Here is a 51,890-nt window from a genome sequence, read left to right as displayed (position 1 = left end):
TAATAAACCGTCGCAATTTGTAACAGTTTATAAAATTTTTACATTTGCTACGGTTTTATAAAAACCGTAGCAACTTTTTGCGAAGTTTTTTTATAAACCGTCGATATAATTAAATATTAAACCATCGCAATAATTAAATATTTAAATAATCTAATAAGTTTGCAATGGTTTTTAAAAAACCATCGTAAACTTTGCTACCATTTTTTATAAACCATAACAAAGCCTCCGTTTTTTTAGTTTGATTTAATGGCTTATATGTTTTGGTATTTTATAGTGCGATTGGGTTGTGTGTCATTCATTAATGGATTTTCAATTATTTTCCGCTCGCAAGTGTTGAATTATGATTATATTTGGTCTCCAAAGAAATATATTAAACCAGTGATATTTTTAATAATCTTACTATTTAATCTTACTATTTAATAATTATTAAATCCCTTAGAATAACTGTAATATCCAAAATAATGTTTGGACTAATTTAGCCTTCATTAAATAATCACACTATGTGTCTTCTTGCTCTCATTTATTACTTTTCATTCTTATTTAATTTTTTTTTGAAATCCTCAATCTTCTTTTAAACCTTTAACAAGATAGATTTCAATCTAGCATAAGGGTAATATCCCAATGATAGATTTAATGTCCCATGATTTGTCATGTCAACAATATATAATAAATTACGCCTATGTGTATTACCCATATGCTAGGATCTCATCTATCAACAGGGTAGATTTCAATCTAGCATATGACTAATACCCCAATGATAGATCTAATGTCTCATGGTTTTTCACGTCAACAATATATAATAAATTACGCCTATGTGTAAAAATACGAACCGTTGGATGCATGATTTGGGTATTACTCATATGCTAGGATCTCATCTATCACTTTAACAGTTATTCTTATCCAAAAAAAATTGAAAAACAGTTAATTGAGTCATAAGCTTTACTGATTACTCCACTACCCACGTTCTCGCCTTCTCTTCATCTAGCCCCTTTTTTCAATTTCGTTTTCTAAAGATTCAAATCTTTTCTCTCATTTAAGATCTCTAATGTTGTCATAATAAACGAATTTGTTGTCGTTTGGATCAAATTATAATTTGATTCGTGTATGAAATTGATTTTATACACCAACACAACAAAAATTAAATATTTATACTTTTGCATTACGTCATACGCAATTTGTGTGACTCGTGGCTAGTTTATTTTATTGACAAACAGATCGAGATTACAAAATATTATATATAAATTATTATTTGATTTATATATACTCGAAGCCATATTATAAGTTCACGATAAATATATTTATAAAATATCATGATTTACTGATATAAGCATGATCATACGTTTGAATATACTATATTATTATTAAGACATTATACGATCACGGTCATAAATAAAACTTCTAGTTATATAAACTTATGTAATTATAATAATTAAAATTTTGTACTATGCCAATATTTATTCAGTTCATTTAAATTTTGATATTTCTACAATTGAGTAAATATTTAAAAATTCTTTATGCTAAGACAGTACGATGACAACTTATATTTGAAGATGAATTATAATATAAATGTACGTTTTTTTTTTCTCTTACTCTTAAAAATTAGTTTTATGATTTTATCTAAAAATATGTTACCTTTTTATTCATTTTAAGCAACTATTATAAATGGAACTTAGTTTATATCGTGAATAATTTTAGTCAAAATATGAAAATAAATGGGAAAATATTTTAAATTTAAAATGATTTGGAATCTTACTTGTAGTACCCCGAATTTCTTTTTGCGTTATTAAATTAGCTAAACACTTTAAAATGGTACATGATCAAGGAGTTTGAATATGATAAAATCAAGTGGAAAATTGATTTCAGGATGTCCGAAAATAGTCTATAGGACACAAAATTGACTTGGATAGTTCGGAAGCATCAAACCTGAGCCAAATACAGATAAGAAGATCCAAACCGTTCGGATGGACAGGATGTGGTTTGGAAGCATAGGATGAGATCAGAATATCCAAACTCAAGATCGGACCTTCAAAAGTGTGTTAGACCATGCACAATTGAAGTGTCAAGTGTGTGTAAACACATGGAAATACATGCATATCAAAGCTTTCGAAGTGGAAGTTCGGAACTTCCGAAGTGCAGATTGGAGCTTTTGATCAGAGGCATTTCGAGACGTGACAAGCATGCGAGTTCAGACCTTTCGAATTTCGTCTATAAATAGACCGCAGATTTCTCACAATCATTGTGTGTTTGGAGGTGTTGAGTGTGTATCATTGTATATTCTCATTGTTTTAGCTTTATACTCGGGGGTCGGGCAATAGCGAGGTGATACGGGGCTTGTAACAGAGCTATGATTAGGTCAGGACTTTCGACTTCAACTGACGACGAACACATGTGTAGTCCGAGATCTCCAGTAGTATTAGAGAATAACTATTAGCTTAGTTAAGACTTTTGAATTAGTGTAAGTGATACATTATTGTTTGGACGCAGTGATGGCCTGTAGATGCTTGTACAACTAGGCCAATTGTTGAGATATGAATGTACTATTCGAGATATCTTGGTTGAGTATGCACGTTTTATGTGTTGAATGCTTATCTGACATGTTTTATTTGCATATATATTATGTCACGATCATTATGTTGCATACATTTTTGTTGAGTTTGTTCCTTTGGATAACATGTAGCAGGGGTCGCTCAGCCCCTTATTTCTTTAATGGATGGTTGAACCCGCTAGTGCGGGATCAGATCACATATATCCAAAGTTTATTCTGGTGTGTGAACCATGTCTTGATGTGACGACTCAATGTACTACACACCATGACATCTTCCTGACCGAGCAGAGTTTGGTCGTGATAGGTTTCGGATATCTTGTACATTTGTATTCACGCACTCACATCTTGTGTATACTTTTGCTTTTGTATTGAGCGCCATTATCGCTCACGTCCTCGGTTGTATTTCTTGGACTCCCATTTGACGAGCCAGTTTCAGGTTGTCAGGAGTTGAACTTGTGCATAGTCGGTGATCATGGCTTGGATGCAGGTGTTGCCAGCGTTTTAGTTTAAGTTTGATTTTCGTATTATTTGACTTTCTATTGGGTTGTATATTGATTTTTTTGGGTTTCCAGTTATTTGTTCTGGTTGTATTCTGTCGGGTCAGCACTTGGTTAAGTTTCCACGTTTGCTTGATTAGGCATGTTTAACATACCGGTTCAGACCAAAATCGGTCTGATAAACCTGGAATCGGGATCAGTACGGAAGAACCAAACCCGAAACCGATTTCAATCCATTAAGGAATGGATTGAACCGGTTCTCTGTTTTGAGAACCGATTCCGGTTATGGGACCGGATCCGAACCTTCACCGGAACGGGACCGGTAATTTTGAGGCATTTTATAACTTCGGAATCGGAACATAGTCATATATTTAATAATAATAATAATAATTTCAGATTAATTTTTTAAAATTTAACGTGTATAGAACCGATTCGGCCCGAATCGAAACCGGTCAATAACCTGTAGCACCGGTCCGCGTTTCGGATCGATTCCAAGTTAATTACCTTGGAACCGGAACCGTATCGATTCTATCTGGTTCCTGACCCGATCGATCCGTAACCGGAACCAGGAACCGATAAGCATGCCTAACTCTGATTATGATTTACTGTTTAATTTTAGTTGCATGCTTAAATTTATGATAAATAGGTGATCCGGGACGTTTTACCACATTACTAAAGATTATAAAATGATAATATTGTCAACTTGTAAAATAAAAAAAAGTAAAATGGATTGTGATAAATTGTATTTAATTGATTTAAAATCCACTTGACATCAAAGTCCGAAATTTGTGACAATATCTAGAATTCGATATTCAAGTTAAATTTTTAATCATTCCAAAATTTTTTTTTTACCAAACTTCATGTTCACACATATATTTTCATCATAATTTATCTCTTGTGTTTTTTTTTTTTAAATTTAAAACAGTAATGCGTTTCATTTATCATTATTTTTGTTTTTAAAAATATTTTTTTATCCACACATATCGCGTATATGACGACCAATTAGTTTGAGGAAAATGGAAGCTAATATGTGCCCTTAAGTGTTGTGCTCTAATTTAAACTAAAATATAATACTCGAGAGCCACAACAAACACAAAATGACAAAATAGTGTTTTTTTAAAAAATAAATTTTGAAATTTCAAAACACCACTCTTTCTTTATTTTTGGCTCCCTAATTTTTTTCATGAAAAATTAAATTTGTTTTAAAAAAACCTGAAAACTTATTGAGGACCAGAAAATGTAAATTTTTTTATTTGAAATTTTTGTATTTTATATTTCAAAATTTGAAGAAGAATACATAATGCTTATTATTATTATAAAATAAAATAAAATGGGGGACGGTAATGCGAGTCTCGTATTTAACGATGTATACGTGGCGTGGTGATGTAATAATAAAACGCACTTTCAGCTCCCCTCTCAGCAAATCCTCCTCCACTACGCTGTAGACTGTAGAGAGCTCCCAAAAATCCCTCTTGTCTCGCAGCGTAAACCCTCGGAAGATTTTGCGAATGCTGGTAAAATTATCATACGTTTTCCACTGTTTCAGCACATACTTGTGTTACGAATTCAATATCTGTTACGTTTGATTCTTAAATTCAATTTTATTTCCCCCAGTTCATGCACGATGATTATTGTTTCGATTATATGCATGAAATGTTGTCATTCCCGGTATGGATTGACTGGAATCCTGTTCTTGTGTTTTAAAAATTTAAGTAGCTATAGGCTTTCAGTATTTCTTAATTTTGTTCTTCATTTTTTTAGGGGTTTTGAGGGTTACGGCGACTACATTGTTTTTAAACGCACGTGTCTCGCCGATCGGCCGTTACTTTCCATGAGAATGTTCTAGTTTTGTTTTTGTTTTTGTTTTTTTTGAAATTTTCCCCCTGTTTTTCAGGCGTTAAGTTTTTCAGGATCTATTGCTACTTTTATCGTGGTTAGTGTCTACAAGTTTTCCACCCATCTGTGTACGAATTTGAGATCTATCTATGATTGGGATCTTATTATCTGACCAACTCTTGACAAAGCTTCATTTTTTTCCCGCTCAAATATTTGGGGGTTTAAGGGTTCAGGCCACCGAGTTCTTCTCAATTCGCATGCTTTCTGGCCTTTTTTGTATGCTGTTTGTCATCTTCCGTATTGGCTATTGGATCATTGTTCTCCTAATTCTCGCACAAATTTTTAATATTTTTCAAATTTTCAGGGTTGATTACTTGGTTGTGATGGTGTGACCACATTGTTATTGATTCTGATGTTTTCCATCATTTTGTGATGCAAAAGTTTTACAAATTCTTAGCTTTATGAGTACCTATGCTGTGCAGTAATGAGATTGAAATTATTTATTTATTTCCTAATTTTTTAGTATAAACGAGAACTCTTAACTTACTCTTTGTTGTGAGCATGTCACCTGTTTATCTAATTTTTTTCTTCAAACTATTGTGATTTATCTGTTGAACCCAATGCCACATTTTGATAGTGTTTTTTTGTTTTTTGTTTTTTGTTTTAAGTGTATTCATGATGGTCCTTTGTTCTATTAAATCAGATGCCATCTAATTGCAGCATTGAAGATTACACAGTAAATTTTGGGAACTGTTTATTTTCATATTACTAAGGTGTTAGATTTGAAAAGTTTCTTTATGAGGTCCAGTGACTAAATTAATGTTCAACTGTTTCTTCTAATCTTATCTTTATATCTATCGAATTGAAAGTAGAAACAACAATTTGTAGGAAATCATTCTCAGCCGATTCAAGCACGTTGAAACCTTTTATCAGTTTCTGGTGCTGATCATTCTGAGGAATAAATCTTGGTCTAGCACAGAGTCAATTTTCATATTTCAATATTTTTTAAAACAGTATATTCATAATAATTTTTTTTCTTTTATACTAGATACAGTTGTATTGCATATTTGAAGATTACAAGGTGAAATAGTAGCCACTGTTCACTCAAGTAAGTGTTAGAGATGAAAATTTTCAATTTTTTTATAAGGTTGGATAGCTAAAGTAAGGTTCAATTTGTTTAGTCATCTTAATTGGCTGTTTTCTGGAATTCAATAATTGTGTAATAAATCATTCTTAGCCTATTCATGAGTCTGAATTCTTTTGATCAGTTTCTGCTACATTATTAGCATAATGAGGAGCATATCTTGGCTTATCTTAGGTGCCATCATATCAGTTGTTGCAATTTATGGAATCTGTTATATTCCTAGATTAATCAAACTGTAATGTGGCTGAAATACAGAGTGAAAATGGAAATGAATGAACAATGAATATCTTGTTGTATAAATTGAAATACAAATATGAAGTTTCTCCCTCAACAAGTAACACTCTCCCTAGCCTCTGCTAGCAAAACCTCTCAAGCAATAAAATATCATAACTAACTAATCTCTCTCTACTCATTTCATTCCTTCCCTTCACGTGAACCTCTTCCGTTTTTTCTTTCGTAAACATATTGAATTACGAGTCTGTCATTAACTGAGCCTCAAATCCCGTGAATCCATAACAGAACATACTGGTAAGCCGTCATAACAGTCATTCACCTATTATTCTGGTATGGATAACATATCATCTTCAACAACATTTCATGCTTCAGTCAATTAATCGAAACCTCTTAACTGGTGTCTGGTGCTGTGGTCTGAGGATCATTTCAGTGATTATGGTAGGTGCTAAGTAGAGATCTTTTGCCTCTTGATATGTAAATCAATGTCCCCATCGGCAGCAACCTTCTCTAATCCAGATAGAAAACCATCATTTCGCTTGCAATAATAGAAATGAAGGATTCAAGTTTTGTCTCTGGCATCCATTTGTATTAAGCCACCATCTCCGTCTCTGCAGGTGATAGATAATACATGCTTTAGTGGTTTTTTTTTTTGTATGTAGTTTTCTGCTTGTAATTTGTTCTGAAGTGGTGTTTCCACGGTGTCAACCTTTGAATCTTGTTGTCTATTTGAGCTTCACTTATCTATATGTATAATAGATAAGTGATTGAGATCGATATTTTTTCAATATGTTGGTCCTGGGATTGCTTTTCCTAGTTATAATTTTTTTTCCATGTGTAGTATTTACGTTTTGGATGTTTCATCGAGTGATGAAAAGTTATTGCAGTTCCAAACTTTTTTCTCCTCCACACCTTTATTTCTTAAATGTTAGATGCCTGATACTTGTTTATAAAGTTTATTTCAAATGTGAATCCTGGTAGCCATAATGAGATCCGGATTTTTTTAGTGTGTTGAAATTATTTTACTTGTTGAAATTATTTTACTCACTTTCTCATTTATGGTGAAGAATTAGTGTTCTATTATAGAGAATTACCATCCGCATTCGTTATTCTGGGCCTGATAATGAAAATTTCCCCACGCTTCTCTGCCAACCATGCAAGCATTTTTTATTGGAAAAAATCGTGCAGAGATCCAGGTTTTGGTTTGCGATTGTAAATATAAGTGAAACAAAGGACAATTTTTATCACATTGCATGAATGAATTGTTGATGTAATGTTCTTTTGTTTTTTTCTGGTTGGTTTTAAAGGTTCCTTAATTAGGAAATCTAAAACTCGACGACGCCAAATATCTTCAAATGAGTAAGGAGACGAAAAAGAAAGTTGCATGTGCCTTTGATGCCATGAAGAACCTTGGGATCCCTATAGATAAGGTGAAGCCTGTATTAAAGAATTTGCTGAAACTGTATGATAAGAACTGGATGCTTATTGAAGCGGAAAACTTTAGAGCCCTTGCCGATGCTATATTTGAGAGTGAAGAAGCAGAAGTATGTATTTTGGTTCACTCCAAATAATCCATTTCTGCCTTTTTCGTTTCTAGTTTTCCCATGTCTTTGATTTTTCATGACAATTTTGATTATTTCAGACATCAAGGCATGCAGTAAAGCTTGCAAACAATGAAGTATGATTCTTTTGCCAGTTGCTTTACTTAATTGAACGATAACTAGTTGTATTGTAAATAAAAATCCTTGTTCAACTCATTTTACGTGGATAGGGTGATTAATGTACTAATATAATGATTCGTGTCATCTTCAGGCTGCAGAGCATTCAAAGAAGAATGTGAATGAAGTATGGAATTTATTTGCGAAAGAAAATGTGTATCATCTTGAAACTCACAATACCAGTTGTACTCATACTGTTAACTTCTATTACTTCTATTTTGCTTAAGCATTATGATGCTGTACTTGCTTAATTAACCCACACAGAATGAGAACTATTTGGAGGAAGATGCTATTGAAGAGCCTGAGCGACCTCTGAAAAGATTGCGACCAAGATATCAAGAAGGCCAAACATCCCCAATCAATAATTCAAGTGTGCCAAGAACTCCACTAATCATACCTAAAGAAGAACCAGATGTACTACCAGAGAACCAGCATCTGAATCTGAATCAGTCACAAAGCACAGTCGAGCCATCTCAGCCAGTTACTGATGGGAACCCAATAGTTAAATCACAAGGTGGGACGGTCCAGTCACTTGGTAAAAATAAAGGAAAGCAACCAGTTTCTCCCAATTTGTCGATCGCCCATGAGAGGTGTGATCCCTGCCGGCCCAGTGACTCCCATGGACGTCATAAGATTACCTCATTGAGAATTGAATCCAAATCTCCTTCTGGTTCAATGCAGCCACTAGACAAAGGAAAGGGCTCTCTCTCTCCAATTCCCGAAGACGGTTCAGTTTCTGATAATTCAATGGTTGCTGTACATCTCAAGGAGTCAAATGTTGAACCTGATACTTTTCATTCGCTCAAAAGGAAGAACATCGAAAGTCGTGCTTTAATTACCTACCATTCAAGTATGTCTTTTTCTTTTGTTGTTGGCAGTTGGCACATTATTTATTTGATTAATTTGATTCGGTTGTTTGGAGCTGAGCTTCTAAGATTCATCTTGTATGTACAATGGTTTTCTGTAGAAAATTTTTGATCAGTGATATTTTTTTCCTTATTTACAGAGCTTCTGTTTATTGTTAGTTGTATTGGTTTATACTTTAAGCGTTGCATGGGTAACGGCCTAATATTCAATATATTTTTACGTCTCTATCAATGTAGAAAATCTGTTGATTGTGATATGCTGGTTTCTCTACTTTATTTATTTGTTGCATTTATTTTGTAGCTCCTGCTTGGCGCCTCTGTTTAAGTTTATATTCTGCAAGTTTACTTTAAATAAAGGAATTGTTGTAGAGTTTTCGCCTATAATTGCCATTCTGTGGATTACAGATCAATTGTTTGCGTAATTGTCAAGTTAGGATGGTTGCAGTCCGTGAAAATGGTGGTTTTGATATCTCAGAATTTCAATTGACAGGTGAAAGTGATTCAACTCATGTACCGTTTCCACCAGACGAACGAGCAAACAATGGCAATCATGCAGTGATCTCGGATGTATGCTCTTCTAACCTCGAAATTGCTTCCTCACCTTGTGGAGAGGTAAAAATTTTGTTGAACTGCGACTTGGCTCTTGGAATGCCTGACTTCCATATGCCTGGTCTTGAAGCTGTTCTAAAATCTGTGGAGGATAATTGTCTGAGATTATACAAAACTGTGGACCCAAAATTTTCAGTGAGGAACCTTATGCAAGAAATGTGTGAATGTGTTCTGAGATTAGGAACTGAATCCACTCATGAGTCATCAGAAGCCACTGATGTGACACCGGCTGGCAACTTATTGCAGAACTCTTCTGGAATTGTTGATTCTCAGTTTGATGCTGAAACTATGCTGCACAAAATGTTACTACTTCTTCCATCTTGTGATGGCCTTGGTGAAGGTTTACAATCTAACGAGATGGGTGGTGGCGAGGATCATGTAACAAATGGAAAACTTCAAGACAATGATATTGAAGGCGACTCTAATTTGATAGTCGGTAAGGAGTGCTTGTTGACTCGTGAAAAGATCATGTCTCTCCATGATGCTAATGACATATCCAAGGGACAAGAAAAAGTGTCAATTATGATGGTAAATGAATTCAATAATGAGTGCAGACCATCTTTCTGCTACATAACACAAAATGCTGTTTTCCAAAATGCGCGTGTAAATTTTGCTTTAGCTCGTATAGGAGAAAACAAGTGTTGCTCGACTTGTTCTGGTGATTGCTTATCCTTGTCTATACCTTGTGCTTGTGGGCTTGAAACTGGAGGTGAGTTTGTTTACACTTTGGATGGCCTCATTAGGGAAGAATTTCTTAAAGAGAGTATCTCCACGAGTCGAGATCCGAAGAAACACTGTCAATTTTTCTGTAAGCTATGTCCTCTTCAGAAATCAAAAAATAAAGATGTTACTGAACCTTGCAAAGGTCATCTCATGAGGAAATTCATCAAAGAATGCTGGTGGAAATGTGGCTGTAATAAACAATGTGGCAATCGAGTGGTACAGAGAGGAATAAGTTACCACATACAGGTATGACTGTGGCTGGGTCTTGAGTTCTCCCCCCCCCCCCCCCCCCCCCCCCAACCCAGCCCACCTACCATAGTTAGTATTTTTTTATAGAAGTTGACTGAAATTTCCACCTGTTTTTCTTATGGTTCATTTTAGGTGTTTATGACTGCTGAAGGAAAAGGGTGGGGTCTACGCACTCTGGAAGACATTCCAACAGGTGCGTTTGTTTGTGAATATGTGGGAGAGGTTTTAACCAACTCTGAGCTCTTTGATCGTGTTTCACGGAGTTCTCAAGGAGTGAAACATTCGTATCCTGTTCTTCTTGATGCCGATTGGGGTTCCAAAGAAGTGCTGAAAGATGAAGAAGCTCTTTATTTAGACGCTACATGTTATGGGAATGTGGCAAGGTTTATTAATCACAGGTAATTTCGTTTGATATACTGCATTTGATGTATTCCATTTTTGTTTCTCTTTGGTTATGGAGAATGGTAATGGGTCTCCCATCTTTGTTATCTGTGGGAGATAGATTTAGGTAACTATGTTTGGATTTATGTTTGGATTTATGTAAGCAGTCCTTTAGACTTGGTTCATGAAAGGCCAAGTACGCCTTTCAAAACTTATTTCTTATTACACTACGGTGTAAATAGTTAAGTTTGGTGCTCCTTTCTATTATGCTGCAAATGCTGGGGCTAGCACACACTTTTATATGGTTATGGCACTTTATTATTTGCTTAAATTTCTTTTACTCCTCAAACGGTGTTATTTTTCTTTCACACTTCTCAACAAACTGGGAAGATTTTCTTTTTGAAGAGTCTTAACCTGTTTTGATTTTGATGGTAGTTTTTCCTGACATCTTCATCCTTTTTTCTGATCACGTTAGATGCTATGACTCAAACTTGGTGTCAGTACCAGTTGAGGTCGAGACTCCAGATCGCCACTATTACCACGTATGAGATCTCATACTTTTGTGGTGTCTTTTAAGCATACCCTGTTCCAAATTTTTTGGAGTCAAGTGCCAATAAAATTTTTTTTTTTGGTGACCAAACACAGCTTGCTTTATTCACTACAAGAAACGTGAAAGCTATGGAAGAACTCACTTGGGTAAGTAGGTTATGCTTATCTGCTGCAAATTTGGTTTTCAGAGTCATAGAATGCTAAAGTTCAAATGTAAGAAAAGTTATATGTGGAATTGTGTGAGGTAAAAAAGTTGTCTTGTTTTGACGATTCAATATTGGATTGGTGGTATATGAACATTTGCACGGACTATGGACTAGCATTTTATAGGAAAGTTTTCTTGTTTTGATGATGGCCAGATTGTTCTGGTTGACAAACTTCAGAATCAAGTCCAAGTATCTTATGATAACTCAATCCTGTAGCTCAACCAATCAAAAAACTTGGTTTTTTTCTGGCACCATAAAGTACTCAGAATTGAAGAGGAAACATAAGATCGAGTATCCTAGCACAAAGTTCTTGACATTCAGAGAAAAGAAGGAAAACAATCGAGAGTAATTAAGTTTAAGTTTTCAGCTACAACCATTTGTCACCCAATATATTATCAGTAATTTATAGTCATCCAATTTTCTATTTAAATTTTGTCAAATGCTCAAGGGTATATGGAGTCTTACCAACCTAACCATGGTTTTAATGCTTGCTCTTTGCTGAGAAGTTTTCACATGTTTTGAATGCAGGACTATGGCATTGATTTCGATGATGTTGACCATCCATTCGAAGCCTTCCAATGTCTTTGCGGCAGCAAGTTCTGCCGCAATGTCAAGCCTTTGACTGGTAAGTAGGAGAAAAAAGGCTCAACATTTATTTCTCGTTGTCCCATCTTCAGTTTGAACCTTTTCTGTAGGGTGGCCTAACCTCTTGGCTGTCCCAAGTTTCTACATGTTACTATCTTGTAATGTGTTTTAAAAAAAAAATTAACAAATGACGATCTACGTTCAAATTGGAGGCCCCCTTCCCCACCACCCCCACACCCACGCACACGTAATAGGTTCAACCCGCATTATCGACTGATCAATCTATTTCTTGACACATTTTCTGCAGCTGAGAATAGCTTATTTATTTTCTTACTTGCCATTTTGTGCTTCTAACCAGCAGGTTCTGCACCTTAGGATATAGCTCAAGAAGTGGACACCGTGGGCTGTTTATTTCAGTCACTTTTGGGCTTAATATTAATGACACAAAAGTCTGGCTGCAATTTTCCCTCTCCCTTTTATTAGGTTTTTTGAAATATCTATCCATTCTTCTTTTTGTGACTTATTATGTTGAATGGAACATTAGCCGTATTTTGTTTTCACTTACCATTTAGTCAGGTTATGCTTTTGATGGATTTTGATTTTTGTATATACATTCCAGACGTGATACGAAATATAATAAATGCGATAGAAGTATTAATCGATATTATTTATCAGTATTATAGTAAGCTGGATATTTTATTTATTTATTATCAACAAAATTCAAGGTTTGTTTTAGTCTAATCTCGATCAACTATTATTTTTTAAAAAATAACCTCCAACAATAAATTTTAAATACATTTGTGTAGGTTATTTTCTTTTTAAAAAGTTTGACCGAGTTTATTTTCCTAATTTCATCCCAAAACGCTTGTGATATTACATATCTTATTCAAAATAACGCATTTACTAATTACTAGACCAAATAAAGGAAAATTGTAAGATAAAATAAGATGCTAAACGTGTGATTTCCAAATTAACAGTAATATTTTCGAAATGTTGCAAATTATTAAATTAATAAAATGTAGCTTTATTTAATACTATCGTAAGTTTATAGCATGATTAGAAAAATAAATTTGGTTTCTAATTTAATTTCATGATTGAACATGTTTTAACAGAATTAAAATTATAATTATAATTTTTTTTGTATAGAGTATATGTTTTAATATTTTTAAAACTAGTTTTTTTAATTATTTAATTGTACAATACATATTTATTTCATCCAACTTATGAATTAAATTCCACATGATTAAAGTTAGTTTCAGTTTTCGATACCCTAAACTACCGGACAATTTTGAATTCCCTAAATTTTCATATTGGATCCAACGAAATTTGCTACCCGATAGATCGGGGTACCTGACCTGACATATCCGAACCCAGAACCCGGCTTGACGCCCACCGTAAGTGATAATAATATCATAATACCAATGTTTTAAAAAATGGTAGACGATCAGTCACCCACCCCCTAGCGCTTAGATGCTTAGGCGGGGCTTATGCAGTTTTTTATTTTTAGTCCAAATATCTAGTTATTCTAGTTCGATTTATCTTAATATTATCCAATAATTTCTCTTTATCTAATTCACATGTCTAAGTAATGTTTTTTCAAGTTTAAATATCTAATTATTCTTGTTCATCTTAATATTTATCCAATAATTTCTCGTTATCGAATTCAACTCGAAATACATTACATATTTTTCGTTTTCATCTCATACAAATTGATGGACAAATATGTTAAATAATATTTTTAAAAAAAATTAAAATTGAAAAAAATAAAATATTATATGTTAATTTTGAGGCGTCTATGCGGCGATTAGACGGTCTAGACGATCACTTAATATAATAATTCAATTGTCTAAATAGTGAGACGGTGGGCAACCCCTACACTGCATAATAAAAGGTCTCTCGGTGTTTAATTAATTGATTTATTATTATTATTATTATTATTATTATTATTATTATTTTTTTTTTTTTTTTGTTGAGAATCTGGTGTTTAAAATTTGAATGCGAAGTTCAATTGACCGATTGAACAATCAAACTGGGCCTGGCAAAAATTAGAAGCCCATTTAACTTTTATTGCTGATAAAACCCTAGCCCACAATTATATAAACCCCCTAACCGCTAGAAGGGTAGCTGGGAAAAAAAAAGGCAAAATGTCGAAGCGAGGTGAGATCTTCAAACCCTAATCCCATGAAAAATGTAATCTTTATTGGTTTCAACTAAAATTTGTGCATGGCCACTGACCAGGACGTGGAGGATCGGCGGGGAACAAGTTCCGGATGTCGCTTGGTTTGCCGGTGGCGGCGACGGTGAACTGCGCGGACAATACGGGAGCGAAGAATCTTTACATCATATCGGTGAAGGGAATCAAGGGGAGACTTAACAGGCTTCCCTCCGCTTGCGTCGGAGACATGGTGATGGCTACCGTCAAGAAGGGAAAGCCAGATCTCCGTAAGAAGGTCATGCCCGCTGTTATTGTTCGCCAACGCAAGCCCTGGCGCCGAAAGGACGGTGTATTCATGTACTTTGAAGGTATTTTGCACTAGCCAATGCACTTTTTTTTTTGTCGCCCACTTTGTTCTTTTTCGTTCTCTACTTTTTTGCTAATGAGCTAATTTGTTGCTTACAAATGAGTGCATGCCTGTGTTGTGCATAGATGTTTACTCTCTATTTTCTTCTATTGCTGTTAGCCGATGTGGTACCGTTCACTGAATTAGTTGGGAAATTGCCTGTGATCGGTTAGTTTTGTGAAGGTGTCAAAACTGCAGAGAAATTGTTTATTGGTACTCGATTAAAGAATTCAGGTCGAGAAAAATGATCTAATAGTGAAAATAAAAATCAGCATACTCAAAAGCTAAAAACAAATAGCATGCTCAAAGATTTGACCTTGTGCAAGTACTAATATCATTTCATGTTTCATAGTATTTTGTCTGTGTATAATTTTCCTTGCCAAGAATTTGTTGATATATTTGCTGCTTTAGAAGTTGGCTAATGTTCATCAGCTTGGGGGGGTGTGCTTGTGTGTATCCAGTAGCATTATTTTCTGGTGCATATATGTTAGAAAACATCATGAGATGCTGATCTTGATGTGTTAAACATGATGATGAACATGTATACTTAACATTGTGTCTTTTGCTTCACAGATAATGCTGGGGTCATAGTGAATCCCAAAGGTGAAATGAAAGGTATTGATCGATCTTTGGTGGTGTTAATAAAACTAAAAATCCAGTCTTCCCCATTTTGCATTAACTTTGATATATTAATCTTATCATTCTGTGATAGGTTCTGCCATCACCGGCCCAATTGGAAAGGAGTGTGCTGATCTTTGGCCTAGGATTGCGAGTGCTGCCAATGCTATCGTCTAGAAGTCTAAGTTTCGGGTTCTTGAAATTTTGTGCTTGTGTTTCTTTCTTCATTCGATACAATCAAGCCCAAGTGATGAGAATTGTCATGTTTATTGGATTTTGTAGCCGAACTAATTTAATATATGAGGAGGTGCTAATCTACTTTTGTTTTTGGTAAAGTAGTGCCTTTTCTTTTTGAATACCCGTGCTAGATCATATGAGCCACTTGCCTCGAGGGCTCGATGCATTGAACTCATACTCACTGCTTCCCGAAAAGAACTTACACTTGTAGAAGTAATATGATTCTTTTGAAATCGTACGAAATGACAGGAGATGCACCTGTGTGCGATGATCTCTTTGAACCTTGAATTGTTGCAGTACCAATTTGTTGATAGTATATCAATTGAATTTTGGATTGTACTTACAACAGTTGGCATACCTTGATCAGAGCTATAACCAATTTGATGTCGGAAGAAATTTGAATTGTACTTGCACACCGTCGGAATATGTTACATCAAAACATATTGAAATGGCTGCTAAAGGGCTGATAAAGAGGGCTGAAGTCTACTTAAATAACGAAGGCTTGGGCCAAGAATCATTACGTTATGATGCATGTCCAAGAGCAAGAATTTGACCTGTGTTCGCAAATGCTTACGTGATGGGAGTGAAAGTTTCACATCCCTTTTATCAGAATACTTTGATCTTGTTTTGGTCAATAAATAAATTTTATGTAAAAAAAAAACTAGGTAAAGGTATATTGGGAATGCTTTATAGGAGGAGGCAACTCGCTGTCGGTGATTTGTTTCGAACTACATGGTTGATTGATTTGTTAAAATTTCACATATTATATATATAAAAATGGTATGTCGAGTTTATCGGCTACAAACAAAATGGGCATCTCATCAACATAAATAACACTTACCATTCCGAATCATTATCATTCTTGTATGTCCGATAGAAAAGAAGAAAAGGGACAGAAGGAGAAGATGAAATGGCACACTTGTTCTTCTTTCTTACTTTTTGATGATGATTCGAACTCTTCGATGGAACCCCTTTATTCATTCAGGAATACTTTTTAGGCAGATCACTCTTTTGAGTCCTTGGATCACACGTACCCGTCCCTCATCTTCCAAAGATCGTAAATACAGAAATTTCATGCTACCCTTAGAATACTTTTAAAAGTGGACGCTCACTATCCCGTAAATACAGCCATCACAGTTAGTCGACTGTTTTATCCGGATCACACCAGCTCAATCTATGCTGGCAGTCGGGCACTCCCCGATCTGCCAGCATCAACGTCCTGGATCACCCGAGAGATCAAATTTAATCTCCCTGGTGATCTGGGCCGTTGGATTCCCATCCGAGCAGTGCCTTAGTGGGGTAGCATAGACTGCTTCGATCACACCACTTGTCACCCCCACCAATATCACTTCAATTACACACACATCGAATATTTAGTTTTGCATATCACCACTTTTTTCTTGTCTATTCATCTATCATTCATACTTATATGTCAACCTGTACATAGCTCGAACCACTCGAAATATATACTTTGAACGGGAAGAAAAGGTTCATATATCCGGAATGGGGAACGAAGGCACCAGTGCTGCAGTTACATCTGCTGGTTTTCTTCATATAAAAACGCCCCGCGACGGTTTTCGTGGATGGTATGCAGCAAGAATAGTGCTGCAGAGGTGCAAGTCGCAATGGAAACGGCTCGTGAGCCGGCAAAGGAACACCATACGGTATAGTTATGATGCACATAGCTATTATCAGAACTTCGACGATGGTTGTAGAGACGACCGCCCTTCGCGTTTTGCTCCCGGTTGATCCCATTTTTTATAGTTCTAAACCCTTTAATTTGTATTCCTCACGATTTGTTTTTGAAAAATAACCCTTCTCTATAATGGATATCACATTCAAATGCAATCATTATATGTGTTTGTCGAATGTTTAAAGAGCTTGGGAACATAATAACTTATAGAAAGTTTTGTTTTCCTTGTTTTTTCGTTACATAATTAGTTCATCCAAATATGAGGATGTTAGAATCGATGATCGAATTGATACTCGGAATATTTTATTTGAGTGTCACATTTTATTTTAATTTTTTTGTCAAAGTTTAGGTCATGTTTATAAATGAAGGAGAAAACCTTGGGGCACTTTGTCCAATTTTGTGTGCAGATCTTGTTATTTATCATCGATGTTCTTATGTTTCTAACAAGATATATCGTGTGGGCAAAATTGAAATATTTTAATCAAATCTTTTAATAATAGTATTTGACTTGTGGGTGATGATGATACATTAATTCTATTTATAGTGCTTTATAATTATAACTATAGCCATGTAAATGGAATGTAGACTTTAGAATATATATATACATTTTTTTTAACAAAATACAACAATCACACTTGTGAATCCACGTATAGTTAATTAACATTCCCTTTTCCTTAAAAAGTTGTCAATCATTAAACCCACTTATATTATGTATTTTTTCCCCTTTAATCGGAGATGGTTAGATTTGGGTTTCGTAATTTACACTTCCATCAATTTGAGATTTTCGTGTCAAATAAACTATGAGTCATCGACATTTATATATATATATATATATATATATGCGCAATGAACACATATGTATGAACAATAACTTTGTGTAAACAATATATTGAATATAGTAGTTTCCACTAAATTTTGCAGGTGTATGCCACATATGCAAAATACATATTTGAATGTAAAAGATGAAAATCTAACTTCTAAAATATTATGTGAAAATGGATCTTGATATAATTCTGATCTCTTCGGTTTTAACGCGACTAAAACAAATGAATAAAATCCTTATCTAAGTGGCATAAACACATGATTATGCTACTAAGAATTGAAATAAACATATTTACAAACGCGTATATATGATGAAAATCCAGAAATTGACAATGAACTGGGAAAAATATAAACGATACGCTAAAAAATGAAAGCTAAAATATTGCAAAGCGTATGCTTGATTTAGAGTTTGATTGAGCTGTGTTAGTTCAACTCTTCTCCCTTTCCTCTAAATTTTCCCATGTTGTTGTGCGTGATTTAGTGGCTAATTATTGGACGAAAATCCAATTCTTCTTGGTGCATGGGGGTTTTTCCTCATTTTCCTTTGAGCCCCAAAAAAAAAAAGAAATAAAAGAAAGAAAGAAAATCTATTCTGTGTACATTACATTGAATGATCTAGTTGGTTTTTGAAAAACCATGGCTATTCCAATGATTTTCTTGTAGTCGATGTCATATCGAGACATTAAATCTTAATGAGTAAGACTGTTATTTACCATGTGATCTAAAACTGCAAACCGGCAACACATGTTTCTTGAAAGAAACATCTTTTTTTTTAGAATAGAATTATAAGTATTTTAGATACAATATTTATTGTCACTGAAACACTAATATGATTTATTTCCATCTTATGTATATTCCACATATACATGTATACACTTATATAAAATAGAGCAAAAAAAAAATACACACCATATTCAGACAAACAAATTAAGCACCGACATGAAACTCAAAAAAAAAAAAAAAAAACATATGGCCCTTCTATTAAATTGATAATTTTTTAAGTATTAAAATCCTTTGTTTTTTAAAGCAGTGACAAAAAACCATAAATAGGAACATAGAATTAATAATTTTGTATAATTTTTTTTTTCGAAAAAATATTCCGTAGAATAATAAATGCATTGACGATATGCCATGCCAAAAGGCACATAAAACCAAACAAATATAATTATCTTCAAAAAATAAAAAAAAACTGTTGAAAATATATATAAATATATATTATTATTTATTGTTGAATGTTGAAGGTTGAAAATTGAAAATTGAGTTGTAAAATATTGAAAATTAGTGTGTGATGATGTAATTAATGATGTATTAATTTTTGACTAATCTCCAATTGAGATCTATAAATAGGTCTCTCCATTTGTGTAGAAAAACACAATTGTGAAGAGAGAAAAATTTTATAAAGTGTAGAATTTGATAAATTTTGAGTTTTTGAGTTTTTACTTTTTACCGTAAATTTTTACTTTTTCACAACACGTTATCAGCACGATCGCTCGAAGGTTCTCTATATTTTCCGACGCTCCAAAATACAAGAAGAAGTCAAAAATATTCAACAAGTAAGAATTTTTATTTTACTGTTTATATATTTTTATTGTGTATATATTAATATATAATATCATGTTATGAAAAAATAAGTTTTTTTCAAAACTTGTTATAAATCCTGGGAGGATGTTAAGACGACATCCCACACTCCCGGTAAGGGATACGACAAGTATAAAAGCCTCTAAGGTTTTTAAACAATAACGTGATATATATTTATTATGTATATATATATTAACTATATTAATATATAATTTCATGTTATTATATAAAAGGTTGTCTATGACACTGACCTTATAATAACGTGATATGATATATATTATTGTGTATTTATATACTAACCATATTTGTATAATCTCATGTTATTATATAAAAGGTTGTCTACGACACCGATCTTATAATAATATGATATGATATACTATACCTGACTTTATACTAACTATATTGGTATAATTTCACAACATTATATAAAAAGCTGTCTACGACACTGACCTTATAATAATGTGATATGATATACATAATTATTTAATTATGATTATCATTATATGCATTACATGATTATCACGAATTTTTATTCAACACATACTCAATTTTTTCTTTACCCCCAACGGTCACAAACGGTAACAAAACGGCTAGTTTTTGCCCTATAAATATGTTCACTCAAACTCATTTTCAATCACACCAAATTCATTCTTTCTCTCAAAATATTTTATCCTCGGTTTTTTCGAAGATGGAGATGATGACATTTATAAGGATATTTTTCATAACGACTATGATCATCATGCTCACGAGTCTTTTACTCACCAGCGATTTTCCAACACATATTTTTTCTCTATTTGTATACGCACTTGTAATTTACGTTCTTCCATTATTTTGTATTGTCATATTTATGGAAATTAACTAATAAAATGCATTGTTATTTTCTAGTACCACCATGTCGAACTTGGCGAAACTCGAATTCATTGCACTTGATATAACGGAAAGAATTATATGCCATGGACCCTCGATGTAGAAATGCATCTCGAGTCATTGGGTCTTAACGAAACTATCAAAGAAAATAACATATCATCCTCACAAGATAAAGCAAAAGCGATGATATTTTTACGCAGACATCTTGATGAGGGGTTGAAATGTGAATATTTGACCGAAAAAGACCCAATGATTTTGTGGAAAGGGTTAAAAGAACGTTTTGAGCATATACGGGAAGTTATACTTCCGACCGCACGAGATGAATGGAATACTTTAAGATTCCAAGATTTTAAAAAGGTGAGTGATTATAATTCTGCGATGTATCGAATTGTCTCACAGCTGAAATTTTGTGGGCATAATATTACTGAGATGGAAATGCTTGAAAAGACATTTTCCACATTCCACGCATCAAATATAACTCTACAACAGCAATATAGAGTGCGTGGATTTTCAAGATACTCAGAACTCATCGCATGTTTACTCGTGGCGGAAAAGAATAATGAATTGCTCATGAGAAATCATCAGTCCAGACCTACTGGTTCAACGGCATTTCCTGAAGCAAATGTCGTAAGTAAAAATGAAAACCAAAATCAAATATATAGACAAGATTTTGGTCGAGGTCGTGGACGAGGACGTGGGCGTGGACGTGGGCGTAGAAATGATCGCGGTCGTGGTCGAGGCCGTGGATTTGAAAATAAAAGAGATAGTTATTTCAATAACTCATCTCAAAGGAACGTCACGAACCACCCACAAAAGAGGCAGCATGATAATACGGGTGAAAATGAAAATCATCCAAAAAGAACTGAGAGTGTTTGTTATAGATGTGGCACTCCAGGACATTGGTCAAGAACTTGTCGAGCCCCTGAGCATCTGTGTAAGCTCTATAAAGATTCAATAAAGGGGAAAGAAAAAGAGACCAATTTTACTGAAAACATTGACCATGCAAGTGGTTCAATGAATTTAGATGCTGCCTACTTTTTGAATGATTTCGAAGATATTGATTAAATATACTGGTGGGAAAAGAATGTAACAATGTAATTTTTATTTTATAAAACATATTATATTTTGCATGTATTGTTTGCATGTATCTTTCTTAATTCATTTTATTGCATATTATTTTTGAAGATCATTATGGAAAATGCTATGATCAAAGATGGAAATAATGCACTGGAAGTTTGCATACCAGATAGTGGTACAACGCACACTATCCTCAGAAATGAAAAATATTTCTTGGAATTAAAACCAACAAAAACAATGATGAATACAATATCAGGTCCTGTAGACTTGATTGAAGGATGTGGCAAAGCACAATTTTTGTTACCTAATGGTACAAAATTTTTGATAAATAGTGCTTTATATTCACCACGATCACAAAGAAATTTGTTGAGTTTTAATGATATATATTCTCATGGTTATGATACGGAAACAATAACCGAAGGAAATGAGAAATATATGTGTCTTACTACATATAAATCAGGAAAGAAATATGTAGTTGAGAAATTATCAATGCTCCCTACTGGGTTGCATTATACACATATAAGTCCAATCGAATCAAATATGGTTATTGGAAATTCTTCAATACTAACAAATTGGCATGATCGATTGGGACATCCTGGTTCAATAATGATGCGAAGGATTATAGAAAATACAAGTGGTCATCCACTGAAAGACCAGAAGATCTTTCAGAATAATAAGTTTCAGTGTAAAGCATGTTCTCTGGGGAAACTTATTATAAGACCATCACCAGCTAAAATCCAAAAGGAATCACCCATATTTCTTGAACGTATTCAAGGTGATATTTGTGGGCCAATTCATCCACCATGTGGACCATTTCGATACTTTATGGTATTGATCGATGCCTCTAGCAGATGGTCACATGTATGTTTATTGTCCACTCGGAATGTGGCATTTGCAAAATTGATGGCTCAAATAATAAAATTGCGGAATCAATTTCCCGAATATACGATCAAGAAAATAAGACTTGATAATGCTGGAGAATTTACTTCCCAGACTTTTAAACGACTATTGTATGTCGATGGGAATTACTGTTGAACATCATGTAGCTCATGTTCATACACAAAATGGATTAGCTGAATCATTGATTAAACGTCTGCAGTTGATTGCTAGACCAATGATTATGAGAACGAAACTCACTATTTCTATATGGGGACATGCAATTTTACATGCTGCTGCATTGATTCGCATCAGGCCAAGTGCATATCATAAACACTCCCCATTGCAGCTTGTATTTGGCAAAGAACCAGATATTTCTCATTTGAGAATTTTTGGATGTATGGTGTATGTGCCTATTGCACCACCTCAAAGAACAAAAATGGGACCTCAAAGAAAGAATGGTATTTATATCGGCTATGATAGTCCATCAATCATTAGATATCTTGAGGCTCAGACAGGCGATGTGTTTACAGCACGGTTTGCTGATTGTCATTTTGATGAAAATAACTTCCCAATGTTAGGGGGAGAAAAGAAACACATCGAAAAAAAAAAAATCATATGGTATGTACCATCATTATTACATTTGGATCCTAGAACTAAACAATGTGATAAAGATGTACAGCAAATTGTGCATTTGCAAAGAATAGCAAATCAAATGCCAGATGCATTTGTAGACACAAAAGGGGTAACAAAATCATATATACCTGCTGTAAATGCCCCTGCTCGAGTTGAAATTCCAAAGAAACAAAATGAAGACATTCATGATGTCATAAAACGCCTGAAGCGTGGAAGGCCAATCGGTTCAAAGGATAAAAATCCTCGGAAAAGAAAATACATAGAGAAAAATGATGATCAGAAAATAGAAAATGGTGTTCCAGAAGAAACACACGATGATGAAAATATTCTGTCAGAACCACAAACTGACGAGAATCATGAAATCTCTATCAATTATATTAATACTGGAAAAATATGGAACCGAAAGAATGTACAAGATATTGATGAGATATTTTCGTACAATGTGGCATGTGACATCGTAAATGAAGATAATGAACCAAAATCTTTTGGTGAATGCAAAACTCGAAAGGATTGGTCAAAATGGAAAGATGCCATCCAGGTTGAATTAAATTCGCTAAATAAACGTAGTGTTTTTGGACCTATAGTCCTTACACCTAAAGGTGTTAAACCTGTTGGGTACAAATGGGTTTTTATTCGAAAGAGAAATGAGAAAAATGAAATAGTGAGATATAAAGCTCGACTTGTTGCACAAGGTTTTTCTCAAAGACCTGGAATTGATTATGAAGAAACATATTCTCCTGTTATGGATGCAATTACGTTTCGGTATTTGATCAGTTTAGCAGTGTCTGAAAACTTGGACATGCGTCTAATGGATGTTGTTACAGCTTATTTATACGGATCACTTGATAGTGATATATACATGAAAATCCCTGAAGGATTTAAGATGCTAGAAGCACAAAGTTCAGAACCCAGAGAATTTTATTATGTGAAATTACAAAGATCATTGTATGGGTTAAAGCAATCCGGCCGAATGTGGTATAATCGGCTAAGTGAACACTTGATGAAAAAGGGATATGTAAATGATCCAATATGCCCTTGTGTTTTCATCAAGAAAACAACATCGGGATGCGTGATTATTGCTGTATATATTGATGATTTAAACATCATTGGAACGAATAAAGAAATTCAAGAAGTGATGTTATACTTGAAGGAAGAATTTGAAATGAAAGACCTTGGAAAAACCAAGTATTGTCTTGGTTTACAAATTGAACAAAAAGAATGTGGAATTTTTGTTCACCAGTCTAATTATACAGAGAAGGTCCTTAAACGTTTCAATATGGATCAATCAAATCCTTTAAGTACTCCAATGGTTGTCAGATCATTGAATATAGAAAAGGATCCATTTCATCCATGTGAAGATGATGAAGTTGTTCTTGGTCCTGAAGTACCATATCTAAGTGTCATTGGTGCCCTTATGTATCTTGCAAATTGCACTAGACCAGACATATCTTTTGCAGTAAATTTATTGGCAAGATTCAGTTTATGTCCAACGAAGAGGCACTGGAACGGAATTAAACATATATTCCGTTATTTACGAGGAACGACGGATTTGAGACTTTTGTATCCAAAAGATACAAATCAGAGAATAATTGGTTATGCTGATGCTGGATACTTATCTGATCCACATAAGGCACGTTTCCAAACCGGATATGTATTTACTCGTGGAGGCACTGCAATCTTTTGGCGATCACAGAAACAAACACTTGTTACAACTTCATCAAATCATGCCGAGATTATTGCACTACATGAAGCAAGCCGTGAATGTGTCTGGCTTAAATCAATGACTCGGCATATCCAAACTTCTTGCGGATTATCAGTGGACAAGAATCCAATCACACTGTATGAAGATAATGCCGCATGTGTTGCCCAAATGAAAGAAGGATACATCAAAAGTGACAGAACTAAACATATTCCTCCTAAATTCTTTGCATACACTCAAGAGCTGGAGAAGAATAAAGATATTGATATCTGTTACATTCAATCAAGTGAGAACTCATCCGATCTCTTCACAAAGGCACTTCCCACGGCGATATTCAGAAAACACATTTATAATATTGGGATGTGCAATCTACGAAATATGTGAAGAATCATTCATGTTGACATCAGGGGGAGTTTACGTGGCTGCACTCTTTTTTCCTTACTATGGTTTTTGTCCCAATGGGTTTTTCCTAGTAAGGTTTTTAACGAGGCAGTATACAACACGTAATGGAGATAGTCATTCTATCATGATCATCATCACAAGGGGGAGTGTTGAAAATATATATAAATATATATTATTATTTATTGTTGAATGTTGAAGGTTGAAAATTGAAAATTGAGTTGTAAAATATTGAAAATTAGTGTGTGATGATGTAATTAATGATGTATTAATTTTTGACTAATCTTCAATTGAGATCTATAAATAAGTCTCTCCATTTGTGTAGAAAAACACAATTGTGAAGAGAGAAAAATTTTATAAAGTGTAGAATTTGATAAATTTTGAGTTTTTGAGTTTTTACTTTTTACCGTAAATTTTTACTTTTTCACAACAAAAACAAATAAATTTTATTTTTTATTTTAAAAAAGAAACCAAACAAAATAACAAGTTGGCCCAGCTGCTTCGCTCATGGGTCACCAAGCCCACCCTTTAAGCCAACGGAAAGAACAATAATAATACTTTATTATTGTTCATTAATTTTTTTTGAAAAAAAAATATAAATAAATAACCAATATTATATTTTATTTAAAAAATAATCAATACCAATTTCCCAATCATAACTCGTAAACCAGTATCCAATGGGACCCACAAAAGTTGGGTACACCCTCATTCTTTTTTGAAACTGCGCATAAAATTTGTTTGTAGTGCATCCCCACTTTAATAATTTCATCACCACTTTATTCAAAAATAAAAATAAAAATAATAAAGTTAATTCCACTTCTGCTTTTTTTTTTCTTTTTTTTTTGTAAACACCTAATTAAAAATCATAATATTAAAAAATATTTTCAAGTGAGATTTTTGTTAGATAATATTATTTTTACATTGCCTCAATTTAAAAACATTGCAAATGATATATAATATATTTCATCCCCTTTTCTAACATCAAATTAAAATATTTTATGCTATTCTATGCTAGATAACTTTTATGCTTAGGTATGTTTGAATTTAAACTCTGGTCATCATTTACACAAAAATTAAGGAATCAAGCCTTTTTACTAAAAATTTATAGATGACAGTAACAATAAAACTCTATTATTTTTAATTGTACAGTAATCTAAACGCCATATTTCGAACGCCTTCCTAACAAAGATAATTAGTACTCACTTCAATTAAAATTAAATTTTTATGAAGTAAAATCATGATGAGAGCTAACAATTTAAGGGCATATTTGATTGAAGAGTTTGAAATCTTACGTGCATTTAATGTAGTCAGATTGAAATACATCACAACCGATGCGTGAACGAATATTGAATTCTAATATAATATAAAATAAATAAATTTGTGAAACACAATGACACTAGATTATTAATTTTCCTTAGTTCAACGCTAATGTTTGAATTTTTACTTTTATACTTAATTTTCTTTTAAAAACAATGATATAAGAAGTAAATATATTTTAATACAAGAATCTTAATTTTTATATTATATTTTAATGGAAAAACCAAGAGATCTTACGGACTCAATTTGGTGAAATATATGTTAAAATATTACCTTTTATTATTGAGTAGATCCGTTAGACAGTCTCACAAATATTTATCTGTGAAACATGTCAACCTGCTCATATTTACAATAAAAAAAGTAATACTCTTACAAAACTAATATTTTTTATGGACGACCAAAGATTGAAGAGCTGTCTTAAAAAATTGATCCATGAAACAATTTCATAAAAGGTTTTGTGTTATTGTAAATAGAGTACCACTCTTATGAGACGGTCTTTATCCGTAAGACGAGTATCCATATTTACAATAAAAATTAATATTTCTTACATAAAAAATAAAAATTCCTCCATACAGTCGAGCCTGCAAAGATCAAACAATAGTACGGTTGGTTACCTCCGTCTGACTGTTTTCGTGTTTGTATGCGTGCATGACAACAGGTGGTTCAGGAACAGGACAAAGACGAGCTTGACGAATAGAGACTTGAGAGATTAGAATAATGATCCGGTATAGATGTCAAGTTACTGTCACCTTATGTTTGAATCAAGAGTTATGATTGTATAGTTGCATCTCACAAAATTAATCAATAAGATCTTTCTTATAAGAATTTTTGTCTTATAAATATATATTAGGTCGACCAATCCGAGCAATCTTAGAGAATTTACACATGTTTGTAAATTACAATTTAGTAATATGGTGGGAATAAAAAAGAAGTCAATGTGGTGCTTGTGTCTTCTCTAGAAGAAAAAGTCAAAAATTGTCACGCTCCAAGAAAGGCGCGTAGCGTACACAACACAAGCACCTGAAGAGGGAAAAAGTTAAAAAGCGTAGAGGCCAAATCCCAATCGAATACACAAAGCTCATCACTCGTCGCCATTCGATTCTTTTTGGCCGCCGAAGATTTGCACGCGCCGTCGAACATACAGGCGGAAGCACGCGCAACCACGTCGGGCCGTAGATATCGTTTACGTTCTTCCTCCCCGGTTGATATCGTGTGATTTTGGCTGAGACGTTAGTTGCTCGATGATTTGATTCGATATGGGGCGATTCGATTCTCGATTGCTGTTGATTTGGGGAATTTAGGTAAACAAAAGTTTTTGGTTGGTTTTCCTTTTGCCATGACTTGTTTTTATCATTCTGGGAAATTTCCAATATTTTTTTGTCCATAGTTATAAAGATTTTGCGGGCTTCATTCATTTTTAAGGTCTTGTGTTCATTGAGCTCGAGTTTGAATTTGGATATTCATGATGGGATCCATAGTCGTGCGTGCTTTTGTGCATGTCCTGTTGGTGGGATTTTTCTTTTTCATCTGTAGTATGTTTTGGTTTGCTGCTTTCGGTTTTAATTTCTCTTGATTGTGAAACTGATATCACGTGATGTAATCTGAGGACACAGCTCAAATGGTGGACTGAATTGAGCTGACGGATAAAATTGATATGCTGGATACAAAGAAATTTTTGAAAGTTCAGGGCAGAACTTTTAATCGCATTAAAGAATTGTTTTTTTCAACTGTCACACTTGCTATAGTTGTGTTTAATGCCTCACATGTCATCAAACGCAGTAAAATTTGTTGCATACTAGTGCGACAACATTGTATAAGCTAAGAGTTATGTGATAAAGCCAATCTACAAACTTTGAAGTTTTTTAACCCGAGCACTGTCCTGCGACTCCTTCCAAAACCCATGACATGTAACCGTTAATTTCTTAAATTCTCACGCTTACTTTGTTTTGGTTCTTGCTTCAGTTATGTATTTGATTTCTTTTAGACGAGCGTGAAATAACCGTCTTTTACCAGTTGCTTGAATGTCATCAACAGAGGTGGAATATTGTTTTTGTTGGTTTGTTTGCAAGCAGGGCTTCTGGACATAGTGTACCTATAGTTATTTATTTAACTAAATAACCTCCGTTTGACCATGATTTGAAAATATAACCTTCTCAATTTTTTTCCTTTATTTTGTTTTTGCATTTCCTTTGTATTTGAAGATCCTTTTGCAAATTTTTTTTGAAAGAAGGTTATAAATCAAAAAATTTGGTTGACCAAGGTCATTTTTCAAACTCTGCCGTACCTATAGACATGTATTTCTTCATCTTTTCCTTTCCGAGATTTTCAGGGCTGGATGTCCTGGGCAAAAAACCAGCAATACCTTCGGGAACAAAAATGTGAACCTTTTGAACTTCAGGAGAATGTCTCATGAAGCTGATATTTTGTGCTTCCCTTTTTTTTTGAAGCATATTTTGTGCTTTCAATTGAAACTATTAACTGTGAGGGTGACCTATGCATAATAGAAGCATAAATCCACATTCGAATATCTTATAGTTAGTTTCTAATAGAATGTTGTTGTGTTCTAGGACTCAGGGTAACCTTCATGCCCATAAAACTGTGGTGAAAACACACACACACACACACACACACACACACACACACAAAAACATGCATGTAGATTTTATCCAACTGACCATTACAAGCCAAGGCATATATAGGTAAGTAAGAGATCAGTTAGAGTTGCATTGGGTATTTAATGACCCCGGTCCCCGTCATATACAAAACGCAAGCAACTAAAGCTCTCATTTTGTTATTGCCATGCCTTGACCACACTAGTTCAATTTTAGGTTTTCATTGGCTTATCATCTCAACTAAGGTATATATGACGAGCAGCCACTTAAAATTTAAAGCACAAATCGGTTGTATCTTGAAGAGAGCAAATATCTTGTTCCTGCTACTTTTGATATGATCAAACTGGCATTCTGATAATTTTTTCTTTTACATTTACTTTTACTCGAATGTTATGTAAATTAAATTTTTATTCCGAGATATATGTCTGATGGGGTATTCTTGCTTATAGGTTAAATTGGTGGCAGATAAAAAAAACTAAGCTGGTTCTGTTGGTTATATTGTGATTGCTGTTGTTTTCAAAGCAAGCCGACAATGGAAACCAGACCAGCTTTATCTATTCAAAGACCAGGTGCTAGACAAATGAATATTTGTGGGGCATCTGGGGCTTTATCTTCGTCTTCACCTGTTCTTCCATCTCCTCTCGCACAACAACCTCCAGGGGTTATTTCCTCGCTGTATTCCAACAGTGGGGTTGCTGGACATATGTTTTCTTCATCTTCTGAATTTTCTACTGATCTTCATTTTTCATCAGTCCAATTACAAGAACAACATCCCCAGTCTCCTTTTGTTTCTCAATCAATGGATAGTGGGACATCAGTTTCATTGACACGATCGATTGACTCTGGAGTTTTTCAATCTGCTTCGTCGAATCACCGCAGAGAAAGCAATGACTCTTGGTGTACAGATTCACTGCCTGATTTTCTTGACTTTCCATTAAGTTCGACTATCCCGAATAACCATCTTAATAGCAGTAACAACAATGGCATTGTGATTCCATCTGAGGACCTTGACAAACCAAATGATTGGCCTGATTGGGCTGATCAGCTTATCACTGACAATGATGCTTTGACATCTGATTGGAGTCAACTTCTTTCTGATGCAAGTGTTGCAGATCCAGAGCCTATGGTTGGTGTTATTCCTCTATGCATCAATTACTTTTTATTCTACAGAGACAGTGGATAATTGTGACATTCTTTCTTCTTTGTTTTTTGTCTGCTGCTGCAGTTATCACAACAGATTTTGGAAACCAATTTCCCAGTGCAGCAACCCCATATATCTCAACAGCTTCCAGCAACTTCAGGAGAAACTTGCAATGCTGCCGGTCAATCATCCTCTGCGAATTCTGCTTGTGCAAAGCAGCGGATGCGCTGGACACCAGAACTTCACGAGGCCTTTGTGGAGGCAGTCAACAAGCTGGGTGGAAGTGAAAGTAGGTTTACACTTCTTCCCTCATGAAGGCAATCTTGCATAATATGCCCATTCTATTGCTCATGCCAATGAATTCTGAGTTTTTATCACAGGAGCTACTCCCAAAGGTGTCCTGAAGCTGATGAAAGTGGAAGGTTTGACCATCTACCATGTTAAAAGCCACCTACAGGTATGTATATCAGTAAGCATGCTCATTCTCAAAACTAAATTGATTGGAAATCTTTGAAATGGAATATGATCCCTTGATTGCAGAAATATCGAACTGCAAGATACAAACCGGAGACAACAGAAGGTGTGCCATTGTTTCTGTCCAATTTTTTGGTCCAATTTGTATGTTCATCCTGTGAATTATGCCATTTCATCAATTTTGTTGTTCTGATAGTAAAATAAATAGAAGAAACATGAAGCGTTGATAATTTGGGTAAAATGACATCCATGACTTGGGAGTAGAACTTTTTCCCCCTCTTTGTTTTAGCAGAGTTTTGGTTTCAAGTTAAAATTTTGTCTTCCCCCTTATTTCCACATGTGAGTTTCTGTAGTATATATTGTTCGTTCACTGGTATTCCTTTTGTTGTTGAATTTTCTTAAGTTCAGCCTTTTATTGTTAGGTTCCAAACTCCAATAGTTCTTGAGGTGGTTTATACTTTATATACTTTTTTGTTTCATTCACAGTATTACCCAGCCCTATATATACAATTCTTCTTACCCGCCATAGTACTATGCAAATTCTAAAGTTTATTTTAGGCATAATGATTCTTGATAAGATTTTACCGATTGGTCCATCTTTGTTGTGTATTCTTTATCATCACCTTTATCTAGTTTGCAATGACAAGAATTACTTGTGTTCAATTCTGTCTTTCGTTGTTATGCTCTTCTTAACTATGCATGCAATGAAGTCACCATATGGTGTATTTTTTTTGGCCTACTTGATATTGCATTTTTTTTTTCTGTATGCAGAAGCAGAAAAAAAACTAAGTTCCATTGACGAACTCTCATCACTGGACCTAAAAACGTAAGTTTGATGGATTTTTGTTGAATTCTTCTGGTGAATGATAAATTCACCGTGTTTCGAATGTTTTTCTGACTCTCACTTCCATGAAATTTTTTTATTTACGGAGGGTTGGCAATGGCCTATTCTGCTGGCATGGTGCAAAATGGAGAGCTTAGATGTATCTGTGACAGAGTTTCTGAATAACTTTGTATCCCTTTGTTTGTTTCTTTAGTACCCATGAGGCCATGACCACCATTTCTGTGACTTTCTTTTGATATTTTCAACTTTATTCATAGATTTATTTGCAGTATAATTATTCCTTTGGATGGTGGGAAACATGTTAATCACTCTAGGAATTTGTCAAAGGCAGAATTGTGGCGATTGTTAGGTCGTCCTTGAAAATCAGGAATCTCATTAGAATCCACATCATGATGAGAACTCTGAAAAGAATGGAATTTTTGGTTAGAATTGAATTTGGCGAATTTTAATATTTTCAAGAGTCTGAAGTGTTCTGAGATCGTTTCTATCAACCAACGGTTCTCTTGCTTAAGATAGAATGACAAAAAATATGAACTATAAAAAAATCTAACATCAGGAAAAATTGTGTACCTGCCTGGCACCTGGCATTTATTTCTATCATAGTATGCTGCTTACTATTGCATTTTTTTCTTGATTGGAATAGAGGTATTGAGCTCACAGAAGCATTACGATTGCAAATGGAAGTACAAAAGCGGCTTCATGAACAACTTGAGGTATGAATTTGTTGTTTATTGAAAAATTTCACTAGGAAATAAGTTTCGAAGTCAGCTCTAAGTTAATCTAAGGGCAGGTGTACCCATTCATTAACATATACTGATGCCTAATTATTCTTTCTGCAGATTCAAAGAAATCTACAACTTCGAATAGAAGAGCAAGGACGATATCTTCAGATGATGTTTGAGAAGCAGTGCAAGTCAGGCATAGACTTGATGAAGGGGGGCAGTGAGAACCCCTCGAAAGAATCGGCTGAAGCAGCAGGAAACTCTCTTGCAAATAATAATTTAGAAGTTGAATCTGGTAGTAGCAAAAGCAAGCCAAGTAATGTTGCTGCAGCATCAGGAGAAACTTCTCAGTCAGCAAAAGAGAAACAAATCGCATCAGAAACTACAGTTCTTGAAAATCTTGAGGAAGACGATGCTGATGCAGCTGGATCACCATCATCAAAGCGAGTCAAAGTGGACAGATATGAAAGGACAAGCAATCCTTGAGCATAACTAGAGTAAGGAATGAGGAGCCCTGAAGTTTCTGGCCCTTAATTATATCTATTCATGCGGGCTTTGACAAATGTAGGTCTGAATCTTGGATTCCTTCTAAATGTGATCTTCTGACGTTGTTTTTAATGGGCAATGGGGAATTTTGGTAGAGAAATAAAGCAACTTTTCCCGCAAAAAAATAACGATACTTAAACTGTACATATTTACTGTATGGATTAATAGCGTTTCATGGATGCGACTACTTTTTAGTTTGCATTTGAGCTTCAAACTCAAAACATGCTAAGTTTTAAGAGAATATTTCAATTGGATTGCTCTTCGTTTAATTTAAGATTCTTTTTGAATCCCTTTGATTGTGTGTGCATATAATATTTCTGCATACTCTAATAGTTGTATCGTATTTCTGCATCTTCTAAAAGCTCAAATGATACCTATAAATGTTTTCAGACTTGTGAGGTAATCCTTTTCATTTTTCTTTTTGAATCCCTTTGATTGTGTGTGCATATAATAGTTTGGAGTATTTCTAGATCACAGATATATGTTTCAATATTTTGAATTATTTGGTATCAAGACTGTAGAAAGGGTATTTATTTGATAAACGATAAAATGCCAATTGCCATGCGTTGCATATATAAATCAATTTAGAGATTATTTTAAAATTAAAAAGTTTAAAAATGATTAATTTATGTAATAAAAATATTATCATTTAAATTTTAAAATAAAGATAAAAATAAAGAAAAAGTATTAAAATATATAAGTAAAAGATATAAATTTAATGTAATATATTTCTATATCTATTTATTAATCAAGTATAGATATATAAATCGATAAGTGTGTTGGGAGAAAAAAAATTTGTTATTGAGTTATCGACGCCTTTTAAATTTGATGATTGATCAATAAATGGATTGAAAATTATCATTTTTCAATAATAATAATAATAATAATAATAATAATAATAATAATCTATTACTATATATAAAGGGAGAGGGCATAATAAAAACCTCCATTTGGTGAAGCCTTTTTCTATTCCAATAATACCCTTCAACTTCCCACTACCAATTATCCACATTTTATTTATTTAAAAAAACTCATTCAATCAAGTTAATCCACATGTTTTTTTTTCTCACAACCTCAATTTACAAATATAACATATAATTTTGATTGGTCAATCACTAAATTAGTGAAATTTCAAATTAAATAAAATTTTATCTCAATAATGAAAATATTAAAAATTTAATTATATTCGAATCTAATTTCGATATAAAATTGCATAAAAATTCATTTAAAAAAACTAATTTTAAAAATAAAATATTTGAGGCACACACATTATGTGTGCATTGTTGCTAGTAATAATAAAAAAACTAATTTTAAAGATCAATTTTTTAACTGAATAATAGGATACAACTTCTCACATCATTTGATTGATCGCATAATTTGATTTCATCTTTATCTATTTTATTTAAAAGGCTTTGCAATTATTTCTCGACGCGTTTTTTTTTAAAAAAATTTGTATTTGACGAAAATACAAAAAATGATGGAATATTAATTTTGAAGTTAAGAATTTTAAATAAATAATCGAGAGTCCAAATCATGACACGTATTTTCGAACGATTATTAAGTTTGGACCCTAAAAAAATCCATTTTAAAACAAAAATTTCCATATATAATTCAAGTTAATTGACTTAAAAAAGGATTCAAACTCGTGATTGTTAGAATTAATGAACATCTTCCTCTATAAATAAACACAAGCTCCGCCTATTCATTAGTATGCATTGCACACATAGCTATAATATTCTTCTCTCGTTTTAAGTAGTGAACATTATTTACGAATGACTCTTAAATTGGCAATCACCATCTTCTTGTTTCTTGTTTGTTTTACTTGCATCATACTCATTCATGACCATCCTTTGAAAATCTGTAAGTTTGATAGGATCTCGTATCAAATCGGAATCAATACTTCTTTCACAAGACTTTCTTATGGAGAAATTTTTTTCAATAATGCCACCGTTCGATGTTCAAATGATTTTATCATGATCGATTATATAGGTAAGATCGAATTTTGTTAATACATATATGCTCCAATATTAATTGCTCGTCGATCGATACATATTTTGTTCCATGCATGTTCTATTTTTAGAATTAATCTGCATTAGATTCACTCATGTATATGCATATATATAAAAGATAAGCGAATCAAGAAAGTACAATATTTTAATGGTAATATAATTAATATTACGTACTTACGTGATCTTAAAGCTATATATATATATATATATATATATATATTAAAAGACATTTTGTTTTCTTGATTAATATAACGTGATCTTAAAGCTATAACACAAATTAATTAAACTGGGACAAATTAACTATAATCTTGTTCTTGTTCTTTTTGATATATAGCTATGGATGCTGGTCTTCCATTGCTTCCGCCATATAAAAACACAACAGCAAACTTCCAACATGGACCCAACTTCGCGGTTGCAGGATCCACTGCGTTACCCACCCAAGTTTTGGAAGATAAAAAGATTTTGAATCCAGTCACAAATTCTTCTCGTGATGTACAATTAGATTGGATGACTTCTCATTTCGACTCAATTTGCGTTGATCATAGAGGTTAGCAACCAGCTTAATTAATTTCCATATATATTTTTAGATCTTTAAGTAAAATTTTCAATTCTATAATAATAATACTATCTTACAAATTGATGTATAGATTGTGTGGAGAAGCTTCGTAATGCCCTCTTCATGGTTGGAGGGATCGGCGGAAACGATTACAACTGCGTGGTTGATTCACAAAATCTTCCACAAACTCCATTGTCATTTTTGAGTCAATATATAGTGATTAGGAGTAGTTTTTAGTTTTTACATATAAGCCAAGCTTAGCTAGTTAGGAGCTGCTTTCATTTTAATCATGTTTTGCAATTTACATTAGTTATTTTCATAATAAAATTATATGCCATTAATTTTGTGGGTTGTACTATTTAGATTTTTCTAAATCCTGATTTTGAAATTTTTTTGATGTCATTTGAATAATAAAGACCATTTTCTCGCTAAAAAATGTAAAATCAATAAAAATGACCACCTCAATTCTGTATTCAACAGCACGTATAAATACAAGTACAATACACACAATGAACAAATGGAAAAACATCCACACACAAATCAATCAAGAATTCACAACGCATGCAAAAAATAAATAAATAAATAACTCAAACATCTTATATAAGCTTCTCCAAGGATCTTATCATAAAATTCAATTAAGCTCCAGTAGAACCTTGATTCAGAGCTCTCTCCAATCTTGTCTCGAATGGAGTCGATTGCCAATGAACTATCTTGTCCTGCATTTTGCACACAAATTCTTAGTACCAAAATAAAATTATTTAAACGGCATAAATGAGAGACTATGTTAATGAACTTGAATACCTCTCTGTATTTGCTAGTTGTGTTGGGTATGCCTTTATATGACGAGGTCGAACCGGAGTGGTTCCAGTAAGTCCCGACAGTGCCAATAATCGGCATCTCGTCAGGGTTTCGAATAGGTGACGTTTTCTTTGGTGAAGAAGACACCGAAATCTGTTTCAGTTCTTCTACTGTCAACGCACCTAAAATAGGCCTATCTTCGAAGCTCCTCACAGAACGAGACCCTTTTGAAATGGTATTTCCTGATGCAACTGATTCAAGTTGACTGGAAAGATTATTCTTGGAAGGTGTGATTTCAGGAGAAGCCAACCAATTTGATAGACTTGCATCTACTGCCACTTCTTGATTTGATTTCTTCAATTCATCAGATCTTGTCCTGACACCTAGAGATGTATGCTTACATGTATGTTCTGAGTATGATATCAAATTCTCCTTCTGCGGCTTCAAGAAACATGACGTTCCTTTTGATTTTATAGCTTTCCACTGAGTAATATTCTCTACAGGGTTCAGCACAGAATTGACATAATCCCTTCTGTCTCTCGCATTAAATCTTGGTCCAAACGCTTCGGTTGCCTCACTAGGTTGCGAAGTCTCCAACATATGACTCTCTACTTCATCATCAATCGAATTAGCGGAATGATTCTCTACTCTCGACTCCGCAGATGAGATCACAATCGACTCAGACCATACGTCCTGACAGTTCATCACGCTATCGACATCATCTTCATCACAATCATTGAAACCTTCTTCATCTTCAAAGTCATCCAAATCATCTAAGTCCTCACTATCACCATAGTCTTCTGCTTCATCATCACTGTCTCTGGTGTTATGGTATCTATGATTTGAAGGGTACGATCCAACACTCGAGGTGACTGAATTACCATCTTCAGATCCTGGACTCGAAGCTTTAAGATCCTTTTCCTTTTCTCTCTGCATGCTAATATCGCACTCGGGCAGAGAATCTGTGCTCTCGAAGACTGAAACATGATCATGTGTAGTGATGTTTGAGTTAAATGTAACTCTTTTCTTTGGACTCGGGCTCAATTTCTCCTCTTCCTTCGGTTTTATTCTACACTCAAAATCCAGTAATCAACAAAAGCTGAACATGAGTGTAAAATTTATCAAAAATATGATCTTTCCCCCAACTCACTAACTAGCTTTAGCTCAATTCCATGCATCCACCTCTCAAATGATCCAACATAATAAAAGAAAATTAACTGAAGAGGATTAGAGCATAACAAGGAAGAAAGAAAGGCAACAACATATCGATCTCAACAGCAAAAAAAACACGAACTTTATTCGTCCTACGAATCAATGGGTAGGATGGCAGTACAATTCAACAATTGAAACAACAATCGAAAACTCGCAGAAATTCTGAAACCAAGTTGGTAGGCGGTGTCTCTAGGGTTCTCTGATCCACATAACAAGAAACAGAGAAAGGCAACAGCATACTGATCTCAACAGCAAAAGAAAACCAAACTTTATCCGTCCTACGAATCAAGGGGTAAGATAGCATTATAATTTGACAATTGAAGCAACAATAAAAGACTCACTGTAATTCTGAAACCAAGCCGGTAGACGGTGTTTCTAAGATGCTCTGATCCACCAATGTACTTTGCTGTCGAGCATCCTCAACTTGGTTTCTCTTCTGCAAGAAGTCAGCAAAACTCAAATTTTGAAGCAAAATTCAAAATCAAAGAAGATAAGATAATTGAAACACAAACAACCAAATAAAAGACTAAAGCAAATTCCCATTCATCAACGAAGGCCAATTATTTAGATTAACCAAAGTACAAAAATCAAGAACACTTGATTTTTCAAAAGTACCACAAAATATCTCTCGAGCTCGTTTCCATGGTTCAAGCAATAACGTTCATATCTCAAATAACCAACACCTCAATGCATACAATCAACAAGCAGAAAACCAATAAAACACAAACACAACTGAGAACTTCACAGCTCTTCTCCACAAATTTTCTAATCGAACTAAAAAACGGGTCTTCACCTGTCCTTTCGGGCTGTCTCGACGAGTCCTTTGTTTCTTGTTCTTTTGATCTTTTGCATCCCCAAAGCATCCAAGAAAACAACCCATTCGATTCGGACAATAAATGCAACAACCCTTTTCCCTCTGAAAAATCCCCCCTTTTTCTTTTATTGATTTCGGAGAAACCGTAGAGAAAGGAGGCGTTTATTAGGTTAAAGGTACTCCATGTTTCTTAGGCAAAGAGGAGATGGGAGCGTGAAGAGGGGGGGAAAGAAGGCTAAACGGTCGAGTTTTGTGGGGCTCTGTGGGGAACTGACCGTTGGAACACAGGTTGGATTTCTTGAATTTTTTTCCCCTGTGATTTCTTTCGTTAATTATACAGAATCTTAATATCTGTGAAGTGGATATAATCATCAAATAATGCTCGGTTTACTTCCTTAAATGAAATTGTTGTTTGAATTCGTTCATTTATTCACCAACTTTCAACGTCAAAAATATATAGCGTAATTACATTAACAATTGATTATTGCAACGTTAAAAAAATATTGTTAAAAAAATATTTGATTAGGTAAAACCAACTTTACATCAAATATTTTTTTTAGTGAATTCTGTTTGATTCTTTATTGAAATATATTTAGCTAGTTGATTCTGAATGTTTAAGAGAGGAACATTAAAATAAAATGTTTTGATATTCGGGGAAAAAATCTATATATGTTAGTCTAACATGTTGGTTTTTTTAATGATATTAGTCGTCTATACTTTAATTTCAATTTTATATCTATCTTTCGATTTTTGATAATTTAAATTTTTATTATTAATGTTGATGTGATATTACAGACACTAACTTTATTTGCGACAAAACTATATGGTAGGCTAAATTTATTATTTAAAAAATGGAAGGGAAGGGAAGGGAGAGAGCCAGAGAGGAGATAATTGACAAAGATTTAAATTTGGCATGATAGAGACCAAAATCATCACGAGAAAAAATATATGTAGTCGAAAGTGAAAATTTTCATGTTGTAGAAATTAGAAATATTCAATTTTTTTTAAAAAAAAATCATAAAGATAGGGGTTTAATGTAAAATTCATTATGTTCTCTCTCTTTTTTTTTAAACGAAACGACATTATGTACTAAGATAAATGATATTTTATTTTGATATGCTTCCATTTTTTTTCTTCAAGTGACTTTTATGAAGAATTTTGTCCCAACGAACAGCTATGCGATTCTCTCTCTGCTTGGACGTAAGATTTTAAAATTTTGTTTTCGATGATTTTAATTTTGTTAGTTATGTGGAACTTTGAACATTTTAATGGCATACTATTTTTCATTAAAAACTATAACATCATGTACTATAAATAAACGAAAAATGCTAGATGTACATCTACAAGACGTACATCTTAGTTTACACTTTTACTTAAAATTTATCGTATTTCTCTCATTAAATACAAAACTATCCACGATAAAAAATAAATATATAATTGATCAAAAAAAAATTTGTAATTAATAAGTAAGAGTGTAAATCAAGATGTATATTAAGGTAGCGTTTGAGAGAGCTTCTAGGAATCACTTCTCAACTTTTTCTTAACAAAATTTTGAACATTTTGAAAATTTTGTTAAAGAAAAACTGATAAATGCTTCCTAAATGCTCTCTCAAATACTACCTAAAGTGTACATCTAGCATTACTCTAAATAAATTCTCTAGATGTTGGGGAAAATATTAGCGAATGGGTAATAATAGACAGTTTAATATCATGAGCTTTTTTTTTTTAAAAAAAGTATTTCATGACATTTTTATATATCTAGTAAATAGACAGTTTCATTAATTTAAACATTATAAGTTAGTAGCATTTTCAATTGGTTGCTGGTTCTATTGTTTCCATCACCAAATTTAAATTAATAGCAAATAATAATGGGTGGACAAAAATCATATCGACACATCCAATTGTTCCAAGTGCAATTGGTGGGGTTCATTTCGTTTGTGATTTTATTTGTTTCAGCAACACTTTATAATTATAGGATATAGCTAAAACACATTTGCAAAACTAATTTGCTGATCAATAAATAAATGTATCTAAAAAATCTAGATACAACCCGATCGAGAGGAGAAGCTTGCGATGTTTTTGTCTATTAAAAATAAAATCGTTAATCATCTCATCCCGACTACATACATTATTATTTATTGACATGAAAAAATAACGTTTGAATTTTTTTTATAAAAAAAACGAGGTCCACCATATGTCATATATATATATATATATATATATAGTACCGGGTGCGGATGCTGAAAAATTAAACAATGGGTGAAACGTAGGGCATTTTCCTTTCCAATGTTGGCGCTAGAGACATGAGACAACCTAACTCACTTGAAACACAAAATAAGCACGAAATAACTTTTTTCAACGTATAATAATTTTCCAAAAAAAAAAAAACGACTGTCGTCTTTAAGCAAAGCCAACAGAGGGCGCGACACTTTCAAGAAATTAAATGCCCCACGAAACTTCCACAAAAATAAAGTGATTGTGAAATTTCTTACCATGCAATCGAATAAACTTTTGGATTTCGGCCCATAACCAAAAAACAGACAAAAATATATAAATAAAAAAAAAAAAAAAGGATTGCGAGTGAAACAAATTATTTAAGATGCCTCAGCCTGCAGTATATTGATTTTCCATTGTCCAGCATTGATATATAGAATATTGCTTGCCTTTGCCTTTTATGGAAGAGGAAGGGTCTGCTGGTGGAAGAGGGGATTACACACGAGATGGAAGCTTGGACCTTAAAGGTAGACCTGTTCTTAGATCAAACACTGGAAAATGGAAGGCTTGTTACTTCATTGTTGGTAAATATTATTCGCTTTTTTCGCACGTTTCATGTACCCGATCCACGATCATATCTGGAAAAACAACTGGACTAATTAATTGGTGTACTTAAATCATTTTTTTTTTTTTTGGTTCTGATCAGGGTATGAAATGTTCGAGAGGATGGCATATTATGGGATTGCATCAAATCTAGTGATTTATCTTACAGACAATGTTACCAATTTGGTTGGTACTGTTTGGATGACACCATTCTTAGGTGCATATATTGCAGACACTTACCTTGGACGATATTGGACGTTCATCTTTGCCTCCACCATTTATCTCGCGGTAAACTGTCAAAATTTTGTAAAAGAAAAGTTCATAATCAATTTTTTTTTTTTATATTATAATTTAAGCATTTCCTTCCCCTTTGTACGTAACAGGGAATGATCCTATTGTCACTGGCGGTTTCTCTGCCTTCCTTGAGGCCTCCGTCCTGTGGAAGCGGCGTTAAAGGAGAGGATTGTCCCGAGAGGGCGTAGACGTTACAAATAGCCGTATTGTACAGTGCGTTGTATGTCATAGCACTAGGAACGGGTGGAACCAAGCCCAACATCTCGACCATGGGGGCGGACCAATTCGACGATTCTGAGCCGAAAGAGCGGTTCCAAAAGCTCTCCTTCTTCAACTGGTGGATGTTTAGCATCTTCCTAGGCACGCTTTTCTCCAACACTTTCCTTATATACATTCAGGACAACGTTGGATGGTCCATCGGCTACGGCCTCCCGACACTTGGGCTCGCGGTGTCGATAATGGTCTTCATTGTGGGCACGCCTTATTATAGGCATAAGCCCCCGTCCGGCACGCCTTATACAAGAACAGAGCCATAATAATTGAAGAGAAAATATGAAATTAAATACTTCTATCCAAAATGATCCCTATACTGCTTGCAACATTCATACCAAGCACCATGTTGGCACAAACGCAGACACTCTTCATAAAGCAAGGCGCGACTCTAGAACGCGGCATCGGCCCCCACTTCAAGATCCCCCGGCCTGCCTCACGGCCTTTATAACCATCTTCATGCTCATCAGTCTGGTGATCTACGACAGGCTCTTCGTCCCCATCGCCTGAAAATACACGAAAAACCCGAGAGGGATCACTCTGTTGCAACGCATGGGGTCGGGGCTTGTTTTTATGGATTTTGGACAACCTTAATGCCTCAAAGACGTTTGGATTGTTTTTATGGATTTTATGCTGTTTTGAGCTTCCCAAACCTCGTCTTCTTCCTTGTTGTGGCCAAGCTGTTCGTTTACAACACAGAAACAAGTGGCGGCACAGAATTATTGGAGAGGATGCCCATGCCCATGATTATGATTATGAACAAGGAGGAGGAAACTTGAAATATATATCACGCGTTACAAGATCCTATGATTTATTATTAGATAATTAATTAACAAAAAGGTTATGTTGTATTTACGATGATGTATACATATATTTACAAGTGGCTTTCGAGATTACAAAACGAGTTTTGTTATCATGTGCAAGTAAGGATTACATATGTTGTTGAGATTACAAAAAATATCCATTGATTTCGGAAGAATGTGTAACTATATTATTGTACATATATGTATTGCTAAATGTACATGCACATATGATTACTAAGTTATCTTTCAAATTGCAAAAGTATCTGGTATTAAAAGAACTTTTTATTAAAATAATTTTATAATTTTCAAAAATAACGTACAACCATGTGTATAACCGTATATCGGTGTATTTATATATATCATTTCCCATCATTTTGTACATATAACATTTTTCTTGTAATACTATCCCAAATGCACGATTGTATGATTTACCAACAAGAATTTACTTACCATAAATAAAAATAATCAGTATAACTTGTTTTAAAAAAAACAATGTTTTTTTGAATTTTTGTATGCTATAAAACATTGAACTTGATAAATGACATTATTTGATTTAATTGCCTTTCTTATTTTTGTAAAAAAATGAATAAAAGAAATAAATTGAATTTTTATTTTTACTAAAGTTTTGTATTGGATATTATTATTATTATTATCTAAACCCCCCTCCCCGGCAAGCAATTCCTCTCCCCAAAACCCTCACACAATCTCCACACTCGCACAGGCAGATTGCAATGGCCGCCACTATGGCCCGATTAATCCTGACCCTCCGATCAACCGGAGCTATCATCCCCACACGACGCTTCTCCTCTTCTGTCTCCAGAAACCCGCCGCTCATAAGGTTCGTTCCACCCATGTCCGCCTCTCGCTCCGCCGTGCCCGCCTTATCCCATTCCTTGGCGGTAAGCTCTCCTAATTTCACCAGGTTTAACACAATACGCTGTCGGGTTAATAGATCCGGTTCGGGTTATTCGCCGCTGAATTCCGGCTCCAACTTCAGCGACCGGCCGCCCACCGAGATGGCCCCACTCTTCCCCGGATGCGATTATGAGCACTGGCTTATTGTGATGGATAAGCCTGGTGGTGAAGGGGCCACCAAGCAGCAGATGATTGATTGCTATGTTGAAACCCTAGCCAAAGTGCTCGGAAGGTTGATTTTTTTTTAATTTTTTTATCGCTCATGTTGTCATTGATGCCATCTTTCGTTCAAATCTTGGCAACATACTTGAGATGGTATTTTTCGATTGATACGGGTAATTTGTCGTCTGTTTCGTGTGTTGACTATAGTGAGGAGGAGGCCAAGAAGAAAATATACAATGTTTCTTGTGAGAGGTACTTTGGGTTTGGATGCGAGATAGATGAGGAAACATCCAACAAGCTTGAAGGTTCGTGCATGAAAATGGCTTTATGAAACAGGGGTTTGATTTTTTTGGTATTGATTTTGCGTGGTTTCGGGTTTTGATTATCCTTTGTCATGTGTTTGTGTCTTTCTGTATACAGGTTTGCCCGGCGTTCTTTTCGTTCTTCCAGATTCTTATGTTGATGCTGAGAACAAGGACTATGGAGGTATTTCTTCCTATATTAATTATGATATTAAATGTTCGTTTTGTTTATAATCTATTACCACTGATTGACAATCTTGTTCTATTTTTCTGTTTCAAGTTTCGGGTTGGAATTTTTATGTCTAATTTTATGCATTCTCGGATGGTTCTTTATTTTACACTGGATTTTTACCATTTTCATTGTGTTTATTGACGAACGGAAACTGGATTATCTTTCATTTGAAATAATACATGAAAATATGGATAAAGAGAATAAGATCACTTCCTCCAGTTTTGGAAATATGGATAAAGAGAAAAACTGATTGACAATCTTTTTTGTTGGTTTGATGAAACTGCATTATCTTCAGTGTCCATTTGAAGTGATTTTTAATTAAATGGTCACAATGCATTATTAGGGGTTCAGAATAACCTCTTCCTGAGTTCGTATGAGCTCTCTGATCTTGTTTGCTAAATTTTGTGGTCTGGACAGCTGAGCTATATGTAAATGGAGAGATAGTTCAGCGATCTCCAGAGAGACAAAGGAGAGTTGAGCCTGTGCCTCAGAGAGCTCAAGACAGGCCAAGATACAATGATCGAACCCGATATGTCAGGCGCCGCGATAATATGCGATGAATGGTGGTCATTGTTCATTTTGAGGTTCGACTGTTTGATAATCAGATGGTGGCTTTGTATCAACAGCTCATGTAGATTGTGGATGTTAGTCTTTCACTGAAACGGTATGGGCTAATAAACATGTTTCCTCCTATTGTATCAGATATATGGACGAGTGACTTTCATGCCTCTAGAACTAGCACAACATGGTTTAAGGTCGTAGATTGTTATGTATGCTGTATGAACTGGCATCGCTCATCATTTTTCATTTTGTCCTTGTGTTCCAGTTCGGCTTAAATATTAGCTAGCTTTATTATTAAAACAAAGGAATTATGCAGCAAAATGTATTTATTCATGTAACATTTCATTCTATCTTTGTGGTTTCTTGGCTTAAATTTTGTGTTCGGATATCCTTCTCTTCAAGCTGCCCTTCTTCAAATGGGATACCATTAGTTCCTGAAACTTCTGCATCAGTTTTGCCATCTTCCTTCCTATCTTCCGATTCTGAGGCATCTAAAATCAATGGATCAAGAACCGCTACTGCAGGATCCTTTCCTGCCTCGTATTCGTATGATTCTTCTTTTTGAATAGTACTAAAGTTGTTTTCATTTTCTACGGTTTCTTGTCCTTCGAGTTCTTGCAACTTGAGTAGAGCTTTGGTGGCCGCATTTGCTGGCCACTTGTCATTCAAGCCTCTGTAATTTAACAAAATAGGAGCTTTGGTAAGTCTGGAAACTTTTCTGCATTGATCTATGCACATCCTTAGTATTTACCCGAGGAGATTTCAAAATAAATACTCCAAAAGCACACAAATTAGAAACAAAAATTAAAAAAAATGACATTGTTACCTTAGAGATTCCAATCCAGCGGTAATAAAGGATGCCTCCAAATGGGATACAAAATCCATTGGCACCTGTGTTATGTTATCCGACAAGTATCCCCCATGTCTCGCAATTTCAACCAGAAAATGTGAATCCAAGATCAACTGTTTATGGAGAAAAGAAGATTTACAGACTCGAAGTATTCCTATATTAAACATAGGGAATTTTACCAGAAAACATGAATACCTGAATTAATTCATTGCGATTGTTGGCCAAATCTTGCTTGTCGATCTGCCAGTTTTTGGATGCACTTGATATCCATTCAAATACAGCATGCGTTAGCTCCCTCAGAAGATCCATCAACCAATTTTTTTCCATGCAATCTTCATTAGCAAGCTTTTCTAGCTTCTTTAACTCTAAATATAGTTCCTGGTCGATATCATGGCACAAGAAAAGGTGCAAAACATTATGAAGTTGCACGAAATTTGAATTCGTAAAACTTCAGACAACGAAAAAAGTTGGTGATTTTGCAACATTTACGAGTCAAATTGGTAGATGATCTCAATTAGTGTGTGGGTAAGACTTTCTTGACCATAATATGGCATTACCATAACATGTTACAGGTTCATCTAACGATAGACGTTTATCAATATATGCGGTGACTATTGATTTTTCAGTGGACCTCGTATCTATCTAATATTAATTATATACATCTTTCGATGTATCATCAAGGCCTTGGATTGGAAAAAAGATTGTTGTAATTGGGTCTTTAACTCGAGATCTCTTCTCATACTTGAAACCTTAGTGTCAAATGAACTATACATCGTCGACATATTATTAAATATATATATATCTTTAAATGCATCATTAGGATACTACTCAAAGGGTATCTTGAAATTTTTCTGTGCATTTTAGATAAGGTATCGGGAAATTCCATTTGGTTTCCTTATTAATGGCATGACAAGTTATGTTAGTCTAAATTACAATTGATTTGTGTCAATTCTAGACATCAACAAGGTCAAAGTAAACACAAAGACAAACACACACACGTCTAAACACTTGAAATATCAAGATTTGAGCATACCAGATAAGGAACAGACGGAACCAGATCACAAATTGTGGACTCATCCCAGTTGATACGACACTCGGAACTACATGCTTGATGATCATCATCCGTAGAGAAAATATTTTTCACAAACTGCTTGAGAAAACCGGCTCTCAGTCGACCGTTTACGTCTTTAACGAACAACAGAAAGTTCTGGATCTCAAATTCCGAACCATGGATTCCCTCAAATATATTTCTGATCACCATCGACGAGAATTGCATTAATGTAGAAATATTGGCCAGAATGCAAATTTCTTGAGCTGGAGACTCTGGTAAGTTGATACTCAAACCTTCTTTCTGTAGGACATCCGTGTCACCTGTGAGTGCACTTTCAAGAACAACAATGTATGCCACGAACAGATCCAGGATCCCTTTGAGAATCGAACTTTCCATTTGTAGAGAGATCAAGGACAAAACGTCGTCTGCAAGCGACTAAACGCGAAGTAAAAATCATCAGTTGTTAGCTCACTTAACTCAAAAACATGACACAAGTGGGGATTAACGAACCTGAAAAACCATAATGAATTTCCTACCGCTGTTGGTGAGATAGATATAATCCGGAAGTTGATCGACGACACCATCATTCCTTCCTGTCAAGATCCCTGATACGAGATATCTATCAAGATCCCAAGTATCAGCCGACGTGAAAATACTAACAACTTTACTCAAGTGGCTGATATGGGTTCTCAGAACCTCTTGTACGCAAGGGCGGACTTGCTCGATCAAAGATGGCTGAAGGAATAGCATTTGAGGCTCTAGCAAAGAGCAATATGACATAGCAATCTGCACAGTATCAGCGGCTAGCACGAGTCTACCGCTTATTTGGGGAATGGATGATATAAACTTTTCGAAGCAAGATGCAAAGAATTTTATTTCTTCCTCTGCCCATTGAACTAGTACAGAATCTTGAGCATGATTCTCTCCATTTAAGGCCACAAAACATCTTGCACATTGAGATATCATGGAACAAACCAACCTCGCTGTTTCTTGAACGTATGACACATCAAGTACCTCTTTCGAAGACTGCATGTCATGTACTCCAGATGCAATGCGAGAATGATAATACTGAAGCAATAGCTTCGTAGCAAGACGATTTTCGCCAAGTTGGGACAGTCCAAGAAGCGCCTTCTGCAGCTCTGGTGCAGAAACCCGAGGATGCTTAGCCATTGATGAGAACTGATCAGAAAGAACTGTTCTTTTCTCAGAAATCCCCGAGTGGTAGAAAGTTATATCATTCGATGAAATATCTTCGCCCGAGCTTAAATTTTGGAAAAACTTGCCTTCCATCTTCAGCAGAACAAGTGCATCTTGTAGCCTGTGCTCTGAAAGAAGAGTATCCAACATTTCTGAAACCTTTTCCGTGTGAGTTTCCAATATGCTTGCAGGAGATGGTTCGAGATTCGGAGGTTCTTCGAGCATCATTTCTATGGTCTCCACGGAGAGAACTTGTAAAGAAGTTCCATTTATGAGGTTCTTCACGAGTTTCCCCTGCGAAGAAGCCTGGTGTTTCAGTCCCACCAATTCGCCACGCAAGATTTCTACCTCTTTCAATATTCTGAAAACAAAAGGATGTATATATGTTTCAATCCCTCAAAGTACAATGTTACAACCTTGCAGATACATTCTTGAATATTTCGAATTTCTTCACTCAGAACTATGATATCCAATACTAGTTACTCCAAACAATTACAAGTGGGGTGTTTTCATAAATCAAGAACTTACGCAAGAAAGGCTGTGTAATTTGAAAAGATGTTCTTTTGAAAATCCTCATCAGATTCTTGCTTCAGTTCAAGAAGTTCCGAACATAAGTGCTGGACACCCTACATAAACCAACCAAAAACAATCCCATGAATTCTTGATACAGAGTGCTCAAACCAGTGTCCCCCAAAAAGTTCCAATTTTAGTCATAATTTTGTTTTCAAAATTGTAATTTTCACCTGTATTCGTCAAAGATAGCCCCTCAATCCTTTTGTCAAATTTACGTTATGCTAAGGAAAAGTTGTTAAATATAAGAACTCAAAACTTATTAAAATTTTTCATGCAAAAAAAACAAATTATTTGCTAGTAAAGTAACCTTGGCAGTCATGGATTGGAGCGTTGTTTCCTCATCTTCATGACTCGAAACATACGAAGAATCGGCAGTTGTGTGGCTCTTATCCCATGATTCATGGTCAACCATTTCTTGATCGTGGTCTCTGAATCGAAACCTCGATCTTGAATAGGAGGATGATTCCATGTGGTAATGAAGATCTGATCAAATATCGATCTTTGTTGTTGTTGGGAGTTGAATATTCTTGGGGATGGATGAATATAAAGTTGGTTTTCGAGTGTTGGCTTGTCTTTTCTTGCGCCCATTGTTGTTTGGGAAGCTTCGGTTTGCCCGTTGGATTGCAGCAAAGAAATAATTTGCCGGCGATGAAAGTTTTAAAAATGAATGCCGTTTTGTCTTGGTGTCTTTTTATATATATTGTTAGCCCGAAAAAATATTTCAACCCGAACCCGTTTATAATTGGTCTACCTGATATGGCTCAACATGTCAAGGTCCAGTCCAGTTTGGACTATGTTGGACTTTGACTAGGGCTGGTCATTATGGGCCGATCTAGGCTATTTTTAATAGACCGCAAGTATTCTTTTCGAGTTCAAGTAGGACTCTGATATATATGAGATAAGTCTGGATCTTTTTAAATATTCACGAGATAGAGATAAGCTTACAAAGGGATCAATGGATGAAGAGTCCTAGTCCAGGACATGTTATAATTCGACTAGATAACTTACTATTTTTCCTCTATAAATACAGGTATTGTTATGGTTGTGATTATTCATTATTCATTATTCACTACTTATTATTCATCACACATTCACTCTCACTTTTACATTCACGCACTCATATCTCTCAGTTTTCACATTAATCATATCCTTTGCCTTCAAGACACTGATTTAGGCATCGGAGTGATCACGCCGAAAACACCTTCGGCGCCCCTTGACCTAGCTGTTGCTTGCGCAGATTTCATTGATACCCGACCCGACCTGTTTCATAAAAGATTTGGAGGATCCATTCTACTAGACCGAACTCGAGATAAAATTCCGACATCATCAATTGGCGCCGTCTGTGGGAATTTGAAAACAAAGGGTTAAGATGATGAGTACAAGAGAAGAAACAAATTTCGGATTCTCACATGGCTTACACATCACAAACTTGCGAAAATCATTAAAATTAATTGAACCGTCGGATCGGGTTCAAATTTTGTATGCATATTCATTAATATGTTTTCTAGAATCTGAACGGTGAAGATCTTGATTGGTATTTTGTAGAATCATATCGGGACCGCCAAACAGACGCTGCTCGCTCGCACAGCTTCTATGTGTTTTTCGCATGGCTTGCAAATCATAAACTTGCAAAAATCATAAGAATTAATTAAACCGTCGGACGGGTTCAAAGTTTGCAGACATATTAATATGTTTTATAGGATCTGAACGGTAAAGATCGTGAATGGAGTCTTGTAAAATGGGATTTTGACATCCTAACAACAGCTGCTCACTCGCACAGTTTCTGTATATTTTCGCATGGCTTACGCATCAGAACCTTGCGAAAATCATTAGAATTAATTGAACCGTCGGATCGAGTTCAAATTTTGCAGAAATATTTATTAATATATTTTCTAGGATCTGAACGGTGAGATCATGATCAGAATTTTGGGACTTGGAGAAAGGTGGCTCAGACCGCCGAGCTGCAACACAATCTGCTTGCATAGTTTCTGAGCAGTGTTCTTGAAAAAGTCATTATGTAAAATCTAACCGTTGAAATTATTTGAAATTTTTATCATGAGTTCAAAACATCTTGGCACACATTATGAACGGTGAAGATCAATTTTTGATCCCTACATAAAGTCGGTTTTTTGATCAAAGAATAGAAGATGTTATCTTATTATACATCCAAAGTCATGTCATCGACAACGCACGAACGAGATAAGTATTTTAATCATCTTTATGTTTGAATTAAATTATTAAATATTATTTATTATCATTTTTAATAATATTCTGAGGCATCTTCTACAATCAAAATTACATGTTTGTTTTTTTGTGATCAAATTTGTTGGACTTCTCTTCCCATGTATTTTTGTTTGGGTTATTTTACGTCATTGGACATGCAATCTTGCAATAAGGCCAAGTCTATCACATCGGGCATGCAATCTAGCAATAAGGCCCAATTTATGGTTTAACACTTTTAAAATTCCGGGCAGGTCCGGCATCAAAAGCCCACATCAGTGGCATCAAAAGCCCATATCAGTGGCATCAAAAACCAACATCAGTGGTATACAAAAGCCCAGACAGGTCTGGCACTCAAGGACCACATCAGTGGAACTCAAAAGCCCAGGCAGGTCTGGCACTCAAGGACCACATCAGTGGAACTCAAAATCTCAGGCAGGTCTGGCACTCAAGGACCACATCAGTGAAACTCAAAAGCCCTGGCAGGTCTGACACTCAAGGACCACATAAGTGGAACTCAAAAGCCAGGCAGGTCTGGCACTCAAGGACCACATAAGTGGAACTCAAAAGCCCAGGCAGGTCTGGCACACAAAGTCCACCTCAGTGACCCACATCAGTGGAATTCAAAGCCCAGACAGGTCGGGCACTCAAAGTCCGACTCAGTGGCCCACGTCAGTGGTATTCAAAGTCCAGGCAGGTCTGTCACTCAAAGTCTACTTCAGTGGCCCACGTCAGTGGTATTCAAAGCCCAGGCAGGTTTGACACTCAGTTTCATCAGATTGTCGTCTATTGCTCTTTGTTCGATCTCGGTTCTAATCAGACCTTCATCTAGACCGTTCGTCCAAAGAAAGCACATGTAGTTCGGGGTCAGGTTTACATTATTGGTCTAAATTCATTCTTCTTTTATACCAGTTAGGGAGATACTATTGTTACCCCGAGAAAATATTTCAACCCGAGCCCGTTTATGATTGGTCTACCCGATATGGCCCAACATGTCAAAGTCCAGCCCAGTTTGGACTATGTTGGACTTTGACCAGGGCTGGTCATTATGGGCCGATTTAGGCTGTTTCTAATGGGCCGCAAGTATTCTTTTCGAGTTCAAGTAGGACTTTGGTATATATGAGATAAGCCTGGATCTTTTTAAATATTTACGAGATAGAGATAAGCTTACAAAGGGACCAATGGATGAAGGGTCCTAGTCCAGGACATGTTATAATTCGACTAGGTAACTTACTATTTTCCCCTATAAATACAGGTATTGTTATGGTTGTGATTATTCATTATTCATTATTCACTACTCATTATTCATCACACATTCACTCTCACTTTTATATTCACGCACTCATATCTCTCAGTTTTTGCATTAATCATACCATCTGCCTTCAAGACACTGACT

General features: G+C 34.7%; 6 protein-coding genes and 1 pseudogene across 6 annotated transcripts; 5 read left to right on the top strand and 2 right to left on the bottom strand.

Annotated features, from left to right (window-relative positions):
* The first annotated feature begins 4,468 nt into the window (after positions 1–4,468).
* Positions 4,469–12,795, top strand: LOC140880182 (probable inactive histone-lysine N-methyltransferase SUVR2). The gene is made up of 11 exons (XM_073284388.1): positions 4,469–4,556; positions 7,574–7,797; positions 7,896–7,931; positions 8,066–8,098; positions 8,236–8,821; positions 9,328–10,415; positions 10,551–10,816; positions 11,275–11,341; positions 11,445–11,495; positions 12,083–12,179; positions 12,498–12,795. Exons 2-11 carry the CDS (start codon positions 7,609–7,611, stop codon positions 12,512–12,514), a joined length of 2,430 nt encoding a protein of 809 aa, XP_073140489.1. The 5' UTR covers positions 4,469–4,556; positions 7,574–7,608; the 3' UTR covers positions 12,515–12,795.
* Positions 12,796–14,257: 1,462 nt separating this feature from the next.
* LOC140883044 (large ribosomal subunit protein uL14) lies at positions 14,258–15,653 on the top strand. Its single transcript, XM_073289343.1, has 4 exons — positions 14,258–14,296; positions 14,378–14,662; positions 15,274–15,315; positions 15,413–15,653. The coding sequence occupies exons 1-4, from the start codon at positions 14,284–14,286 to the stop codon at positions 15,493–15,495; spliced, it is 423 nt and encodes a 140-aa protein (XP_073145444.1). The 5' UTR covers positions 14,258–14,283; the 3' UTR covers positions 15,496–15,653.
* Positions 15,654–27,543: 11,890 nt separating this feature from the next.
* On the top strand, positions 27,544–33,127 carry LOC140881520 (protein PHOSPHATE STARVATION RESPONSE 1-like). The gene is made up of 8 exons (XM_073286894.1): positions 27,544–27,820; positions 29,581–30,257; positions 30,357–30,561; positions 30,653–30,729; positions 30,813–30,852; positions 31,518–31,572; positions 32,234–32,303; positions 32,430–33,127. Exons 2-8 carry the CDS (start codon positions 29,664–29,666, stop codon positions 32,796–32,798), a joined length of 1,410 nt encoding a protein of 469 aa, XP_073142995.1. The 5' UTR covers positions 27,544–27,820; positions 29,581–29,663; the 3' UTR covers positions 32,799–33,127.
* Positions 33,128–35,885: 2,758 nt separating this feature from the next.
* LOC140884351 (uncharacterized) lies at positions 35,886–38,584 on the bottom strand. The gene is made up of 4 exons (XM_073291084.1): positions 38,227–38,584; positions 37,775–37,869; positions 36,225–37,290; positions 35,886–36,139 (listed from the first exon to the last, which is right to left on the bottom strand). Exons 1-4 carry the CDS (start codon positions 38,311–38,313, stop codon positions 36,059–36,061), a joined length of 1,329 nt encoding a protein of 442 aa, XP_073147185.1. The 5' UTR covers positions 38,314–38,584; the 3' UTR covers positions 35,886–36,058.
* Positions 38,585–40,918: 2,334 nt separating this feature from the next.
* Positions 40,919–42,045, top strand: LOC140880438 (protein NRT1/ PTR FAMILY 5.2-like; annotated as a pseudogene).
* Positions 42,046–43,091: 1,046 nt separating this feature from the next.
* On the top strand, positions 43,092–44,867 carry LOC140880436 (multiple organellar RNA editing factor 2, chloroplastic-like). The gene is made up of 4 exons (XM_073284879.1): positions 43,092–43,578; positions 43,716–43,813; positions 43,929–43,994; positions 44,460–44,867. Exons 1-4 carry the CDS (start codon positions 43,163–43,165, stop codon positions 44,600–44,602), a joined length of 723 nt encoding a protein of 240 aa, XP_073140980.1. The 5' UTR covers positions 43,092–43,162; the 3' UTR covers positions 44,603–44,867.
* Positions 44,868–44,945: 78 nt separating this feature from the next.
* On the bottom strand, positions 44,946–48,743 carry LOC140880435 (exocyst complex component EXO84A-like). The gene is made up of 7 exons (XM_073284878.1): positions 48,582–48,743; positions 48,230–48,327; positions 47,015–48,062; positions 46,487–46,939; positions 45,649–45,831; positions 45,430–45,566; positions 44,946–45,276 (listed from the first exon to the last, which is right to left on the bottom strand). The coding sequence occupies exons 1-7, from the start codon at positions 48,741–48,743 to the stop codon at positions 44,946–44,948; spliced, it is 2,412 nt and encodes an 803-aa protein (XP_073140979.1).
* Positions 48,744–51,890: the final 3,147 nt, after the last annotated feature.

This window comes from Henckelia pumila, chromosome 2, assembly GCF_033568475.1.
Source record: "Henckelia pumila isolate YLH828 chromosome 2, ASM3356847v2, whole genome shotgun sequence".
NCBI classification, from domain to species: domain Eukaryota; kingdom Viridiplantae; phylum Streptophyta; class Magnoliopsida; order Lamiales; family Gesneriaceae; genus Henckelia; species Henckelia pumila.
The sequence above is the reverse complement of the archived record's forward strand: the minus strand, read 5'-3'. Positions and strand labels throughout refer to the sequence as shown.

Coding starts and splice junctions, on each gene's coding strand:
- LOC140880182 (XM_073284388.1), top strand. CDS start 7,609: ATGAGTAAGGAGACGAAAAAGAAAGTTGCATGTGCCTTTGATGCCATG. Junction 8,099..8,235: donor CAAAGAAGAATGTGAATGAA/GTATGGAATTTA, acceptor TAACCCACACAG/AATGAGAACTATTTGGAGGA. Junction 11,342..11,444: donor CAGATCGCCACTATTACCAC/GTATGAGATCTC, acceptor GACCAAACACAG/CTTGCTTTATTCACTACAAG.
- LOC140883044 (XM_073289343.1), top strand. Junction 14,663..15,273: donor TGTATTCATGTACTTTGAAG/GTATTTTGCACT, acceptor TTTGCTTCACAG/ATAATGCTGGGGTCATAGTG. Junction 15,316..15,412: donor TCCCAAAGGTGAAATGAAAG/GTATTGATCGAT, acceptor ATTCTGTGATAG/GTTCTGCCATCACCGGCCCA.
- LOC140881520 (XM_073286894.1), top strand. CDS start 29,664: ATGGAAACCAGACCAGCTTTATCTATTCAAAGACCAGGTGCTAGACAA. Junction 30,853..31,517: donor CAAACCGGAGACAACAGAAG/GTGTGCCATTGT, acceptor TTCTGTATGCAG/AAGCAGAAAAAAAACTAAGT. Junction 32,304..32,429: donor GGCTTCATGAACAACTTGAG/GTATGAATTTGT, acceptor TTCTTTCTGCAG/ATTCAAAGAAATCTACAACT.
- LOC140884351 (XM_073291084.1), bottom strand. CDS start 38,313: ATGGGTTGTTTTCTTGGATGCTTTGGGGATGCAAAAGATCAAAAGAAC. Junction 37,291..37,774: donor GGCTTGGTTTCAGAATTACA/GTGAGTCTTTTA, acceptor TTTTGAGTGTAG/AATAAAACCGAAGGAAGAGG. Junction 36,140..36,224: donor CAACTAGCAAATACAGAGAG/GTATTCAAGTTC, acceptor TGCAAAATGCAG/GACAAGATAGTTCATTGGCA.
- LOC140880436 (XM_073284879.1), top strand. CDS start 43,163: ATGGCCGCCACTATGGCCCGATTAATCCTGACCCTCCGATCAACCGGA. Junction 43,579..43,715: donor CTAGCCAAAGTGCTCGGAAG/GTTGATTTTTTT, acceptor TGTTGACTATAG/TGAGGAGGAGGCCAAGAAGA. Junction 43,995..44,459: donor TGAGAACAAGGACTATGGAG/GTATTTCTTCCT, acceptor TGGTCTGGACAG/CTGAGCTATATGTAAATGGA.
- LOC140880435 (XM_073284878.1), bottom strand. CDS start 48,743: ATGGAATCATCCTCCTATTCAAGATCGAGGTTTCGATTCAGAGACCAC. Junction 48,328..48,581: donor TCCAATCCATGACTGCCAAG/GTTACTTTACTA, acceptor TGGTTTATGTAG/GGTGTCCAGCACTTATGTTC. Junction 48,063..48,229: donor AATTACACAGCCTTTCTTGC/GTAAGTTCTTGA, acceptor TTTTGTTTTCAG/AATATTGAAAGAGGTAGAAA.